Here is a 72052-nt window from a genome sequence, read left to right as displayed (position 1 = left end):
ACGTTTTCAAAAGTAGACAATACATATTCACTATTTGTCATCAAGACACTTTAAGTTTTACTTATTGATGGTACATCTGATAATTTGCAAAGTTTCTAAGATGTCAGTATTAAGAAAAGACAGAATATATTAAAAACCAAGAAATGGTTCTTGCATTCATGGAATTAAAGTATAATCACAATGGGAAGAATTATGAAATGGTAGCAATTTGAAACATGGGTAAGCAAAGTATAGTTGAAAATATTGTGGTATTTTTTGGGGAAAAGTCTCATTGGTTTTCCATCCTATTTATTGTTATAACATTCTCTGTTTTTCATTTGGTAATGTATGTATGTGTGTATGTATGTGTGTGTGTGTGCACACACACACCATTACAAATATATATAATTTGTCCATGATGCTGTCTGAGGTGGGTTGTTTTCTTGCAAATGTTTCCTTACCAAACTAGGCAACATCATCAGTGCTAGAAGGGGAGGGGTTTACTTATTTTTATATACTAGTGGCTTACCCTGTCAGTGTTGATGGGAGGTTCTTGCTGGTTTTTTGAGTCAGTTCAACTTTGAGTTACAAATATTCATGTATATGTATATGTGTAAACACATATACACCCCCATATTCCCACATTTAAATTTTCAGGCATCTATACTTAGAACATTGTTGCTTTCTATAAGAAATGCATAGGATTTTCAAGCTTTGTACTGTTTCCTAAAGTCAGATGACCTGCCACATTTTGCACCCATCTACATGCTCTCATATCTATGTGACTGTTTGTAACCTTCAATTGGGCAAAACGTTGTCTTATACGGCAACTATTTTTGAATCAAAATACCTTAAACGGACTAACTTATAGAATTGTCTAAAATCCAGGACCTATGAGACTGAAAGTTGGCAAATCTGAGTTCACTGCATTGCCACTATCAGTTGTGATCTTTTGATTGTCCTTTCCAATGCTCTCTGCCAGCTTTCTGAAAGCAAAGTCAATGGGAAAACTGACAGGTAGTTGGAAGTTGCTCCTGCTCCTACTGATTTTTGCTTGGCTGTGGTCGTTGTTTTTCTGTTTAAATAAGGAAATATATCTGAAACAATGATGCAATAGGTTACGGGTTGTCTGGTATTTCATAAGCATTAGGTAGGACCAACTCCATTGCTGTATGTTTCTGATTACAAAGTTTTTACAGCTTGTATCATGAATTCATGGAGGGAAGTATGCAGTGGAGTACCCCAAGGCTCTGTTTTGGGCCCAGTACTCTTCAACATCTTCATCAATGATTTGGATGAGGGAATAAATGGGGAACTCATCAAATTTGCAGATGAGACCAGGAATAGCCAACACTCCAGAAGATAGGCTAAAGATACAGAAGGATCTTGACAAACTTGAACATTGGCCACGATCTAATAAAATGAAATTCAGTGGTGAAAAGAGTAAGGTTCTACATTTAGGCAAGAAAAACGAAATGCACAGGTACAGTATAGGTGGTACCTTGCTCAGTAGTAGTAGCTGTGAAAGGGATCTTGGAGTCCTAGTGGACAACCATTTAAATATGAGCCAGCAGTGTGCAGCAGCTGCCAAAAAAGCCAACACTGTTTTAGGCTGCATAAACAGAGGGATAGAATCAAGATCACGTGAAGCGTTAATATCACTTTATAATGCCTTGGTAAGGCCACACTTGGAATACTGCATTCAGTTTTGATTGCCACGATGTAGAAAAGATGTGGAGACTCTAGAAAGAGTGCAGAGAAGAGCAACAAAGATGATTAGGGGACTGGAGGCTGAAACATATAAAGAACAGTTGCAGGAACTGGGTATGTCTAGTTTAAGAGAAAGAAGGACTAGGGGAGACATGATAGCAGTGTTCCAATATCTCACAAAGAGGGAGTCAAACTAATTTCCAAGGCACCTGAGGGTAGAACAAGAAGCAATGGGTGGAAACTAATCAAGAAGAGAAGCAACTTAGAACTGAGGAGAAATTTCCTGACAGAACAATTAATCAGTGGAACAACTTGCCTCTAGATGTTGTGAATGCCCCAACACTGGAAGTCTTTAAGAAGATGTTGGATAGCCATTTGTCTGGAATGGTGTAGGGTTTCCTGACTAGGCAGGGGGTTGGACTAGAAGACCTCCAAGGTCCCTTCCAGCTCTGCTATTGTATTGTATTGAATGTGATTACTAGCAATGAGAGCATGATTCTAGCTCGAGCCTTTGTAATGGACTTGTCAGAACACCATGTCAACATACAAGTTAACCTAACCCTAACCCTCTGTAGATTTCTGGTATTACCAATTTGTAAATATGGTGCTGAAGTAGCACCACCATTTTTGGGGAAGATTTGTGTGTCTCTGTATGAGTGTGGGTGTGTATATTGTGGAAAAGCCGGGGGGGGGGGCTTTTCCACAATATACACACCCACACCTGAAGAATGAAATATTTTAAGGATTTTTTTTTAAAGGCCAGATTAAATATTTCCCCTAAAAGAGAAATACAAATCTTAATGGAGTCAGAAACTCAGAGCTCCAGCTCCCTGAACCGAAGCAGATACTGAGCTGATCTGGTAATCCATTACTCCTTGCAGCAAATTCTGAACAAAGGTGGATTAGCCCTCACCCAAGAGCCAAAACAGGACAAAGCCATTAATTATTGCATCACCCTCAGAAACTTCAACAAAACTTAACTTAGACAACCTATAGAGCCAGCTATGATCCCTACACAACCCCTAAAGTCAATAGAATACATGCTCTTGCACAGGAACAGGAAGCTCAAGTGCAAAGCTGAGAGAGGGTATTGAGACATTGGATGGCAATACAGACTGTATAAATAAATGGGGTTATAAAAATCAATGGCCACAGTGATATGATCCAAACCCTGCAGGTTTAAAAAAGGCTTATCATTTAGTTCTAGCTGCAGTCATGACTTTTCTTTTTGTCTTCCTCACTATCACATCCTTGTTCTGTCCTTGTACTGGTATGATAACAGTAGAAAGAGACATCATGGTTTGGGAAGGAAATACAGACAGTCAACATATTCCATTCCTTTCACCCACCCAAACCAGTTTCAAACTGGCCTTTGATCCTTTTCTCCTCTCCTGGCCTCAAACCCTGAAATCAGGCATCATGAGTCACCCAGCTGTGTCTCCAAAGGATCAAACAAGGATTGCCCTCTGACCTTCACCACTCTTACAGTAACAAAAATCCTCTTGTCCCAACTCCATAAGAAAAAGAACAAAGTAAGTTTGCTTAGATATCCTCCATCCATGTTGTACCTTTTCAACAATTTGCAAAGGAAGAAACATGAGGAGGGCAAGAAGAGAAAGAAGAGGAGAGGAATAATGGAGAGAACACATGGAAGCCACATTGCTATGAAGATGCCCGTTTCTTGTATCTGTTAAAAAGACTCTACAGTTATCCTGTTGGATGAGTAACATGGCAGGCTATTGTATAAAGTGGGTGTATGGGCAAGTATAGTGCTGTGGGAGGTATAGCTTGCTTAAGGCCAAAACCTGAGTAATGGAGTGAAGTTAGAAATCAGGGCAGGCTACTGGTGTTTTAAGTGGAGAAAATCAAGCCAGTGAGGTTGGAGTATATGTTTGCATTCATCCAAGGGCATCTCAGGGGAAAGGGAGGTGTAACAAAGCTTTAGGTAGCATCTATGTGAAGTCCTGCACCTTGCCACCTTCCTATGGATAAGAACACCCTTGCTAGCATCTATACAGTGGAAGACCTGATAAAACAGGCGAAAAGCAAATAGAAAACCAGACCATTCACAATCCCACAATTTGCCAAAAAAAAAAAAAAAAAAAAAAAAGGTACAGCTTGAATGGTTTTAAGTAAGCTGGCAGAGTCAGAAAAATGCTGACTCATAAGGAGTCATCCCTCTGATTCATAAGGATCCCTTCTGTCATGCTTGAAAAACTAGGACCACATGCAAAGTTCCAATTAAATTGATTTATTACTATTCATGCCTATGCACAGGAATGTACTCAACGGAGGGTTAGCACTATTTTGGTGCTAGGTAAGGGTCAATGTAGTTCAGAGGGGTTAGACTTTGTTTGTCACTGTGTGTGTCTAGGCTGATTCCTCTTCAGGTTCTACCACACATCCTAGACCTCCTCATTTTCCTCCCAAACAACCATCCTGGGAGAAAGCTGAAGAAGATGGTAACTGTTCCAAAGTCGTCCTGTGAAGTTATATACAGTAGATAGTCATGGAGTTGAATCTGGTCTCCTTACTCCTATTCCAAAACCTAAACTATTACACTACATGGTTGCATTCAGAGGTGGGTTGCTGCCGGTTTGGCCTGGTTTGGCCGAACCGGTAGTGGAATTCAGGCCTGGATCGCAGAACCGGCAGTGAACCAGGCCTGCCACGTCCCCAAACCAGTTCCCTCGCCGCCACTGGGCTGTTGCCATTTTGGTTTTTACTGTAAATTGTTCTGTGCATGTGTGAAGAACAATTTACATTGAACCATGCATGCGCGTTGCACGCAGGTTGCAAACTGGTAATAAAACCGGCAGCAACTCACCCCTGGTTGCATTATAAGTACTTGAAGTATGGGTTCAGGCAATGAGCATCTAAATGCTAAGGTTCTTTTTGGAAATGTTGGGTTTTGTATAAAATCCATTCACTAGTGTTTCTCAACTTCAGAACTTTAAGATACATAGATTTCAACTTCCAGAATTTCTCATCCTGGTTGGAGAATTCTGAGAGTTGACATCCACACTCCTTAAAGTTCCTGAGGTTGAAAATCCTGGACTAAACCAAGGTGAAATCCAGACTAGAGTTAGATTAGGAATGTAGATTCCCCAGGTTCAAATCCCCACTTAGCCTTAGCTTTGCTTTGCTCCAGTGTTTAGAGTTTAAATTCTGGGTATAGAATGCTTCTGGAACCTCTGTCATATTTTCTGACTGTTACTTGTTGTCTTGTCTGGACGATTATGTTTTGAACTGTGTTTTAATTGTTCACTTGATATTTTGTAAGATGCCAAGAATCTTTTTGGACCTGAGAAGCTTTAATGTCTAATACACAATATAATAATATAACACCCCCCCGCAATCTATTGACTTACTTGTGAGGGATATTCTGAGGATAAAGTTATAAAGGTGGACATGTTATGTGCTCCTTAAAGGTCAATTTCTGTTAAACAAAAGATAAACAATGACAGGAATGTTCTATTACATGTACTAAATGTATAAAATAATAAAATCCACCTGGGTTAAGCATTCTGAAATTTCACTGATACCAAGAGCAGAGTTAAGCTTATGTGTAACTGTCCTTGAAATTAAGAACATTTAATTATGTCTGGATTGCAGTTAAAGTCCCTATTCTTCATCTTACAGAGTTTGTGTAAACTATCAGTCATTCTTTGCTGGACATAAATTATCTGATAAGAGGCTTCTTGGATACTCATATATAGCATTTATTTACCAAGGATTTCTGAGGTCTTAGGCTTCCACACAGAGGGATTACTGATGTTAATGTTCTGATGTATGCAGATCATTCATCCTGAAGGATTTATGACAGTGATAGTCAACAATGAGGCAAAACTAATATACTAGATAAAAATATAATTTCTGTGCCTAAAAATAGGTCCTTTTAAAAAGTACTCCCTTCTACTCAGGAAGCAGACTTGGTTTCCAAAGTGAAATCACAGATTGTTTGATTTCTCTTTTGTTAAATAAATATCACACAGATAAGGTTTCTACCAGAAATGTCCTATGTTTGCACAGTAATATGAATTTTGATGGGACATAATCAACCTTTGCTTATTACAGACTACTGTAAACATTTTACCAGCTTTCACCAGCTGGTACAGAATGTTAAATCTTTTTTTAGTTCTCAAGGCAAGAATGGCAAGATAACCCACTTGGATTGCTGAAAGTGGATGATGGAAACTTCCAGGGAACTTATAAAGTCACTGAAGCATTATCAAACTTAATTCCCTTGTATATACCGTTTCCCTGAAAATAAGACCTTCCTGATAATAAGCCCAATCAGGCTTTTGAGTGCATGCGCTGAAATAAGCCCTCCCTTGAAAATAAGCCCTCTCTGAAAATATTGCACCACAGCAGCAGACATGAGGTGACCATGCTTGCTGTCTCCTGCACCTCAAAAATAAGACCTGTCCAAAAATAAGGCCAAGTGCTTATTTCGGGGTAAAAAGAAAATAAGACCCTGTCTTATTTTCGGGGAAACACAGTATTAATTAATTAAGTCTGTACTTGTGCTTCACTTTCATTTCAAAGTTTGGAAGAAAGAAAATGAATACGTATATGCATATGTATAACAGGTATATGAACTTTGGGAGTTTCCCATATAGTTATGGAATGCTTCTTGTATTTAATCCATATGTTTACCCCATATGTCTGCCCATCTGTTTTATAGACATTGTATTTTCCTCAAACTCTAACTGGCAAAAATGTTTTCTTACTGCAAAATGTATTCTTTAATGATACAAAAAATATCTAATACTACCATGGTTAATGTGGAGATGTGATTAATGAAATAGGTTTCTACTTGGCAATGCCAGTCATTTCCCTCAAAGAAATGAAGTGCAATTCTTTCCTTTCTCCACCTCTTTCACTTTTTATATTTAAAATATTTATTGTTCAGTTTTGGAGGACTTTGGAGGTCTATTTTTTATTAAGCTCTAGCACAGTGTTTCTCAACCTTAGCAACTTGAAGATGTCTGGACTTCAACTCCCAGAATTCCCCAGCCAGCGAATGCTGGCTGGGGAATTCTGGGAGTTGAAGTCTGGACATCTTCAAGTTGCTAAGGTTGAGAAACACTGCGCTAGCATATGTTTATCCCGCATTAATGTCAGATTTTCAAGGTAGACTAGGCTGGAGACCAAAATTATGTAGGTCAATGCCACTTTATTGTAGTAATCTTGCAAATTTAAATGTGCTTCTTTTTTCTTTCCTTTAATTTCAAGATAATTTATGAATTTAGGACCTGTCTAAGTTGTTTTGTTCATGCTACATTTTGGTTCCACCCTCAAATCTCTTTTATCATTGCCTTGCTGGTAGCCATATCATTCCTGTTCCTTAAGGCCATCTCCTTTATTCTCCACAACTGCCAAAAAATAAGCAGGTGCTATCAAGCTATAGATATGTTTGAAATTTATTGTTTGTAACGGAGATGCATACATTTCATAATCCAGTTTCATATTTCTGAAAATTCCAGGATTAACTATTCCATGTTCTTTATGTCTTGGTTTTCCAACATCCAACATTTACAAATCATGTTTTAAATTGAATTATTATTAAAGAACCTGAACAGCTGAAGAGCTGAGGCATCTCTAGTTTTAAAACTTTGCTTCTTTACATTTGCTGTCTGCTGTCTTCTATTGTATTTCACAGTCTACATATATTATTGGCAGGACATCTTGCTGTTATATAGCATCATACATTTCCAGTAAATTATTCTCTATTGTTTGATTTTTTTTATTCCCAGCTTTCCATATACTACAGCAAATTAATATATCCTGTAAGCAGTATTTCCATAGGTTTGGGGGATATGTGTTATTTGCCATTCACCACTTACAAGTGATTTAAAAATATACTGCAGGTTACTCTGGTCTAGCAAATGTTAAATAAGTTGAAGAGAATAGATTGTATTTTTCAAATATGCCACAAAGGTGTCATTAAACAAATGTGGACTATAATTGACTGTAATCTATAACAAATGCTGAAGTGATAAACTGCACAGTTACCTCAACTTGCCTGTATGCCAAAATTCATTTGGCAGCCATTTTGACTTTTAAGACTGCCAAAGCAGCATTGCTGAAATGATTATTTAAATAATGCTGTGATATAAAGTCTTCTGGGGGAAAAAACATTGTGTGGAAATGACTTCACAGTTAATTGTAAATGGAACTAATATCTGTGGTCACTCTGTGGCATAACTGTCAGTTTCACTGGCAAGACCTGATTGACATTGCCTGGGGACTTCATTTAATATGGTTCTAGACTATCTGACAGACAATTTAGTGCAGCTAGATAAGAATCCGGATTGCATATTGACAGGAAGTTGTTATAACAGTTGATTGTCCTTTGTCACCAATTAGATGCAATTCTTTTAAAGTAGGACGTAAAGTGAGATCTGGACATTAAGTGTGAAACCTACTGGGTCAGGCTGGACAGCCTCTCAGGGCCCCTTTACTTCTATATTAAAAGCAACATAGACAGAGTTGGAGCTTGCAAAAGAACAGGAAGCAAGTGCCTAACCACAAGATGTCCCTATGTCAAAACCTATGTTAAAACCTATGTCAAAAGTCCAAGGTTCAATTAAAGTTTGTTAATGACACGTACTCCATAACAGAAGGAGAAGAAAGACCCCATCTCCTTATAAGGCTTTCTCCTCAAGGTAACCACTAAGAAATGAGTTAAGTGTTTCCGTGTTACGCTGCCTTTGAGAATGTATAAGAATGCGTGCTTCGATAATGAAGGTTGTTCAGAGCTTGCAATGTTAGCCATGGGCTAGCTTTCTGAACCTGGCTGCCAAATGAACTTTTCCTGTATCCTGAGAAGTCTAAAGCCTGTTATTTTCTGCAACACTTTTGTTAAACATACTGTCCCCATACACAGAGCCAGCTTTCAGCTGAGTAGGCACTGACCAAGGGTGCTAAAGTTTATGGGGTGCCGATCCCCCCTTCTTTTGAATCATTCTAAGAAATGCACTTATCTGTTTGGAGGAGGTGGCACCCTCCATCACTATGACTTGATTATGTGCCATCTAGTTATTTTTGACTCCTTAGCAATCATATAAATTTTTCTATGACAATCTGCTCCCATCCTATTCTTTCAAGTGTTCCAATGGTGTACTCATTGCAACTGTAATTGAGCCCATCCATCTTTCTGCTGGTCACCCTCTTGTTCTCTTTCCTTCCAACTTTCCCAACATTAGAATATTTTTAAGAGAGTTAAGTCTTTGCATAATTGTCCAAAGTAGGATAATTTGAATCTAGTCATCTGTGCCTGTGGTGAGAACTCTGAGTTGATTTGTTCAATAATCCATTGGTTTGGTTTATTCAACCTCTCAATATGTGATGGTGCTGAGAAACATGTGAGTAAATAGGCTGTAAACTAACCCTTTCCTGCCTTTCTGTGACTTTTTAGGTTAGAGTTGTGGACAGATTTGTTCTTATAGCAGCAAAACTGCTCAAAAGTTTAGGAACTCAAAAGTTCCTAAATAGAGGACTGTCTGTAACAAGTTCTGACTGAGAGAAAGAATGAACTTTTTTTGTGGGAGAAACTCAACATTTGCTAGCCTAGGAAATCAAACCACCACCAAGCTTTCATTAGAAATATACTGGAGGGTTTTGTACTTGACTGCCTGGAAATTATTATTTACAAATTAAATCAAAATGATTTAAAATAAATTAAAATAATTTAATTACTGTAATGGCAACACTGAAAAATGTGATTATATTTTCTACTCAGTTTAGTTTTGGTGGGATTGAATGGAGAAATGAGCCTATCAGCAGAATTCAAAATTAAATACTAAGTTTACAGCTTTCCCCCCATTATTATAGGACAGGTGCAGAGTTGAAGACACTACCCAGTATTAAGAATGAAGGTGTATTCACAAAGCCCTCCACAACTTTCAATGGGGTCTGACCTGAACAGTCACCCTGCAGCTGCAGCAATGTGTTAAGTATTATATAGAAGACACTGTCTTACTTATTCTTCCTTGGTTAACCTGTGAACTTGTTCACCAGGCTAATTGTGTAAGATGAAGCAGGGCAGTGGCATTGACAAAAAGGTTTATTGTAGTGTTGTAGTAAATGGATAATAGGGGGCATCTGATGACAAGCTTTCAAAACCGTTTTCAATACTCACATTTGTGTGTAAATCTGTGGAGGAGGGAAAGGAAGGAGAACAAATAGGATGGATTCGGGAGAAGGATTCATGGGGCAAATAATAAATGTGGATTGTTGCCTGTTAAAGCCAGGGAGTGGCAGATTTTTTTGTGGGGGGGGTGGAGAAACTGTGCTTATTCTTCTACAGTCTAAGCTTACACTTTGCTTTATTTTCAAAGAACAAATCTTGGAGGCACTGGGAATAGAGGGCTTAATGGTGACCTCAACATCCCTGCTGTTAATTTTGATCACGATGGGGATTTATTCCGCAGAAATCAATAGAAAGCAGCGCATCAGTCATTCTGACAGAACTGCTTTAAAGTCAACATTAGGAACAAAGTAATTAATTACTAAAAAGAAACCTTTCCTTTTTGGCATGCTAGAGAGACCCATGCAACTTACTTTGTTGCAAAGTATATCTCAATGTCAATTGAGCTTTTTATTCATTTTTCAGTTTATAGGCAGTAGGCCAAGAATTCATTCTTACCCAAGATCCAGCTGTAGGTCTCACAACGGCTGTCGTTTTACCACTCAAATTGTTTGGAGTCTGTTTTATTTGTGAAAAACAAATAAAATAGACCCCTACATTTTGTGAAAATTCTAATCAATTAAAATCAAAAAGTATTTAATAGTAACTCTTGAAAATGTGAAAAAAAATGTCTTCAAATGCCTATCTCCCCATCTTCCCGAGAATAGGCCCTGTAGGATGAGAAGGAAACGGGAAGGAAGGAATATTTTGAACATTCAGAGTTTGCCTATAACTGGAGGGAGGGAGAAGGAAAAAAAACCTATGAAGGATGGGTGGCATCAGATTTTGAAGCATAGTACTAGGGAAAGGAAAGAAGATTTTATCGTCTCTCTCTCTCTCCCCCCCCCCCACCTCCAGAAATATATGCTGCTTCAGATGCAGTGGTGAAATTCAAGTTTTTTTACTACCGATTCTGTGGGCGTGGCTTGGTGGGCATGATGTGGTTTGAGGTGGTCTTGCTTGGGGGGCGTAGTAGGGGAATGATACTGCAAAATCTCCTTTCCCACCTCACTCTGGGGCCGGTCAGAAGTGGCATTTGCTGGTTCTCACAGCTACTCAAAATTTCCACTATCGGTTCTCTAAACTACTCAAAATTTCCACTACCGGTTCTCCAGAACCTGTCAGAACCTGCTGGATTTCACCCCTGTTCAGATGCCAAAATAGTTTAATTGATCATGCATGTTATGAACCTTTGTTTGGAGGTAGGGCTATGCACACCTGCAGAAGAATGTATGGGGGCAAATTATAACACGCCTGAAGATGTGATCATGCAAATGCTACACTTGCATTCTTGCATCATTACCTATTGCCACATTGACAACACCACTGGTCAGGGCTAGGAAAAAAATTGTCACTCTGCTTTAAGAATGTCTTGAGTTCATTTGGATGAATGTGCTTTATGAATATATTCCAATCAAATGCTCTAAGAATGTAAATACATTATATAGGCTTAAGATACCTCCATACTAATGCTTCGTACTATTTTGGAATTGAGTACTAACAGACTGATCTCATGACATCTGTTTTTGCTATCTGAATCAATTTATTTCCGAATGCTTCAGTTTCTTGGAAACAGAAAGAAAACTGGTATTTTTCTTTGAATTATTACAGCTCTGCAGAGCTTACAATGTTAAATTTCCCACATTGGTGGGAAATCTTGCCATGCCCTGCTTCTTGGGCTCAATCCAGCCATTATTTCAAACACATCTTATTTACAAGATTTGTATCTCATCCACATCTCATGACTCTGAGCCAGTGCTCTTATCTATCCCAGAAGTTCAATATTATATTCATGGATATTATGTCTTCCTGTACAGTGGATAAAAACTGATTTTCCTCTCCCCAATTAAACTACTATAATAATACACAACTATGGAGTTACTGTGAAAATGACTTGATAGCCTAGATTTACAACTGGGTGATTTCAGTAATTGGCTTCAGTCCATGTCCTTCAAATCTATGACCACTTTGTAGATCACCTGACTTATCATGCATTCTATGATGAAATTTGAAAAGTTCATCTTCTTCAATTTTATATGATTGCTAGCATACATTCTTGAAAATAAAGATTTGTAAGAAAAATATTGCAATTTAAATCCCAGTCTTTCTGCAATTTCCTATGTTTGTAGGCTTAGGATTTATTTAGCTTTTTTGCAGTAATTTTTGTCACAGGATGCCAAGAAAGTTTGCTCTCCTTTCCAGTTATCCATGTTGTTTGTCACTTCAGATTTCTGGTAACCCTGTGAAAGAATGAGACAATTTTGTCACCCCAGTTTCATTTAGGAAATAGGGTACTAAATAAATGGTGGTCTTAGCATTACTATGTTGGTTATCTAAAAGATAAATGGAGAGTTTGTGGTTTGGATAGTTTTTGCACGTTCTACTTTTCAACAACAGCAAAAGGGAGGACAATCACAAACTGTGTTTTAGAAAGTTTGGGACACTGGGAATGCTGATGGCATGGAAATACTCTCAATTAAGCTATGTATTGACAATATTGGATGCTGACTTTTGTTTTCATCCATGAACCAGCTATCATCATGATTGCAGTAAACTTGCTTGAATATTTTTGTTTCTTTTTTGGGGAAGGATACATTTATGTTAATTCAGACTTAATTGCCTTGGTATTATCAAAATGTGTGCATTATTAAAGCACAACACATTTGGAAGTGCCAAGTTGAGGAAGAGTCCTTTAGTGCATTAGTGTAAACAAAATTTTCACAGGATCTTTCCTTGTTATAACAGCTGTTTTGGAATGTGGGAAGTTAGCACCTACCCCTCTCCTAGGCAAATGAGATATTTTAGGAAATATTAAAAGGGCAGAATACTTCCCTAAAAGGAAGGCAGAAACTCAACCCCCCCCCCGACCTTTGTCAATGGCCTGGGTCAGCCTATTATACATAACAAAGATCTACCGTATTTTTCAGAGTATAAGACGCACCCTTTTCCCTCAAAAAAGAAGCTGAAAATCTGGGTGCATCTTATACACTGAATACAGCATTTTTTGCCTCCCGAAACTCCGCCCTTTCACCAAAATGGCCATGCATAGCTTTTAGAAGGCTTTCAGAGAGCTCCTGGGGGCTGGGGAGGGCAGAAATGAGCAAAATATGGCCAGTTCTTTTGCCCTCTCAGCCCCCAGTAGCACTCTATAAGGTTCCTAAAGGCTATTCATGCCTCCTTTTTAAAAAAAGGGGCCCATTTTTGCAAAAAACAGGCTGTTTTTGAGAGGTTTGCAGAGTGCAAAACCTTTTTTTTTTAAAAAATTCCTTTTCAAAACCTTGCTGCGTCTTATACTCTGGTGCATCTTATACTCCAAAAAATATGGTATCTCCTTCAGGCAGAGCCATAGGAGGAATTGCCCAAAGCCCCTTCATTACATCACCACCCCTCAAGGCTCAACCAAGCCTGGGACACAGACAACCTGCATGGTCCCAAGGGAGTCTGACAACCAATTAGAATACAAGCTCAAATTCAAAAGCCCACTCTCAGCATCTCTTCCCTTTTTGCCCAGGACCTCAAACCATGTGATCCTGTTCATCATTAAACCATCTTTCCAAACAGCCACCATGTGTCCAGTGTCTTTCTCCCCACTTGGAACTGATGGACATTCCTTCCAACAGGAGAAAAAACAAAACTCAAAGGTTTGCAAACAGAAAGAAACAGAGCAAGGATCAGTCAGTAGGCTGAAAGAGGTGCTCCTGTTTGCCAGACATCCTTTTCATTTTTACTGTGTCATCTTGTTGACTCATAGTTCCGCCTCCCTTACTCTTATATCTCAACAGCAGTATATATCCGTGATGGCGAACCTATGGCACGTGTGCCACAGGTGACACGCAGAGCCATATCTGCCAACACGCGAGCCGTCAGCTCCAGCCCTCATGCGTGTGCCGGTCAGCTGATTTTCTGGTCAGAACCTGCTGAATAGCACCTCTGGGAAGGACAGGTTAGCTTGACATGCCTATTGTCATAATAAAGTGATTTTAAGAAACAAGGATTTCCCCCTTCTTATTCCATTTACTTGCTCTTGATAGAATGCAATATTTTTTGTACCAAGTTGATAATGCTGTTCTTGAAAGGATTTCAAAATTGTATGTGTATTTACAATTATATTCACGGTCTTTGCTGTATTTGCTGTATTTGTAGTATGCCTGGATGTCTTATTACTATTTCAGAAGGAGTTTTTATATGTAAGAAAACAGTCATTTTTTTAAAATGAAAAACTTCAGATGTATTGTTGAGTAGTGTCCAGATGAAGATAAATTATTGTTAATATGGAATTGGGAAATCGTAAACCAATTAATAAGACTATTGCATTATCTCTATGATTTGTTATTGTGAACTTTATATTCATTAAATGAATCAATTAGCTGCTTAACACAGAGAAAATTATAACCTGGACAAAAATTTGATCCAAGGAGGAGATTTGATCCAAAGGAGGAGACTGGAAAGATGCAGGAAACAAAGAAAGAAAGACAAAGCCTTGGACAAGAAATTTAGGTTATATTATTTGAAACAGAAAGGGTTCAAATGCTAGAATTTGAAATAATTGAAAATTGCATTATTGACAATGAATCAATAGTAGTGCTCTGGAAAATAATTTTAAAGTATTCAAATTAGAGCTGAAATACCCAGATTCCATAACGACTACAAATTCTTAGAGTTGTTGCTCTGCATATTCATATGTATGTATGTGTGTGTGTGTGTGTATGTATGTATGTATGTATGTATGTATGTATGTATGTATGTATGTATGCATATATAATGTGCTGTCTCTATCTCTATCTTTATCTCCATCTCCATCTCCAACTCCACCTCCAACTCCGACTCTGACTCTGACTCTGACGCTATACCTATATTTTTAGAGGTTTAGAGGTTTTATTTGCATTTGTAGGCCGCCCTTTTCCCTGAGGGGACTCAGGGCGGCTCACAGAAAACCAAGGGAGGGGGGAATACAACATTGAGATTACAACACATAATAAAATAGCAAACAACATGCATACAACATTCGGGCGGGGTAACAGTCCTTATCCCCAGGCCTGACGGGCGAGCCAGTTCTTCAAGGCTATGCGGAAGGCTTGGACGGTGGAGAGAGTACGAATCTCTACGGGGAGCTCGTTCCAAAGGGTCGGGGCCACTGCTGAGAAGGCCCTCCTCCTTGTGGTTGCCAGCCGACACTGGCTGGCCGATGGAGTGCGGAGGAGGCCTAATCTATGGGATCTTATAGGTCGTAGGGAGGTAATTGGCAGAAGGCGGTCTCTCAAGTATCCAGATCCACTGCCATGTAGGGCTTTATGGGTGATCAATAGCACCTTGAAGCGCATCCGGAGATCGACAGGTAGCCAGCGCAGCTCGCGGAGGATAGGTGTAATGCGGGTGAATCGAGGTGCACCCGCAATCACTCGCGCGGCTGCGTTCTGCACTAGCTGAAGTCGCCGGATGCTCCTCAAGGGCAGCCCCATGTAGAGCACGTTGCAGTATTCCAGCCTAGAGGTCACAAGGGCCCGAGTGACTGTTGTGAGGGCCTCCCGATTCAGGTAGGGTCGCAACTGGCGCACCAGGCGTACCTGGGCGAATGCCCCCCTGGTCACAGCCGCTATATGGTGGTCGAATGACAGCTGTGGATCCAGGAGGACTCCCAAGTTGCGAACCCTCTCTGAGGGGTGTAAAATTTGACCCCCCAGCCTGAGTGTTGGATTATTGGTCAAATCTTTGGGAGGAAAACACAACAGCCACTCGGTCTTTTCTGGGTTGAGCACAAGCTTGTTAATCCTCATCCAGTCCATAACGGCTTCAAGCCCCCGGCCCATCACGTCAACCGCTTCATTGATTTGGCACGGGGCGGACAGATACAATTGAGTATCGTCCGCATATTGATGGTATCTGATCCCGTGCCTGCGGATGATCTCCCCCAGCGGTTTCATGTAGATGTTGAATAGTAGGGGGGATAAGACCGAACCCTGCGGCACCCCATATTTTAGGGGCCTTGGGGACGATCTCTGCCCTCCCACTAACACCGACTGCGACCTGTCCGAGAGGTAGGAGGAGAACCACCGTAATACGGTGCCTCCCACTCCCACCTCCCGCAGTCGTCGCAGAAGGATACCATGGTCGATGGTATCGAAAGCCGCTGAGAGGTCAAGGAGGACCAGGATGGAGGGATGTCCTTCATCTCTGGCTCTCCAAAGATCATCCATCAATGTGACCAAAGCGGTTTCTGTGCTGTAACCGGGTCTGAAGCCTGACTGGAAGGGGTCTAAGTAGTTTGCTTCCTCCAAGGACCGTTGGAGCTGGAAGGCCACCACCTTCTCAACAACCTTCCCCAGAAAGGGGAGGTTGGAGACCGGGCGATAGTTGTTAAGGGCAGCTGGATCCAAGGATGGTTTCTTCAGGAGGGGTCTCACCACCGCCGCTTTCAGTGCGGCGGGGAAGTTCCCCTCCCGAAGGGAGGCGGTTACAACCGCCTGGATCCAGCCTCGTGTCACCTCACTGCAGTTAGAAACCAGCCATGAGGGACACGGATCCAGAACACAGGTGGAGGAACTTACAGCTCTCATGGCCTTGTCCACATCCCCGGGGGTAACTTCCTGAAACTCAACCCAGAGCTGTTCTACTTGGTCCCCCTGTGCCTCGGCTGGAACTGCAGGTGTGGAGTCCAAGTCCGCCCGAAACCGAGCAATTTTGTCCGCTAAGAATTGGGCATATTCTTCAGCTCTGCCCTGCAAGGGTTCCCCCGTCTCCCTTTTGTTCAATAGGGAGCGGGTTATCCTAAACAGGACGGCTGGGCGGGACTCAGCGGATGCGACCAGGGAGGCTATGTGTGATCTTTTAGCTGCCCTAAGTGCCCTAGTATATTCCCTGGTGCAGGTGGTTACCATTGCTCGGTTCGATGCGGACTTATCGGACCTCCAACGGTGCTCTAGGCATCTCCTCCGGCGCTTCATCTCCCGGAGCTCCTCGGTGAACCAAGGAGGTCTCCGGGATCCGCCGCCTCGGAGGAGCCGCAGTGGCGCAATCCGGTCGAGGGCCTCTGACGCTGCCGAGTGCCACGCAGCAGCCAGAGTCTCCGCCGGACTGTGGGCGAAAGTGTCAGGAATAACCCCAAGCTCTGTCTGGAACCTTACTGGCTCCATAAGACGCCTGGGGCGGAACCACCTGGTCGGTTCCTCCTCCCTACAGTGGGGGTTTGGCCTCCGGAAGTCGAGCCTCAGTAGGCAATGGTCTGACCACGACAGGGGTATGATGTCACTCCCCCTCAGACCAAGATCACACATCCACTGCTCCGAGAGAAATACAAGGTCAAGCATGTGTCCCGCTGAATGGGTTGGGCCTCGGATTACTTGGGTCAAGCCCATGGCTGTCATGGAAGCCATGAACTCCTGCGCCCCATCAGAGTTTTCACCGAGCGACGGCAAATTAAAGTCCCCCAGGACCATCAACCTAGGGAACTCAATTGCCAGCTCGGCTACCGACTCGAGGAGCGAGGGGAGGGCTGCTGCAACGCTGTTGGGAGGCAGGTACGTTAGCAGCAGACCCACTTGACCCTTGAGGTCCAACTTTAACAGCAAAGACTCACACCCGACAATCTCCGGAGCAGGGACCCTACGAGGAACTAACGACTCCCGGATAACGGCGGCCACACCTCCACCCCTTCCCTGGGCTCTCGGCTGATGCAGCACCTGAAATCCTTCTGGGCACAGTTCTACAAGGGGGACTCCTCCCTCTGGGCCCAGCCAGGTCTCAGTAATACATGCCAGGTCTGCCCTCTCGTCTAAAATTAAGTCCCGGACGAGAGGTGTTTTATGTACAACAGACCTGGCATTTAGCGACAACAGCCTGAGACCAGGGTCCTGACTACTTGCGCCATCTGGTCTTGGAGTGGGACTCCTAGGGCCGGAAGAAGGGATCTCTGTAATGTAGCGAACCCTCCTTCCCCGGTAATGGCCTGCCCTAAAGTCCCCGCCGTATCTGCCCCTCCCTGTTACGACCGCAATACCCCGACCCTCTCCCGTATCTCTGGTCCCCTCAACCACCCCCGTGGCCCCCGCAATTCCCGACAGGTCCTCCGAATCACGCACACTCATACACTCCCCCAAACAGTCCCCACGTAAAAAGTTAAAAAACACAAATTTACAACAATATAATCATAAAAAGTGGGACATTCATTCATGTCAAGCATACCTCATGCATAACCCATACAAAGGAGGAAGAAAAAGATGAAAGGAAAGGAAGAAATTATAATTGCGCTAGAAGTTAATTAAAGTAAAGTGCGAATAGTTCTGGGAGAGTCCAAAAAAGTCTGAGGTGGTTAAGGAAAGGAGAGAGCCTCCTATACACTGTAGGTACCCCCACTCGTCCAGCAATGGTGTTATCCGAAAAAGCAGGTCCAAGGCGGCATCAGGCAACAATGGCCGTGGCAGATGAAAATGCAAATAAAGGAATAGATGATAATACAATCCAAAAAGTCCAATAGCCGCATTCCGAGGGGAGTCCAAGCTCAACCAGCAAAAGGGCCTGTGATGACAATGGTCCAGTGGAAGAAAGAATGCCCCAACAGGGGAGGCCAAGCCGAGGGGAGAGGAGTGGGGTTGCAATCGTAGCAGATGGAAACCGCCTCCCATTCTCTCCCAGTACTATCTCAGGCTAACCGCCTTCTCCCTGGGGCAATAGATAGTCAGAACAAATCCACAGCAACCAAACGCACAGACGAGATAAAGAAGTGGTAAAAGGGGTGAGGGGGAGAATCTCTCAGCCCACAAGAGGAGGGGCGGGTCAGGGCTCTCTTCAAATCAGCCGGGTCGCAGCGGACTCCAACAGTACTCCCAGCAATAATTACCCAGCGTCTCCAGCCGAAATGGGCCGCAACGGCTTCCAAGCGGCACCCGGGCAGTGTCTGTAAACGCCTCTCCAAATCAGCTGGGCCGCGGTGTCTTCCGGGCACCCTCGAATGGCGTCGGTGTTCTTCGTAGCAGGCAGCCTCGGGGAGTAAAAACTCTCTCCCGTCCGCTGCCAGCACCAGCCCTCCGAGAGTCGTTCGTGTCTTCTCTCCAGCTTCCAGGCGGCACCCGGGCGGTATCTTTGAACGTCTTTTTAAAATCAGCTGGGCCGCGGCGTCTTCCGAACACCTCCGAACGGCATCGGCGTTATTCGTGCGAGGCAGCCTGGAGAAGCAATTTTTCTCCGGTCCGCTGCCAGCACCCGATCCCCCGAAAAATCGCCCGTCCCCTGGTCTTTCTCTAGCTCGATCTCCTAAGACAATATCTTCTTTTTTGGCAATTTTTTTTCTCATATAAACGCCGGAGCGAAGAGCTCGGCAGCCATGTTCCTTCCTTCGCACATGCGCCTATATCTATATTTGATGTTCCAATCACCCCACATTGTCGTGTGATCGTGACCCGTCAAAGCAGCGATCGTCAAAATAGCGTCGACAAAATAGCGCCGACAACAACCCAACATCATTAGCGCACCCACAACTTCGTGTCGATATAAGCGCGCTGACGAAACCGCAATGAAGGAAAAGTAGAAAGAAAGAAATTCCCCAAGAGCAGCATCCAGGAATGTGAATATATCTGAAAGTCTCACCCATTTCTCCTTGTTTTGTAGCTATATTCATTGGATCAGCTGGAGCTAAGGTTTGAATGCTTAGAGTATAAATCTACATTTGGGCAGCCGATTTCATTTTCTCTACGCAAGGAGCTTGATTATGCTGTGAAAATATTCCTAAGTAAAACAACTTGCAGAATACTATTGAAAATTAAAAGCCTGATATATTTTGATATACAAATTAAGCCTACGCTGGGAGCAGGGCAAAAGAAATGGAAAAGGAAATCAGGCGACTCTGATCTGATAGATCTCTTTTTCTGCTAAGCATTTCTTTCCCATTTAACTTGTCCTTTGTTCTGCCCCATTAAATGTTGTGATATTTCTGATTTGTACATAAGACTCCCTCCACGTCTTAAGTCAGGATTTAGCTACCGGCGTTTTAAACATGTGCACACGATTGTGTCAGCGTGCACATGTCGGCGCGCTACTGTCGCATAACAATTAGCGGATAAGACGGCGCGGATTTGACCCCCGCGGTTCTGTCGGCACAGAAAAGGCTTTCACGCATTTGTCGGTGAACCTCGTGTGATCACATTTTAAGTGTTATCTATACCAGGGGTGGGTTTCTGCTGGCATTACTGCTGGTTTGGTGCATGTGCGATTTTGCTGGAAGAACCCTTAAAATATTTTTCAGGTCTCAGAGAATCCTTGCATAAAAATACAAAAACTACAATAAAATACAATTCAATTTTACCCTGCACAATGCATATTTTACAATTTCTACACAACAGTGAAGCGGTAAGCTGGCGGTTGAGTATGTGACCTATAAAAATTCCCACCACTGTGAGCATGAGTTTTACACTTAACAATTTTTTTCCTGTTTCCAGCCATAATCTCTAGCTGAAGCCCTAGCGATCTCTTGCAGAACTGCAGAATCTGAACTGATCACAAGCATACAATGTTTGAAGACGTTTGTTAAGTGCCAATCTCTCAATAAGCATTGCAAATTATTGTACAAGGTGAACTAATAACTTGAATTATGACCATAATCAAGCTTATGACAACTATGACAACTGGTCATAAGTTGTGCCAATTGTTACAAAGTGTGACCATACCTGATTTTATGACCTTTTTGCAGTGGTAGTTAAGTGAACAGTTGTTAAGTGAATCCATTATTCACAATAAGGCATGTCTGGAGACTGGAAATAAAGACTGGCTTATGGAAAAAAATGTCATGTGACTACGGAATGCTGCAAACTGCTGTAAATGAAGTCTGGTTGCCAAGCAACCAAAATATGATCACATAATTGTGGAGGCCTCCAGCCATTGGAACTTTGAATCTGGGTTGTAATAGTCCTGGGGGGGGGGGGAATCTGTCATAATTTCAATTGGTAGCTAAATGTAAGTTGAGGACTACCTGTATTTCACCCTGCCCCCGATTGTTGTTAATAGCTCAAGCTCTAGAGTGTCAAAACCAACTAAAACACGGGTGTCAAACTCGCCACCTCATGTTGTCATCACAGGATGTTTCGTGACATTTTTCCCATTTGCAGAGCTGGAGTGGGCGTGGCCTGGGTATGATGCATCTGGCCCACGGGCCGCCAGTTTGACACCCCGGCACTAAAACGTTCCTTCCTTCACTCTTTCTGTGATTTTCTTTCCTTTATTTCAGTAGTCCCCAACCTTTCTGGCTTTGCGGTTGGCAGTAACAGCGGTGGCAGTGGTGGCAGTGGCAGGCGGAGAGGGGAGGGCTTTGCGTGTGTGATTGCTACTGGTACAAACGGAGCTTTGCACGCTTGCATGCGTGCCTGTCACTTGCACGGCCCAGTTCCCAACAGGCTTCGGCCAGTACTGGGCTGTGGGCTCAGACATTGTGGATCCTTGCTTTATTTGCATTGCTCTATTGGTTTAAACTTTACCATTGTACAACAAATGCATAAAATTTGTATCAAAATACTGAAGATGCAGCAAAGTAAGGAGAGACATTTTTATGTTACACTTCTCTCAGTTCTGGAATTCTAAGGTCTTTCCGTTTCACTCTGTCTGCAGGTGCTGCCAATTTCTTTAACCACATTAGTTTTTAATCCAGAATCTAATCCACATTATTTTAAAATTTTAATACAAATTATAATTAAAAAGATTGTCAGATGCAGCACAGAGAATGGATCTGAAACTAACAAAGGTAAGAAAGACCAAGGTATTTATGTTTGATGGGGAAATGGAATGAATGATTATAAATGATTATACACAAATAGAAAGTAGATGACTTTAGATGCCTTGATAAAAAAATAGGTGGAGTTCAAATGGTGAATAGAAAAGTCAAGTGTACTATGTAATTCCTTTGTAAGAAATGAATGTTTATTGAAATAGGTGAAAATGGCTGTGTTTAAGAACAAGAAAAGTTGTTTGAAATAAGAGCTGGGGATGTAAAGAAACATAAAAGTAAGTTGAGAAGGAATACTTTAGAACTATAGATAGTAAAACACAAATTATAGAGGTTCAAGTGTGAATGGTCACTCAGTGAGCACGGACTGAGTATAATCATCACTCACCTGAGAAAGTCATGGCTGGATGAAATTTATCATGTCTTTTGAAAAGGAAAAATGTGAAATTTAAAGAACAAAAGGGAATGTGAGTGGACCAGGGGAAGGAATGATGGTTTGCAAAAATGGAAGATAGGAAGAGAGGAGAGAGGGAGGGAGGGAAAGACCTAGTGAATGAGTTCTAGCTGTGTTTCCTTTCTTTTTAAACTCATGCTTTGGTTATTTTTGGTTTACTATTTCTTCCTCCTTTTCCAAATCCTATACAGGTAATCCTCAATTTACGACTAAAATTGAACCCAAAATTTATGTTGTTAAGTGAAAAAATTGTTAAGTGAATTTGTCCCATTTTACAACTTTTCTTGCCACATTTGTTAAGTGCACTTGTTAAATTAATAACATGGTTGTAAAGTGAATCTGGCTTCCCAATTGATTTTGCTTGTCAGAAGGTTGCTAAATGATTCCTGAACTCTGCAACCGTCAGAAATATGAGTCAAGCATCTGAATGTAAATAACATGACCATTGGGATGCTGCAATGGTCCTAACTGTGAAAAATGGTCATAAGTCACTATTTTCTGTGCCATTGTAACTTCAAACAGTCACTAAGTGAGCTGTTGTAAGTCAAGGACTACCTTGATAAGTATTTTTTGCCCTGAAATAGAATTGTATGATGGGTTTGTATGCAAAGAGCAGAAATATTCCTACTTGTAGAAAGGTAGAACAATTGTTCATTATGCTTTATTGTATAACGTGCATTCTAGTTCAGAAAGAATTTTCCCCCTCCTATTGATTAGGAAAATGTATGCTAAGATACCTACTGAAATAATTAGTGGTGTGCTATTAGTTCATAATATTTATGTAGCAATCAAAGGGCTTTATTTGCAGTTGCTGTCAAGATTAGGATAAACTCACTAAAAATAATGCTGTGAACTGTGATTATTTTAATTAATGTGGAAATTATATGGTAGTGTGCTTAGTCTTGGGGTGTTTTAATCAATTTGAAAGTCATATGGTAAGTTGTATTGATCCACGTTATAATATTCCAGGCCATTTGCTTGATTGTAGATATTAGAATTATGAACTGGACTGAACTTAGTTACTGTTCAAATAATACAAACTGAGCTGCTTTAATTCCCAATAGAAATGCTCTTTCCATTGGGTAACTCATCTGTGTTAGTCAGGGAGATATTTTAAATATATATATTTCTTATTCCTGACTGTTGTGTACTGCCCTAGCCTGAGATTGTATTGTCCAAAAATCAGGAGTCAAAACTTCTTAATTCCTTGACAAGCCAAACTTCCCAATGTCAATTCTTTTGGAAAATGTTGAATTACATGATAAGCCAGAATCTCCTAAAAATACTGGATCAGTCCAAAGACTGCATGATATACATGGAAGGCCTATGGAGAGGTAAATGGGCAGGTTGCAGATGTCACACCCTACTCTTTTTGAAGAGAACAGGGGTCACTCTGGGTTGATAGGATTTTGTGGATCTTCAGGATCTCTCTTTCAAATCAATGCTTTGGATCCAAGCCATTATGAACATATCACAGACAAACAAAAACTGATTTTAGGATCCTATGACAAACTGAGCCTTATGTCCTTAAATATGACTTATAAGAGGAGATATCATTTCCAGTAATTTAAATGTATAGATAGCAGAGGTGGTATTCAGCTGGTTCTGACCGATTCTGAAGAACGTAGCAGAAATTTTGAATAGTTCGGAGAACCAGCAAATACCACCTCTGGATGTCCCTGCCCCCAATCTATTCGCTGTCTCCCGAGTCCCAGCTGATCGGCTGGATTTTCTTTTGTTGTTCTGCACAGGAGAATGGAGCTGGAAAGCAGGTTAGTGGGGTGGAGAGGGAATGGGGATTTTGCAGTATCCTTCTCCTGCCACGCCCACCAAGCCACACCCACAGAATTGGTAGAAAATTTTGAATCCCACCACTGATAGATAGGTAATGCATATATAAATAACCAAGGGTGGATGGGTGGGAATCAGTGGTGGGTTGCAGGTGGTATGCCCCGGTATGGGTGCACCGGAGCCTGCCCGGAACACTGTATACCATTCCGGTACGGTGCTCTGGAGGGTCCACCCGCCCGCTGAGCTCCTTACCTGTCTTTTAAGACTTCTGCGCTTCCGGGCACGTCCATGGCATGTACAGCACCTGCATGACACTCCAGCAGCTGGAGCACCACGGAGGCTTATGGAGGTGCTAAGATGCATACATGCACTATGCGCGTCTATGTGGACGCGCCGAGCCCGTTCCAACCATACCGGTTGGAACAGGATCCGGAACCCTTCACTGGTGGGAACGGACTGCATGAACTAAGTTAAGGCAAAATACACTGGGGGAGGCTTGAAAAAAGATAAAATAAATAGAAAAACAAAACAAAACAAAAATCCAAAATACAGATAACAATTCCTGTGCAAAACAAGGTGGCAGATTAAAATCCAACTCATAACATTTCCAAAAGAATGCTGATTGAAAGGAGTAAGTTTAGAGTTGAAGTTCTGTACATTTTCTGTAAATTGTTCTGCAAAAAACATCTGTTTTGAAAAGTGGCATATCAATCTTTAAATAAAAAACAAAACAAAAGAATTATGGAAAAACTTCTTCAAATGTGGAATTCTTGGAGGGGCCATCACTTCCCAGTTGTACACATGAATGATGACTCCAGCCTGACTCTAATTCCTTATACAGGTAGTCCCTGATATACAACTGTTGGTTTAATGATCATTCAAAGTTTCTTAGGACCGTTTTTCACACTTACGACTGTTGTGGCATCCATATGGTCACATGGTCAAAATTCAGAGGCCTGGCAACTGACTCATATTTACGATTGTTGCAGTTCCTTGGGGTCATGTGATCACCTCTTGTGACTGCCTGACCAGCAAATGGGGAAGGCAGCTTCATGTAACAATCATATTACTAATTTAACTGCTGTGATTCACAACAAATGTGGCTAGAAAAATCATAAAATGGGGCAAACCTCACTTAACAAATTACTCAACCACAGAAAGTTTGGGCTCCATTGTGGTTCTTAGTTGAGGATTACCTGTATAGTTACTTTAACTTTTTTCTTGAGGAAGGAGCCAAACTATGAGCAAGCTGACTTTTCCTGATTCTTATTTCAAACCGACTAGCATCGACACCACCACCACCACCACCACCCCGTATCCCATTTTGGCTGCCAGAGTACTGCAGGAAGCCGTCCAGGCCAAAAATGTTTTGGTTGGCAGAGGGCTATCAAAACTAAAAGCAAAACAAAAGGAGAAATGTTTCCCCTTTTGCATTTGAGCATTCAAGAAGGGGCAGGAAAGGACAAAGGGAACGAAGAAAAAGACGAAAAGATGGGAAGAGAGCAAGGAAGAAAAATAAGGAAAGAGGAAAAGGAAGAATAAATTAGAATGAAGAGGGAAGGAAAAAGAAGGAGGGAGGGAAGGAAGGAAGGAAGGAATAATGAGATTGAGGGAGAGCCTGAGAGAAGTCCTGCCTTAGCACTTGGCCACCATAGGTGCCCCCTCCCGACACGAGTGCTGTGTCACGCCTATCATGGCCATGCCTACCCGGCCACACACACCATGACCACTCCACCCTGGTCACACCCCGTGACCCTCCTCGCAGCCCACCAAGGTCACACAACTCGGATGTGGCCCTCAATGAAATCGAGTTTGACACCACTGCTTTAAAAAATCTTAGCAGGATATAAATTGTAATTCTTTCTCTGAAACTTTAACAAATAAACTAGAGCATATAGACTGCTTTGTGTGTATATGTTATATTTCATTTTGCTGCTAGGAAGCATAAATTTATTAATGAGATGGGGGAGAGATAGAGGGAGAAAAATTGCATGAAAGTTTGTACTTGCTTCTCTTACAGTACATATGTCTCTGTTCTGGACTCTATGCCTATGCCCTTTTTATGGAAAAGGAGCCTTCTCTGCCATGGCTCCTGCCCTTTGGAACAACTTACCCAGTGGTGGGATCCTGCCAGTTTAACAACCAGTTCAGTGATTGTGTGCTGCGTGTATGCTCAGTTTTAACAAAACTTACCTTCCACATTACTTCTGAGGAGTAACACAGCTGAGATGCAGCAATCCGCTCTGCCACCAGATCAGCTGAGAGGATATAGGAGTGATGGGTTACTACAGGTACGCCCCGTATGGGCATACCGGTGCCTGCCGGGAGCACTGGGTACTGTTCTGGTACAGTGCTCCGGAGGGCCTACCCGCCTGCCCATCATCCTTACATGTATTTGAGCTCTTCAGGGCTTCTGTGCATGTGCATGGAGCGTACGGCACCTGCACGATGCTCCACCAAGCAGCTAGAGCATCATGGAGGTATCGCAGAGGATCACAGGAGGTTAGGACTCATGTGTGCACTGTGCGTGTGCGCACATTCACATGGAGGATGCCGGGCTCCATTGCACTGTACCAGTTGCAATAGGATCCGGAACCCACCACTGGGCTATAGGTAAGTAAAGTGCAGGGGTACGTGGGCGGGCCCACCTGATCATCGGAGTGAACTGGTTCGCTCCCCAGCTGATCATCAGAGTTACAGGTTTGCCCGAATAGGTCTGAACCGGCTGAATCCCATCCCTGATCTTACCCCTCCGGAGTGAGATCTGCTCTTTCTGACCTTCTATAAAGACCTGATTGTTGTATACATTTGACTTAAGCAGTGAAGTTTTTTGATATTTTGCATATCCTCCACAAATCAACAGAAATCATGCTTATCATATTCTTTTGATTTTTGAGATATGACTAGGTTACCAGCCGGGGACATAGATAATTCCTTCTCCCCCTCAAATCAGTTGAAATATCATTGCATCTTGTCCAAGAATGCCAAAAATCATACAACCTCTTGTATGGAAGCTTGGGATTGCTATTAGACTTCATGCAAGATCACTTGAACATTTCAAAATTGAACAAATTTAAACTGTTATAATGTTTAATGTATAGATGATGAGGATTATGATGCCAATTTCTGCTTTCTCTTCTAAAACAGAAATTGACTACCGCAATGGTTACCGCAGTAGAAAGAACTTGCTCAATGAAAATGAACAGGGTCAGAACCGTGGGGCATCTGGGATAGCACAATTTTCCATGGTGGAGAATGCGCAGCTTGATATAATTGTGCATTATGTGCTGTCTGTATTGTCTTCTTTAACATGTCCTGCGCTGACCTTGCAAGAGCAACATATATCCTTGTGAACACCCAGCTTGATTAATCGTCTCATTGATCACAAGGCTTTTGATAGGGCTGTCCTGTTGCTGGCAGCTGTTTTTGGAGTACTTGGCACACTTCCTCATTGATTTGTGCTATCATGATCATATTATGCTTGCCCAGCATTCTTTACGAAGGTGACGTATAAAGTGGTGGGTCAACATTAAATTGGCACTCCTGGATGTTAAAAAACCTTGAATTATGTTGACCCTGGCAACATTCAATGCTTGCTCATTCAGCCCCAAGCTAATAAAAATCTATATTCACATCACACCAGCCATTTAAAAGACCTTGCAATGAATCATATTCTCTGTATCCTAAACTTACGTTCTTGTTACACGTTTCTTTATTCTTAAGTTACTAACCTGTCTATGAAACATTTTAATATAAAATATTTAGCACCAAATATATCTTGTTCAGGGTAAAGGTTTATCCCAGGCTTCTCACCCTAGGTCTCTCCAGTGATTTTTATTACAGGCCCTCCTGATATTATATCACTATTCCCCTCATCTCCAGCCACCGTTGTTGTATCTGAAAAATCCTGGAGTCTCAGGTAATGGATGGCTGGTCTTTCTCATCTAGCATTCCAATTCTCACAATGGTTGGTCAGAGTCCTCTGAAAAATTCACCTGAAAGACGTAAAGGCTATAATCACTGGTGGGATGCTGCCGGTTTAACAACCGGTTCAATGAGTGCGTGCTTTGTGCACCGTGCACCTAAAGCGCTTGTGTGCAGCATTGAAAATAGAGCATTTAGAAGCTCAACTGCTTACCTTCCAAATCAGCAATGATAAGTAGAACAGTGAGGGAGGGGGGAGAAATCAGCTGGGCCGCGCGGTTGAGATGAGCTACAAAGCAGGAATTAAAGGACAGGATAAAGCGAGTGTGGATGGGTGGGGCCAGCTGATCGTTGGTGCTACGGTTCACCTGAACCAGTCCGAACCAGCTGAATACCATCTCTGGCTATGATTTACCATTCCTAGTGCCTACTTTTTAGGAATATACTAGGTTTGAACATGGTGGCTATTTCTACTTGTTACAGTGAATTTTCTTACAATGGTTTTTCTAAACCAAACATGGTTAGATGCTCTTTGAGGATATGCTAAACTAATATGTGTTCTAACAGATTTGCTTATATACCCTTCCTTGTTCCTGTTATGTATTCTGAAACATACAAAAGGGCCGGCAACAGCTCTGCTGCTCCTTGATTGGCTAGGACGCATCAGAGGCTGTTGCTAGCCTTCCTTAACAGCTAATCTTCCCTGATTGGCCGAGGTACTGCATCAGCTGTTGCTGAGCAGTACCCGGCCCCTGATTGGTTATTGTGATTCTACAATTACTATAAATACTGGGCGTGTTTGTGAAACCATGAATCGTTGTTATCTTACTTCTGGAACAATAAAGATCATCTTACTGGCTATCCATGGCTCCTGCGTTTCCATCCACTCAATACTTAAAAGTTCCTTGTATGACAAATCTCCAAACGTCTTTATAAATTCTGCAAAGTATAAAGAAATGATATAGTTTTAGAGCCAAAACCCCTCCAAAAATAATAATATGGTGGAAAAAAACATGCTATAGTGCAATAACACAACAATTTTGCATCAATATATGCACATCTATAGTAGTGACTCCTTTCTTCTTAACAAGCTACTGTTTCAGAAGGAACTTTTCCCTTCACTAAGTTTCAGTTTCTAAGATCCCTCTTGAGATGCTACAACTGTAACTAAATTAATGATAGACCATAACTCTGTAAGTAGAAATATAGCAATAGCAATAGCAATAGCAGTTAGACTTATATACCGCTTCATAGGGCTTTCAGCCCTCTCTAAGTGGTTTACAGAGTCAGCATATTGCCCCCAACAACAATCCGGGTTCTCATTTTACCCACCTCGGAAGGGTGGAAGGCTGAGTCAACCCTGAGCCGGTGAGATTTGAACAGCCGAACTGCAGAACTGCAGTCAGCTGAAGTAGCCTGTAGTGCTGCATTTAACCACTGCGCCACCTCAGCTCTATATCTTGCAGGAAGGGGCCATTGATATGTCAATATTTGACGACTTTCCTGAAATATGATGAAAAATTATTTTTTAAAAAATAATGCAATTTATCAGCCCTTCTTTTCCCATTATTATTTACTCTGTTCTATTACATATACTTTTATTGATTAGTTCACTATAGTGACATCCATTAAAAAATACTAATCTAAAATCTTAGCATGATTTGCGAATGCTAAATCAAATACTTGCTATAGTATGGCATAGTATGATGATTCAAAATACTGCTATTAGCCATTCTCTCATTTTGCTAGGTTTCACTTAGTTTTCTTTTGTCTTCTTCATTCTAGCAGTTTGTGTTTTTTATGTATTTCAATTATTTTGATTTAAAAGTGGAACAAAATAGTTTCATCTACGCATTTAATACATAAAAATAACCATTTGTTTGTGCAGAGAATGAAGCAGTAATAATGGCGTTTTAAAAAGAAAGTGAATTTCCCCTCTAGGTTATGCTATGTATATGAATTTAATTATTTTTGTCACCTTTTCTGATTGACTCAATTAATCTCTGGGTGTAAAACTTCAGAGTTGTGGATTTTTTTTAAAAAAACAAACAAAGTAGCTTTAGGTTTGACTATAATTAACATTTTAAAAACTTTCTGCACTGATATAGCCTGAACTACTGTGCACTTAATTTGGGCTCATCTGAACCTTGAATGGATGAGAGTCATTAGCAGTTCTATCTCTAGCAATGGATAAAACCCATGTGAACTTGTGCAATCAAACTTGGCGAAAGAGTTTTAAGGATTTTAATAATCTTTTTTCTGCATAATATGGATTCCTATTTAGCCTGCAATATTAAAAATAGTTTTATTTCTGTTCATATTATATACAGTTTTAAGAAGCAATCAGAATGTACACAAAAGTGTCTCTAATGTCTGGGAATCATGGGGACCCAGAGATGGTATTCAGCAGGTTCAGACTGGGAAATTGTGGGTGGCCCGCCCCCTGCCCTGACTCTATGCTGTCCTATTTAGGCACATTTTTGAGGCGGGGAACATGTGCGGAAGGCACATGTGTGAGCAAAGTGCATGCACAGAAGGCCGGGCGCATGCACGGAAGGGGCATATGCGATGAACCAGAGGTAAAAAATGTGAAACCCACTACTGCACATTTCACATTTCACATTTTATTAAGATTTATAGGCCGCCCTTCTCCCTGAGGTGACTCAGGGCGGCTTAAAATCACAGGGAAGGGGGGGTGCAATACCAAAAGACAAAACAGTGAGTGAGCAAAATAAAATAATAAGACACAACTTGCATTCAACAGTCAACACTCGGGTGGGTAAATTAAGAACCTATCCCCAGGCCTGCTGGGAGAGCCAGGTCTTAAGGGCCGTTTGGAAGGTCTGGATGGTGGTGAGGGTACGAATCTCGATGGGGAGATCGTTCCACAGGGTCGGAGCTGCAACAGAAAAGGCTCTCCTCCATGTAGTCGCCAGTCGACATTGACTGGCAGATGGAATCCGGAGGAGGCCCAATCTGTGCGATCTAATCGGTCGAAGGGAGGTAATCGGCAGAAGGCGGTCTCTCAAGTACCCAGATCCACTACCATGGAGTGCTTTAAAGGTGGTCATCAATACCCTGAAGCGCACCCGGAGATCGACAGGTAGCCAGTGCAGCTCGCGGAGGATGGGTGTAATGTGGGCGAACCGCGGTGCGCCCACTATCACTCGCGCGGCTGCATTCTGGACTAACTGCAGTCGCCGGATGCACTTCAAGGGCAACCCCATGTAGAGCCCATTGCAGTATTCCAGCCTGGAGATCACAAGGGCTCGAGTGACTGTTGCGAGAGCCTCCCGGTTCAGGTAGGGCCGTAACTGGCAGACCAGGCGAACCTGGGCAAATTTCCCCCTGATCACAGCCGACAACTGGTGGTCAAAAGTCAGCTGTGGATCCAGGAGGACTTCTAGATTATGGACCCTATCTGAGGGGTATAAAATTTGACCCCCCAGCCTGAGTGTTGGAATATCAGCCAAATTGTTGGGAGGGAAACACAACAGCCACTCGGTCTTGTCCGCGGGGACAAGACTGCAGGGACCCATAACTGTTTACACCAAGAACAAAAATTAATAGGTGAAAGTTCAGTTGTTTTACCATACATTTTTTCTTGATTCAGTTTAGAGAAATGTTGCAGTCTTCTTATGCCACACCTAGTTTATTAATCCAATTGTATTTACAGATATAGTCAGAAGGACTACAAAGAAATAAGATGAAACTGAATGCTTTAAAATATTAAGCAACCAGGTTACTTGCTAATAGAGAATAATTCTAAGCTTTCTAATTTTCCAGGATATAAAGGAAGGAAGAATATTAGGAGCAAGAATTTCCTATTTCTTTGCATCATTCAGTTCATCAGTTGGTAACTTTGGTAGTTTCCTAACACTGAAATCTCAAATTTATCATTAATCCTCATACAGTGTATGCACCACTTGACTGATTACCCTCTGGTTTATATTTTTACACATGATCTGGTAGCTGTCAACTAAACAAATGGAAGATAACATTGTCTGGGTCTCCATAAATCCAATATTTCAGTGCGATATTTTAACACTGAGCCTTATTATATACTGACATTCTCCACCTTTGTCTAAGCACTGTGCCATTTTTAAGACTTCATAATTTGCATCCTGGCTGTTTCCCCATATCCCACCCATTAGCTTGCATTTTAAGCAAGGGTTTGTTCATAGAAATGGGTAGTAGTAAGTAAGTGGAGTAGCCAATCAGCAGTCACTTTTTCTGCTTCTGATTTATGGATTATTAATTTCTTTCACCACCTGTTGGGACCTTCCAGTGTTCCTTTACTGAACATTTTTAATGTCTCAAATATTATACAAGAAGCAAGCTTTTCCCTTTCAATCCATGTTCTTATTACTTCAGATTTCTGCACATTTGTCCAGCGAGCTGCAAAATATTCCCCACGTGGGACCCAGTTGCACAGGAACATTTATTTCTGAAACTATTAAGAAATGCAGAGCGGGATAAAATGCCTTCTGTCCTCTATGATAGGTTAGCAGCAAGTCATCTGAATTTTTCTTTCCAGAAAATCAGATAACAGATGACTTAATGATGGGAGTTCAGGATGCCACAAGCCCTTGACTCACTGCTTAGTTGAAAGGTAATCCATCCTTCCTTGAATCATTCATTCTTGAATTTTTACCTGCTACATAATTTAGTTTTTTGAGGGTAGAAAGGACCCATACTTTTCATGGGTCTTAACACTGATTAGCATTAGTCTGTTATTTTGCAAACGTTAGAGGCATTACACTATGAGAAATGCACTGACATTGATGTGGGATGATGGAGTCCTATAAAAGGCTCATTTGGCAGCACCCCCAATTGTTTCTAAAAATGAAAAAGTCAAAATCTGAGGTGAGATGGTCTGATTCTAACAATCCTGTGTGGAAGGTTGTGTAACTATGGTTACTGCTGAATTCTGAGGAATATTAAATTCACTGTTCAGTACAACAGTCTTCAGGGCCTCACAAGGTAAGAGATCTTCCTCTTGAGAATCTTTTATCCTAGGGGCACATAGGAAGGAATTCACCTTTGAGAATCATAAGATATAGTTGCTTCATATATTCGATTCATTTGACATTGGCATAATATGTTGCATGAATGCAGCCAACTAAGGCTTACAGTATTTATTAAACCACAGTTAATAAAAATAGTTTCATGATACACAAAGCTAATCAGCATGTAAAATAAGAGCACCTTCCTCTAATCAATCAAACTATAATTCTCAGAGTTGCACAATGCTTTAGATTCAAAGAGAAAATGTACCTGGGGGCATATGGGGAAATTCATTAAGGCAACTGTGTGTCATCCAAGCTACAGAGCTATCCCAGGAAAAATAATGGTTTGTTTAAGATGGGTTACATTCACACCTCTCTGTATTTCACAGCATCTTTTCTCCTTCAAATCTGAACTATTACCTCACCCTGTCAGCCCGACATGTATTTCTTAAACAGCCATTTCAAAAGAGTTACTTTGCTGCCAGGGAATTCTAAACGTTGTCATTCTTACCCAATTGGGGAAGGATGATTTATTGGGCACAAAGTAGGATACAATTGAGGATCTTTTATACAATTAAGAGGTCTGCCATTGAACTACTGGAACATTAAGATAAGCATAGGTTGATGACTTAGAAAGACATTTCCATTTACATTCAACAAATATTTCAAAAGATAGACAATGGCACCAAAATCTTCATTTTCTAGGCTGAAAGCTAAGCTGGACTAGTTGCCTTCATACTGAGAATGTCATGTGCATATTTTAATTTAATATAGCATACATATATTCAAGTGGGATGCGGTGGCTCAGTGGCTAAGATGCTAAGCTTGTCGATCAGAATGGTCGGCAATTCGCCCATTTGAATCCCTAGTGCTGCATAACGAAGTGAGCTCCCATTACTTGCCCCAGCTTCTGCCAACCTAGCAGTTTGAAAGCACATAAAAATGCAAGTAGAAAAAATAGGAACGACCTGTGGTGGGAAGGTAACAGTGTTCTGTGCGCCTTTGACATTTAGTCATGCCGGCCATGAGACGTGTTCAGACAGCACTGGCTCTTTGGCTTTGAAATGGAAATAAGCATCACCCCCTAGAATCGGGAACAACTAGCACATATATGAACCTTTACCTTTACCTATATTTTAAATATTATTAAAAGTTTATATCAAAGCAATCTATCAATTAAAAAAAACTAATAAAATATCAAATATTTTTGGTCGAACATTTCCTAAAAATAAAACCAGATTAATGATGCAGCTATATTTTGGTGGTTATAAATTCTCTTTCACTGGGGATCTATCTGCTCACAATGCTATAACTTGGTATTTCCAAGGCTGAACCATACATTGGACATGGATCCTCTAACTTTCCAATTAATAATCATGTAGTTCTTTCTGATACTAGAAGTTAACAGGAAACATGGCAGATAACTGGATGAAAGCACCAGTTTTAGGGCCTCATTTGATGCCCTCAATTAGCATCCTATGAAAGAACTTTCTTGATCCCTTCAATGAATTACATAGAGCTTATGGTATCTAGGGACGCATGTTGGAGTTAGACATGATTGTATCACATGCAAAATTAACCAAGAAAGGGCTCTTCCAGATCTAGTAGTAATAATTCCAGTTGCGCCATTGAAATCTAAGAAGATTGTCTGCATAGGTAGTCCTTGACTTACAACCACAATTGGAGCCAGAATTTATGTTGCTAAGTGAGAAATTTGTTGTGAGTTTCCCCGATTTTACGACTTTTCTTGCCACCTTTGTTAAGTGAATCCCTGTTAAATTAGTAACACGGTTGTTAAGTGAATCTGGCTTCCCCATTGACATGCTTGTCAGAAGGTTGAAAAAGATGAGTACATGACATTGCAACCATCATGAATGTGAACCAGTTGTCAAGCATCTGAATGTAAATCATGTGATCATAGGGATGCTGCAACAGCATCCCATTTTTCACACAATAGTGTAAAAAAATAGTCGTAAGTCACATTTTTCAGTGCCATTGTAACTTTGAACGATCACTAAATGAACTGTTGTAAGTCGAGGACTACCTGCATTAGCAAAACAGTTATAATGTTCTTGCATTATAACAGTTCACTAAGTCTTTGGATATTTTTCAAGTCTGAATTTCTGTAGTAAGTTAACTGTATCCGACTCTAGTACCTAACAAACTAAATAAACAAACACAAAAACCTCATTTACATGTGTGCACTGCCAATATCATCAAGGTAAATTGGTTATTAGCAATTTATGCTGTGAAGCAGTAAAACAGAAGATAAAAGTAGTATATTAACTGCAATTTTGCCCTCTGAAATCTATGCTATGAGGTACATTTTGCAATCAGTAATTTCACTGATTGCAAGAACCAGTATGATATTTACCACATTAACATATTTGTAAACAAATTACTGTCTACTTTTTTGCATTTCACAATACATTGGCATTCTGAAGTTAATAGGCTATGTGCAATGCTTTTTGTAATTCAGTTGGAATAGCACATTGTAATCTTTTTCTAATCCCTTTCAGGTCTACAGAGGATGGGGTAATTAAGGAAAAATTACCTTTTCATGGTATTATAATGCAAGAATCCTAAGAATGGAATCTGTTTCAATTACCACTTTACAAAAATAAGTTGGATTGCTAGACAAGCAGGATTGGCAAAGTTCTTTTGAAATAACAAGCCAAATCTTTTGTGGTTATGAGAGGTTTTCAAAAAAGAAAGATACCACTTTTAACAGATTGCATTCAGCATTCTCAAGATAGCATGGGCTCTTGCAGGGTGCTCAGGAGCTGATTCTCCAAAGAGAAAAAGTTGGTTACACCCCTACTTCCTATTGCAATTTATATATTACCCAAAATGTTTGGGTAATGTTTGGCAAATGGTTGTTTTCATGTAAATAGAAATACCTCTTCTCATAATTGGGAAGACACTGAGCTCATCTTCACATTTAGCCTTCCCTCCTTCCGAGGTCGGTAAAATGGGAACCCAGATTGTTGGGGCAATATGCTGACTCTGTACACCACTTAGAGAGGACTGTAAAGCTCTATGAAGCAGTATATAAGTCTTATTGCTATTCCCCTAACTGCAGTATGAATACTTTACTGTTTTATATGACACATCCTTAGGTCATTGGCTTTATCTCATTCCAGCTTGCAGATGAAGCAGCTGAAAGTCATTTTCATGCTTGATTGTGTATGTGTTACCTTTACTGAAATTTCTTCCTTAGATTAAATATAATAAATAAATAGATTAATGGATCGGAATCCCTCTATTTTTGATATTACATACCATAAAATGAAAGCCTATGGAACAGTGGGGTTTTCTGCAAGTGGGCAAAATCAACTTGCCTCTTAAGTCCAGTATATTTACAAGCAAGTGTAAAGTCCAGTGTATTTACAAGATGTTCCTCCATAACAGGAGGCTTTCTGGTTACCTGCTGATGATTTAATTGCCCATTACTTCATCCAGGAATGCATTATTGGGATTCTTATCCCAAATACTTATCTCTAAGAAGATTACTTAGTACTTGGTGTTACTCATCACCACCAAGATGGTTTCTTATCAGCACTTTAATGAAGGCCAGGTCAGGAAATAGACACAGGAAGGATACTACATTAGGCAAAGGTAAAGGTTCCCCTCGCACATATGTGCTAGTCATTTCCGACTCTAGAGGGCGGAGTTCATCTCCATTTCAAAACCGAAGAGCCAGCATTGTCCAAAGATGTCTCCGTGGTCATGTGGCCGGCATGACTAAATGCTGAAGGCGTATGGAACATTGTTACCTTCCCACTAAAGGTGGTTCCTGTTTTTCTACTTGCATTTTTACATGCTTTCGAACTGCTAGGTTGGCAGAAGCTGGGACAAGTAACGGGAGCTCACTCCGTTATCTGGTGCTAGGGATTCGAACCACTGAACTGCCGACCTTCTAATAGACAAGCTCAGCATCTTAGCCACTGAGCCACCGTGTCCCTCTAATACTACATTATTGTACAGTATAACCATCGAATCTTGAAAGCCTACCCAGATTTCTCAGCATGGGAAAATATCTTCTATATCTGTTCTTAAGGCACCTAAGAATTATTATCTACCTCTCCTGCATAGCGTTATCAGGAGACTTTTAGGGAAGGCCAGGTGAGCCACAATGTTTGCTGGCTGCTGTGATGATTGTATGTTTTCACTCATATTCATCTGCATCTGGACCTCAATTTGGCAGTTTGGCTATTTGATTAGGACTCTGCCTTCTACTGTAAACTGGAATTGTTTTGATCTAGTGGAATCTTAACTGATTAACTTCTGTCTAGTCCCCGATCCTCTCTTTCTGAGAAAGATTGTACAGAATGTGCAGGGTTGTCCTTCCACAGAGGATCAGAGATGAAGAGCATTATCTGGATCTCTTCTGGTCAGAATTCAGGCTTGGATATGGGATGGAAATAATATTAATTGTACCTGTAGATGACCTCTTTTGAAACCTGGATGACAGAAATGAGTCCCTTCTTGATAATATAACAGATTATCAGAGTTGGAAGGGACCTTGCAGGTCATCTAATCCAACCACCTGCCCAAGCAGGAGACCCTACATCTGCCTCTACCTAGGATCAAACTCACAACCTCTTGATTGTGAGGCGAGAGCTCCACCTCTAGGCCACAGCAGTCCAGTATAATATTAGACAGTCTATGTATTAACTGTCTATATATTAAGTTCATAGCATAGTGTCTTCCTCCATCTCAATTTTAGGAATCCATCTGTTATATTAATCTAGGGCTGGGTGTACAAGTCTTCAAAACTGGTGTTGCATCCACCACCCCAAGTTCCTTAAAGAAATAACAGAATAAGAGTATTGGAAGGGCCCTTGGAGGTCATCTAGTTTAATCCCCTGCTCAAGCAGGAAACCCTATAGCTTTTCAGAGTAATGATTGTCCTCTAGTGTTGAAACACCCACAATTTCTGTAGGCAACTGACTAATTGTTCTAACTGAATTGTTCTAACTGTCAGGAAATTGCTCCTTAGTTCTAGGTTGGTTCTCTCGATTAGCTTTCATCTATTGCTGCTTGTCCTGTCTTCAAGGTGGGAAGGCAGGACAAGGACAAATATATCATTCTCCCTACATGTGCTTTCTTGCTTTTCTTGGAAGTGTAACTTCAATGACTGAAGTTATTCTATGTCATCTCTTTGTCTACCACTACTTGAGGTTGGTCTAAGAGACTGCTAATCTCAGATCGCTTCTTTCTTTTGTTCTCAGATACAAATTCATGTAGTGCTATCTAGGTTCCTGAAGTTATAAGGAATCCTGGAAATAACTTTGGAGAAAATATTCAGAAACTGTTACAAAAACAAAAGATACAGATGCATTCCTTGAGCCCTGGGGAAAGTATTTGGAAGAGATTCAGACTGGCCCCTCCCTGACTCCCTGGGTCTAAGAGGAGAGGAAGGGAAAATGCAGACTTGCAGGATTCTGTTATATCATTAACTCAATCAAGTATTCTTCTATTTTTTTTATGGAGTCTGTTTCCTGATCTGTAAAACCTGTAAGGGCTGACAGCAAGAATGGTTAATGATATAAAAATGCTGGGTGCAACTAGGCAATCAAAGGCCCGCACCTTGTCACACGGATAACAATAAACTGAAATCATAATTATTTACATTAATCAATTGTGAAATCCATTGAATAATTGGAGCCATATGTTTATTTTTCCAATACTGTACAATAAGTCTTTTGACTTGTAAGTTCATGTTTTTTTTTGTCCAGAAGTCAACTCCCATGAAATAGCAAATATTACCTTATGGTGCCGTCGGCCAGACAGTGTCGGCTAGCAACCCCCAGGGGGAGAGCCTTCTCTGTGGGAGCACCTTCCCTCTGGAATGAGCTGCCCCTGGAGCTTCGTATAATCCCCGACCTCCGATCCTTCCGATGCGCCCTAAAAAGTTGGCTTTACCAGCAAGCCAGCCTGGCCTGGACAAAATAAAATAAATGATTGATCATTGTTAATTTTAATTGAATTTTTAAAATGTTATTGTTAATCTTAATTGGGTTTGTTTTTTGGATACTCTATCTAATTTTTAAAAAACTTTTGTAATATGTGTTTTTTTTTTATGTTGTACGCCGCCCTGAGTCCTTTGGGAGAAGGGTGGCATATAAATCCAATAAACAAACAAACAAACAAACAAATATTAAATCTCAGAGGAGATAATATATGCTTCTTACCGAAACAGAATAATAGATTTAAATAAAGTGTACATTTCATTGCATCTCTGACCACATCAATGCAATAAATTCATCTCAAAAATATTTCTTGTTGAAAAGGATGCCACTTAAAAATCTACAGAAAGTTTTGGAGTTTTTGAACCTCTTTGTCATGGTTCCGATTGAGGCCAGGAATGCTTTGCGGGTTGATATTCTTTTTTATTGATTAAATAAAACATACAAGAAAAAAAAAAAAACCCAAGAGGCAAAAGTAAAATATACATAGTCAAAGGATAGTGAAAAATAAAATTAAATAAAAAAGTCTAAAAAATTATAGAGTGCTCCCCAAAACTTCATTCTCCTATCTCATCTTTTCTATATTTTTCAGCGCCCCCCCTTTTATACATTTGTATTTTTTTGTATTTAAATAATGAAAACAAAGAAAAAAATCCATCCCTCCTTTGCATGATGTTTATAGAATATGTATTAGCCTTATGAGGTAAATCAGGCAGGATGCATGTACAAATTAGATATTCTTCTAATTCTCTTGCTGTCTCGCAAGGTCTCGCAAGGTCTCCCCAGGTCATTCCCACATGCCATCACTATAAGTGAAAAAGGGATCGGTGTGCTCAATCACTCACCATTTTGACATGTACTTCCTGCCAGTAGTATATCACTAAGCATTACCTATCTGTGCAATGTACTTCAAATGAATCTTTAAGTTATAGCTTTACAACCTGCTTAACTAATTATCGCTCAGGTCAAATTCCCATTGTTAGGTACATTCACATTGAGACAGAACGCTTCTCCTTAAAATACCTTTAAAGTGGTTTAGACTGGCGAGTCCTTCAAATGGAACCATTATAAGGCAATATTCTTTAAATCTGAAGCACAGATTTACCTTGGTCTGTAAATCTGTAGCCTGAATAGATTTACAAGGGCACCCTATGAATTGAGCAACCTCTGTACTTCCATAAAACTGTATGCTATGTTGCTATTATAAATTTCAAACAATGTGGAGTTGACTTGGGAGATATTCTCTCCCCCTCCACATTTAAAAAGAAGGGGGGGTAGCTGGGTGGAGATTTGCTTTTTTAAATCCTATAAAACTGCTATTCTAATACATAGAAAGGTTAATACAAATCTTGTATTGATATGCAGCTCTTAGACATGTTTAGTGTTTAATGTAAGTTGCAACAATTTACAAGGATTTTAATACTTTTTATATTAAATCCATATGTAGCTTCAGAGTGGGGATATCCTGTATAGGGAAACAAACTTAAGCAAAAGTTAAAACAACATTTGCCTTAACAACTTTTATCCATGTATTCTTCAGGCATCTGTCCCTCCAGTATGCACAGGTGTATTAGTGTACCTAAACCTTTTTACAAGATAAAGAAGATAGAATTTTATCTGTCTCCATGCTCTGCTAATCACCAAGAATTATTTGTGTGATAAACAGTCTTGATGATAAGATAAACAGTCCTCATGTTAAGAACTAGGGTTTACAACAGGCGGCCTTAGGTCATATGTGGCCTTGTTTATCCTCCACATCACTTCTAAAAGTTGCCACTGAATTGTATCTATTTAAATTACAAAAGGGAGTGTGTATGTTGTATGTATATATACAGCATATATATAATACACATAGGTGTATGTATGTATACACACACACCACAGCGTGTATGTGCATGTGCGTGTGCCTCTCTGTGTGTATATATGTATATATGTATGTATGTGTGTGTGTGTGTGTGTATGTATGTATGTATGTATGTATGTATTGTGTCACAACCCCTGGTATGACCAAATATGGGAGGGAGCATACTGCTTCCTTTTTCTGTCTTTTGACTCACCCTAGGAGCCATCCAGGCAGAAAGCCATTTTTTAATGTTGCCTTTGTTACATTTGTGTTGTATTTGTGCTGATAAATAAATAAAGGGAGATGAGTATAGATCTATTTCAAGCTATTTAGCTCTCATCAGATAGGTTCGATTCCCAGTAAGGGTATGGCTAGCTGATGAGAGCTAAATAGCTTGAAATAGATCTATACTAGTCTCCCTTTATTTATTTATCAGCACAAATACAACACACACACACACACATACACACACACACACACACACACACACATAGCCTTGTTATGTTGCCTTGTTACATTTGTGTTGCATTTGTGCTGATAAATAAATAAAGGGAGACTAGTATAGATCTATTTCAATATATATATAGGTCTTGTTGTATTCAGGCCTTTGATGTAAGGGAGGAGGGCGATGCCATTGTCCTGTTCTGTGTCTTGGTTAGACTTATGTGGCTTAAATATGTCGATGACACTTTTGTGATTTGGCCACATGGGAAAGAAAAACTGGACAACTTCCTCACACATCTCAACAGCCTACACCCCACAATACAATTCACCATGGGAATAGAAGCAAACAACCAACTTCCCTTTCTGGACATCCTAATCTACAAAAAACCCAATGGCTCCCTAGGACACACCATCTACCAGAAAAAAAACCACACCAACCACTACTTGAACGGACAATCCCATCACCACCCTGCACAGATCAACTCTGCAGCCAAGACCCTCATCTCCAGAACCAAATCCCAGGTTGACAAAGACCACCTGAAAACTGAATTACACACTCTCACAAATGTATCACAAATCAGCAAAATTCTCCACAAATACAATATCAAGACAGCCTTCAACACTGACCAAAAAATAGCCAACATCTTAAGAAACCCCAAGACAAAATCCAGCTAGAAAACCAAGAAGTCTATGAAATACCATGCAAAATCTGCCCTGCAACATACATAGGACAAACGAACAGGAGAATAAATGCACGCATCGCAGAACACAAGAATGCAGTAAGAAAACGAAAAAACTTCCTCCCTTTTTCAGTACCTTAAAGCTACAGAACATGAAATTAATTTTAAAGGAACCAGGTTAATCTCCAAAACAGAACACTTCAACAGGAGAATAATTATGGAAGCCATCGAAATAGAGAAACACCCCCACAACATGAATAAATGTGACGATACCTCCCACCTCCCAGACATCTGGAAACCAGCCCTAGTCAACAAATGAGCCCCACCCACCACCCAGGTCATTACAACACGAAACAACAATAGCCACACAGCCAGCACCAATCAGCACCAATCTACCAATCATGATACAACCACACAACCAATCATTCCACTTACTGAAAGAAAGCCAGCACTCTACACCCCACCCTCTCAAGATTTATAGAAAGATGGCAGCTCCGATCACACTTTAAGCCCAAAACCAAGCCTGAAGATGGCAAGACCTCGCTGAAACGTTGCCAAGACAATCTCAATCTTACATGGGAAAAGACCTGAATACAACAAGACCAGCATACCTACACCCGTGAAAATCTACAAACACACACACGCATGTGTGTGTGTATGCACATACATACATACATACATACATACATACATATGCTGTGATATATCAAACCCTAGATTTGAATATTTGAAAAAGTAAGATTTTGAGGGGGTGAAAGTGATGGCAGTGTTGAAAATGTCCTAATTCCCAGATAAATGCATGTATAATTTGTCTGATAATCTCTTAAATCCCTTCTTTTCCAAATAACTCTTGAATATGAAAGCTGTCCTAGATCAATTAAACATGTATTTCAAAGTGCTGAACTTAGAAATGATATATGTGTATTCAACTTAATCAATATTTCAAGTGGAATTATTTAGGCATTATGGAGATTCTCAGTCATCCAAGTCATGGTTGTCCCAAATGTGGCTTTTCAAGAGACAACTGGACTTTCTGGTTTTTCTCTGAAGATGTTTCGCTTCTCATCCAAGAAATCAGAGCTGAAGAAGAAGATGATGGATGATTCTTGGATGATGATGATAATGGTGATTCCATTAGCTCTGCTCCAGGGATCCTAGCAACATGAAACCAAAGCTGTGGATACTCGGGAAGAACTGGATTGTAAAATTATTGGAGCATTAATGTTTTGCCATCACAGCTAGCAAGAACTTTTTCCAATGCAATGCAACAGAGGAAGGGTGACTCGGTGGTTTCAGAGTGGTTTAGCAAGGTTTCAGTGGTTTCTTTTTAGCAACTGTTCTTATTTGCAGATAACCAAATAAGTACAATAAGTTTTGGAATAGCAGAGATAGAGAGTGTTAGCAGTTAATGTTATTTCCCTTTTGCCTAGAGTGCCATGGGCTCAAAGAGATTTTTGTTCATGGAAGTCCAAGCATTGTTTGACTTGTGCTCCCTGCCTATTTGCCGCATTATGTTAGCAAAAATGAAGACAATTGCAGGTCAGCTTCCAACTGCTTATTTATTTATTTAAATGTCTACAACTGCACACTTTCCAATGTTTCTGGATGGCACACAAGCTTTATGTTAAAAAAAGCACAAGAAAAAATCCCAGTCATGTTGGGAAGGGAAAAAAAACCTAAACACATTACATAATAACATCACACAACAACATAATTCATCCCACATAGATGCCATCCTAGTGCAGATCCTGGAATAAAAGCTAGATCTTTAAAGCTCTTCTGAAGGATAGAAAGATCAAAGTTGTTCAGATCTCAGGGGCAATTGTTTTCCAGAGGGCACATGTAGCGACAAGACATGTCCCATAGGATGGCACTGCTTAACAGGCAGGACCTGAATCATGCGTTCTCTATTGGATCTTAAAAGATGGATAGAAAAAAAAATGGAGAAAGACAGTCCCTAAAACATCCAGGCTATATGCTCACAATGATGATAGATGATAAACAACACTTTGAATTGTACCTGGAAACTCACATTACTCCAGTATGGGTTGCCAAAACTGTAATAAATGGAATAATTATGTCTCATCTTTTTTAAATATTGGAGGCAATGTTATAAAGTTCAACAATTCTGGAAGATGATTTATTGTAGAATGAAACAAATCTTAAAGTTGGAATTATTTTTCCTGGAACCTTTGTTTCAGTTATTAAACCTTACATCCCTACAAAGTATACAGAGTTGTTGCTGTATATATTGTAAAAGCTGTCTGTATAATAAATAACTTTGTTATACAATAAAAAACTTAGTCTTTTATTGTAAATCACATATAATTCTCTCTTTAGAAGAATAGCAAACAAACTTAGGCATATACATGACTGTAAAAAAATAACTTTGCATTTTAGAAATAAGTCAAACTTTAATGAAGCTTGGAATCATTCATGAATTATAATTCTATATGTGAATTCATACTGTATTCAGAATTTGCAATTCTCTTAATGTAGGGATTTAATGTATTAGTTTTTGCCTGAATTGTTAAAGACTATAATATTTTATATCAGGTAGAAACTCTTGCTAATTGTTATTATTCTTATTATGCTGACTGCCCTTGTTAATTATTGAGCATTGACTTATAAAAATGATTTTGATCACTTGCTTATGCAACACTAACTTAATGTTACTTCAGATTTTTTATTCCATTTCATATAGTTTATAAATTCCTTTTTTTCTTTCTTATTTGCTGTTTTATGTTTTTGAATGGCGAGAGGGGGGGAAAGGACGTAAGGAAGAAAGAAAGAAGAAAGAAAGAAAGAAAAAGAAAGGAAAAGAAAGAAAGAGGAAAGAAAGAAGGAAGGAAATAAATAAATAAAAAGAAAAGCTTAGGGGTAGCTCACATAACAAAGGTTATTTAATGAGAGACTGGGAAGTGGATGTTGCAAAAATGCTTTCCAGTTATTACAATAGCGGTTGAAGAATCTAGGCTTACTTTGGCAACTTGGACTAATATAATAATAATAACGGGGGTGGTGATTTGTGCATTAGCAGAAGTGTAATTCATAAATCTCAGGAAATCAAGATTGCCCTGGCCACACAACACATAGTGTTACAACCTTTGCTGGGAATTTAGAGGCTGGGGAGGTGCAGGGCAGTGATGTTAGCAGCAAGAGCAGTATGTGCCATGAACCTACCTTATGCCTGTTTCCAGTTATGATTAAGGATGCTTTCCTATCACCAGCACTGAAATAATTCAGCTGTGAGTTCAATCAGCTCCTTTAAGTGAAGTGTGAGGTATCAATTTGTCTTCCATGTCAGGCAGTTGATCTTCTCATTTTCCATAATGTGGGATGCTTCATTTAGATTTTCTCCCTCAAGTAACAAAAACTGGTTTCTTCCAGCCTGTCATAGAAGCTAGACATTAGGAATATGTAATGTGCAATACACAAGCTGGTCCACACACCCACAGCTTTATTCACTTATGATTTGACCTTCAATTTCCTTCTTTCAGGAGGAAACCAAGTTTCCTAAGTTTGGTTTGAATTTCACAAAAAACTTGCAAAATCTCATGGCAATATTTGTAACTTCTCTGCGACCAATAACCTATTTTTTCAGACTATAAGACACACTGGAGTATAAGACGCACCATGATTTTGAAAAGGTAAGTTAAAGGTTTTTGCACTCTGCAGGCCTCCCAAACCCTCTGCATGCCTCGTTTTTTTGCAAAAAAAAAGGGCATGCAGAGCTTTGGTAGGCTCATAGAGTGGTCCTGGGGGCTTGGGGGGGGGCAAAAATGAGCAAAGAATGGGAAATTTTTCACAAAAACGGGCCTTCTTTGCAAAAAAAAAAGAAGTCATGCAGAGCTTTGGGAGGCTTGTAAAGTGCTCCTGGGGGCTGGGATAAAGGGCAAAAATGAGCAAAAACAGTCTTTTTAAACTCATTTTTATCCTCCCCAGCCCCCAGGAGCACTTTGCAAATCTCCCAAACCCTCTGCACATCCATTTTTGCAAAGAAGGAGGGGTTTCGGTAGGCCAAAAATGCTGTATTCAGTGTATAAGACCAGATTTTCACCCTCTTTTTTGGAGGGAAAAAGGTGCATCTTATGCTCCAAAAAATACAGTACCTCCAGCAATCTTTATTAATTAATCCTAAATGTCAACTCCCCCCCCAAAAAAACTGTGGGGAAGTGGCAGGGTAAGTAGACCTTGTTTATTTTTCACTGGTCCCGTTTTGCACGGAGGCTGTATGTGTAATTACTACCATGTGACCTGACTGCTGATGGGGTTCATCATTCATCAGCAGCCTTGCAGCATCACTGGACAAAGTAGGCTTCCTCCTACCTTGATGGTGACTCAAGCCCAACGGCTGTTCTTTCTTCCCGCAGACTGTGGGGCAGGCAGTTTAATGGAGCACGCAGAGCCTCCACCCTAGAAACAAACAAGACCATCATGGGGGGTGGGAGCCCCATTGTGGTTGCCAGTTCATGCACGACCAGTTACTCATTGACAGGCAGCCTCACAGGCTTTGTTTTCCAGGTTCAATAATAAACATACATAAAAATGATAACATCTGTTTTTTAACTTTTTTTTTTTTGCAGTGAATGCAGTTGCTTTTCTCTCCCTTGTCCAAAACAAATTAAAACCATAGATCAGGGAATTGTGATTTGTATATTCTATTTTTAAGAGCTTTTTTTTTTTTAAAGCAAAAACAACAAAAAGATGTCAAGGAAGGTTGCATAATGTTCGAAATCACCCACTGTAGCATTAATCCACTATTGTTTTATTCAACTTTTACAGTTCATGCAAAGGTTATGTAACAACGAAGAAGTACTCTGGGTCTGTGCCATAATCATTCTTCAAGGGATTTGTTAAAATGCCTCTGCTGCGAGAAGTCAAACATTAGCTAGTCACTTTCATCAAGATTCAATACAATGGCTCTTTAGAAGAAGAGAGGCTATGCAGGATGGATGTGTGGCAGACAAATTAGAGACAGGTTATGCTTTTAATGCATGCATATTACCACCCTGGTTTTCCACAGCATTTATAGTCATTTTCCCCCAGGGCTTTCACTTGTGCATTTTTAAAGGGAAATGTTCACCCTGCACAATTTCATAGTGCGCAAGTGTTTTATACAGACTCAATTCTGAGAATATGCTTATTGAGAATTGCTAATGCCCTGTGAGGGTCCCTATAAGAAATAGGAACAGGCCCAAAGGCCTCCTCGTAGCTGAGAATTGGATCTCAACCAGGATGTCCTGGGGATCTGGCATATTAACTACAGAATCACATTTCAAATACAATATAAATACTTGATTTTAGAGGGTGTATGTGTGTGAACTTTTCAATTCTGGTGTGGTATGTTATGGCCAGATCAGACTTTTGTGGCCTTTTTTTTTTTTTTTTTAAACAAGTCACAGTTAAAAAAAAATTGACTTACTGATTTAATCAGCCGATGCCTCCCAATAAACTCAGCAGGTCCAAAGAGGGACACAGATATCGAAGATGAAACTTCTCTCTGCAGTGGATGCAAGATATTGTAGTCAGTGCCATCTGTAACAATTTCCTGTGATGCTTAAAGACAATATATATGATGATATGTGCAGATGCCATGATTTGTGCTTGCATTAGACATTTGGCTGAAGGCTGTAGGTTTTAGCATATGCATTATTACATATGTCATCAATGCCCCCTGCTCCTCCTGTGAGATCCAGATTGGCCCTCTTAGAACAGGGGTGTCAAACTGGCGGCCCGTGAACCGGATATATCACATACAGGCCATGCCCACCCCAACTCTGCAAAGAGAAAAAAAAGTCACAAAACATCATGTGACAGCAACATGACGCCGTGAGTTTGATACTTGTGTCTTAGAAAAATTAGATGGCAAACATGTCCCATTTCTTTAGTTACAGTGCCTGGAAACTATAAGGGCTGCATATGGAGAAACTAGCTGCAACTCAAGCCTAGCAAAATGGCATGGTTGCAGATTTTTTCCATTGTCTTGGCAAATTCAGGAACAGAAAGATCCTTTCACTGGAAGAAAGATGAGGTGACTAATAACCATAGGTGATTGCATCATCTTCTTGTATCTGTGTGTTGTGGACCGCCAGTGGCCAGCAGAGCTGACAGCATATTTGGACAGTGAGGAGGTTGGGGAGGAACATGGACCAGTCCTGGAGTCTAGGGAAGGCTCTGATGAGGGCTTTGTGTTGGAGGCAGAGAGGGGACCAGAGCCGTATGCCAGTTATCAGCTGCCTTCAGAGTCAGACATCAGTGAGGCAGATGAACAGCTAGAGCCCATTCCCAGTGTGTGCATGTGCAGTGTTGCCAGATGAAGGGAACAGCTAAAGAACGGGGGTCGATGTGGGAGTAAGGCCACAGGTGGACAATGAATGGCCCCTCCCAAAAGAAATAAAAGAGGAGCGAAAGGGAAGTGGAGTTTGCAGGAGACAATTAGTTTGCTTAATTGGTTCGTGACTCTCGAGACTCCTTGCCAAGTTTTGTAGATATCGGCCTTTCAGTCCTCCAAGCCAGATAAGGTCTGTGACTATAAATCCTCTCTTGAAAGACTTTGCTGCATGTGAATGAGCAGAATTAACAGTAAATTAATAAAAGGGGCTTTTGTTGGGACAAGGAGTTTGCTTCATGCTCTCGGGAAGCCTGGGTCAGAACACAGTGATCTGCTTCATGCCTTGTGCCAGTATCTCTGTGTCCGTGTCTCATCTACCCTTATGTTCATTAAAGGAGTCTTTCTGTTTAAGAAACAAATGGAACTTCCTGTTCCACTCTTGTGCTTCCTCTTCATGTTCTCATGATATAGTTTAAACATGAGGCTTCTGTATGCAATATATTCCCCAGTCTACTTCATGTATAAAGAATTCCTACTAGCATTTAGCGTCAAATGATGCTTCTGAAAGCGTCCGTGATGCTCCAGCTGCTCCGCGGAGCATCACTCAGGTGTTGTACATGCCATGCGCATGCGCGGAAGCGCCAAAAGCTTAAAGCACAGATAAGGAGCTTGGGCAGGTGGGTGGGCCTTCTGGAGCACCATACCGGAATGGTACCCAGTGCTCCGGGCAGGATCCGGTACTGCTTGCAACCCACCACTGATTTAGTCACAGCTGAGCGAAGGCCATACTCTATTTCTAAGGCAAATATGTTGTGACACCCCTCCCCTTTCTAATGGGGCTTCCTGCTACTTATTTACTTAGTATTCTTTTTACACTCTGCATATGTTCAGGAGCACACAATTTGCTGAATTCAAATCTCCAAGAATAATTTATACCACAAAGCAGAAAAAGAGCAAACAGTTTTGGTTTCCGTAATTTGTCTAATTATAAAGAATGGACTTTTAATTTATGATCCTTTTTTAGTCGCCCAGGTGTGAGATCTGCTGTAAACAGCCTTTCTCTATGTTAGTCATCATCATCAAACCACAGAAGCAGCTTCTGTTCCCAGCCTCCAGATGGGGATTGAAAAATGGAAAGAATTCTGAGGCAGAAGACTTGGCTCCATTCAGTCACATCGATTAGAAAACGGCAAATGTAACAGAGCTAACTTTTCACATTGTGAAGTAATAAACATGTATAAACCAAAGATGATAAAATCAAACATTTATGTGTCCCATTTATTTATTTACAGTGCCTGGAAACCATAAGGGCTGCATATGGAGAAACCAGCTGCAACTCAAGCTTAGCAAGACAGAGTGGTTGTGGCTTTTTGTCCCCTCAGGGTCAGGAAAGTTGACATCTCTGACCTGGGATGGGGTAACACTCCCATATTCAGATTTGTTGTGCAGTGGGAAGGGGGTGGGGACTAATGGCTCCTGTTGCAAGAGCAGTTAACATGCCAATTATTCCTATTGCTGGACTGGGAGGCCTTGCTCACAGTTACCCATCACTTAATCATCTTCTGTTTGAATTACCTTGTTTCCCTGAAAATAAGACCTCCCAATTGGGATTTTGAGAGTATGTGCTAAAATAAGCCCTTCCTCCCCCAAAATAAGCCCTCCCCTAAAATATTTAACTGCATGTGCAGCCAGTCCCTGCCATTTCGTGTGTGTGTGGGAAACATGCCCCACACACCCCACATACACCTGGCATCCACGCGGAACAGCCTTGCAGAGGCCGCTCCCGCAAACCCAAGCTACGGTGCCCCTTCTCTTAGTGGTGGCCACAAAAAGAGCAGCAGGCCCAGGGACACTAGGGCTGGCAAGAATGTGCCAGAAACAGAGACAGAACTTCCAGCCCTCTCTGGATCAGCTGATCCATGGGCTGCGGGCCAAGGTTAAAGGACCTCCTGTACCTCAAAATAATAAGACCTCCCCAAAAATAAGGCCAAGCACTTATTTCGGGGGTCAAAAGACAGGCTCTTATTTTCAGGGAATCATGGTACTGCTGTGTGCTATACAAGGGGCATTCCTTGGAGACCTTTCAGAAGCTGGTTCAGAAATTGTAATGGGCTGTGTGAATGACCCTGGGGAATGAGGGGCAGAGGTTCTGCCTAGGAAACAATCAGACAAGAGAGACTGGAACCCCCAATGGATTGACAGTCGGAAAAGAAACTTGGGGAAAACCCACCCTAATTGGTCAAAAGGTTAAAAGCAGAAGTGAGATGTTTATGTCTTCAGATTTGCAAAATTCTGTTAACGTAGCCTTACAATAAAATACAATTGTGTTTTCTGTGTGGTCTACTTGACAAGGCTGATAGCAATTTTACACGTCTCAAAATTTAGATCTCCCACTGTCTCTTTTTACAGACTGATAAGTTAGGTAGGATCTTTCTGAGTTTCTCTGAGTCTGTTGTGCAGCTGCAGGTTGTCCTCCCTATCAGATAATTCTCTAGGTAACATCTTTCTCCCCCCCATCTTTCCCAAATTCCATCATATTGTCCCAGCCCTTTGGGACAGCCTCCTACCTGAAATCCCTTCCCTTTTAGTTTTCAGAAGGCTGTGAAGATCTAGAATTCCCTCAAGCTTTGGGCTAGGATGAGGGTTTATTTGTGAGTCTGTTTGGTCCAGGGCCTGAAGATAGGCACCTTCATTTTTAACCATGTTTTATGGATTGTTATGAACTGCTTAATTATTGTACTTATTGCCTTCCAGCTTCAGCGTACCTTGGAGGAAGCTAACTATCTTGACCCCTTCCAGTCAGGCTTCAGGCCCAGTTACAGCACAGAAACTGCTTTGGTCGCATTGACCGATGATCTCTGGAGAGCCAGAGATGGAGGCCACGTGTCCATCCTGGTTCTCCTTGACCTCTCAGCGGCTTTCGATACCATCGACCATGGTATCCTTCTGCGACGACTGCGGGAGGTGGGGGTGGGCGGCACTGTTCTGCAGTGGTTCTCCTCCTACCTCTCGGACAGGTCACAGTCGGTGTCGGTGGGGGGGCAGAGATCGTCCCCGAGGCCCCTAACTTATGGGGTGCCGCAGGGTTCGGTCTTATCCCCCCTGCTGTTTAACATATACATGAAACCGCTGGGCAAGATCATTCGGAGGCACGGGATAAAATACCATCAATACGTGGACGATGCACAGTTGTATCTGTCTGCCCCGTGACAACTCAATGAAGCGGTGGACGTGATGAACCGGGGTCTTGAGGCTGTTAAAGACTGGATGCGAGCTAACAAACTGGTACTCAACCCGGACAAGACCGAGTGGCTGTTGTGTTTTCCTCCCAACAATTTGGCCGACGTTCCATCACTCAGGCTGGGGGGATCAAAATTTATACCCCTCAGACAGGGTCCGCAACTTGGGAGTCCTCCTGGACCCACAGCTGAGTTTCGACCATCATTTATCAGCTGTGACCAGGGGGGCATTTGCCCAGGTTCGCCTGGTGCGCCAGTTGCGGCCCTACCTGAACCGGGAGGCCCTCACAACAGTCACTCGAGCCCTTGTGATCTCTAGGCTGGAATACTGCAATGTGCTCTACATGGGGCTGCCCTTGAATAGCATCCGGCGACTTCAGCTAGTCCAAAATGCAGCCGCGCGAGTGATTGTGGGCGCACCACGGTTCGCCCACATAACACCGATCCTTCATGAGCTGCGTTGGCTACCTGTTGGTCTCCGGGTGCACTTCAAGGTCCTACTTACCATTCATAAAGCGCTCCATGGTAGTGGATCTGGCTATTTGAGAGACCGCCTTCTGCCGATTACCTCCCTCCGTCCCATCAGATCGCATAGAGTAGGCCTCCTCCGAATTCCATCCGCCAGTCAGTGCCGACTGGCGACTACACGGAGGAGAGCCTTCTCAGTTGCAGCTCCGACGCTATGGAACAATCTCCCCATGGAGATCCACACCCTCACCACCGTCCAGGCCTTCCGCACAGCCCTCAAGATCTGGCTATCCCGTCAGGCCTGGGGATAAGACTTTACTCTCGCCCCTCCCGAATGCTGAATGAATGTTGGGTTTTTACTGCTAATTATTTTTATTCACATTTTCTTTTTGTGTTTTGTCCTGCACTCCCCCCCCCTATTATTGTAAGCCGCCCTGAGTCCCCTCAGGGAAAAGGGCGGCCTATAAATGCTTAATAAAATGCTAAAAAAAAAATGCTTATTTATTATTAAATTAATTGGTTGTCCATCTTACCACAGGGAAACCCTGAGTAGCTGTTGTATGAGATGGGTGGCCATATAAGTAGTACAATTAAAATAAATTTACTTAAAATTGCCTGACCAAATTATTGGAAACCTTCTGTGCATTGTTAAAAACCAACCACCTCATTTTTTTTCTTGATTTGCTGATGGCTAGGTTTGTCCGCCAGAGAGAGCCAAAAAAGTCACAATAGTACTAACTGCATGATCAAAGCCAGTGGTGGGACCCTGCCATTTTAACAACCGGTTCGGGGGTGATCTCATGCTTTGCGCATGCACTCTCTCCACATGTATGCACAGTTTTAAGAATACTTACCTTCCGCATTACTGGTGGGGAGTAACCCAGCTGAGGCGCAGCAATCCGCTCTCCCGTGCGAATGAGCTGAGAAGATATAGGTCAATACAGCGCAGGGGGGGGGTGGCCCCACCTGATTGTTGGAGCGAACTGGTTTGCTCCCAGCTGATTGTTGGAGCTACCAGTTCATCTGAACCAGTCTGAACCGGCAGAATCCCATCCCTGATCAAAGCCCTACCCTTTTTTACATGATATAATATGTTGCAGTCATGGATAAAAACAGGGAATTTGTGCAGTTGTAGCTGTCATCTTGACTGTTATAACCTTTCCTGCAGTTGCCAATGTTCAATCATCAGTGGGTCAGGTGGAACTGATCTGGAAACAAAACAATTTGATATTTTCATTAAAGATTTTGCCAATGATAATTGCCATGCATATAATTTCTGAATGAGAAAAATGAGACCTACGCACGCTTCCAGAAACAGTTTATGATTGGTGAAATAAGTTACCATTAAACAAGATTGTTGCTATACAGTGGAAATGTGGGTCACTTTAAAAAGCCTAAGGGGGAATTATTACTACTTCCATTCAAGCCAGATCTGTTCCACATGGGCATGCTTCCATAATAAGAAGTACAACTTTTAATGACTTTGCGTAATCCTCATTCATTCTCATCAACAAACCATCTGTTCCTAAATGGTAATTTCTACTCCAGCAATTTTATGCTGCAGCACTGAACTTCAATATTTAGATTGAAGTAGAACTACTAGATTTGATCTGAATTTCCCTAAAGGCAGTAAAAAGATACTATAAACTCTGACCTTGGCTGCCATCTACTGGTTGTCTGGATGTTTGCAGTCCATATCTCATATCTCTAAGGCACGAGTGTCAAACTTGATCACGTCAAGGGCTGAATTGTGATGTATTGCTATGTTTTTTGCCTTTGTGTAGCCCGGGTGGGCGTGACCTGCCTGTGATGTATCTGGCTCGTGTGCCGCCAGTTTGACAGGCCTGGTCTAAGACTTAAGCCATTCCTTATTGGCAAATAATTGGCATTAATTGAAAACCTTCTAATAAATAAAAGACACAAATAAGCCTACCAGGTTAATAAAGCACCCTCAGTATTTTGGGAAACCTAAAAATAACATGATAGAAATATCCTGTGGGACTGGATTTTTTAAAAAAAAATTATTATTATTATTATTATTATTATTATTATTATTATTATTATTATATCAATAAATAAAATTACATTAAGTTAATAAAAAAACTTACATGCATATAACTATGTAATAATGATATAATGTTACATTTAACAGGAAAAAAACCTGGATAATTTTATCATGAAGAATAACAAAATTATAGTCAAGTTGTTAAGAGCTTCAGTGGCACAGTGGTTAGAGTGCAGTACTGCAGGTTACTTCTGCTGACTGCTGCAATTTAGCAGTTCAAATCCCACCAGGCTCAAAGTTGCCTTCCATCCTTCAGAAGTGGGTAAAATGAGGATCCAGATTGTTGGGGGCAGTGTGCTAACTCTGTAAACTGCTTAGAGAGGACTGTAAAGCGATATATAAGACTAGGTGCTATTGATATTGTTTAAAAAATTTTTTTTGGCCCATGTATTGAAATAAAACCCCTTCCAAAAGACACACTCAAATATTGGCAAACAACTTCTATCAAGAATCTGTTACTGCAAATTAGGTATAGATTTGCAGCACTTCAAAGCATGTACTAATTATTTGAGTTAGCCTACGCAAGAAACATTCTCAAGCCTTGGTTTGTTGATAGATGTCAAATTCCGGAGACAGAATTTGTATGCAAAGGTTTAGGCACCAAAGTCAAATGGGATCTTTTATAGTGAATCCCTTAATGAGCATAAAGGATGATACAACCTCGACATAGGACAAACCAAAATATTGCAATTCTTTTTGCAGATTTGAATACATGCTTACTATTTATGTGCAGTTGTTTGGGGTTTCAAAAAAGAAAACTGTAAATATGACAGATGCAAAGGTTTGGACAGTCTTTCAGTCAGTGCTTTGTAGCAACCCCTTTGGCAAAAACCACAGCTTTCAAACATTTTTTAGGGGAAAAAAAGTGGCTGCTATTTCTTTCATTTGGCATTCCGCTCCCCTCACAGTCTTCTTGCTGGATCTAGCTGAAATACATTCTCAGCATCTTTGCATGCACTGCAATGGTGGGTTCTGGATCCTGTTGCAACCGGTATGGTGCAATGGGGCTGGGCGTCCACCATATGAATGCATGCAGCACACCGGTGCACGCATGCAGCATGGACATGCGTACTTACTGCCCGCGATGCCTCTGCGACGCTCCAGTTGCTCGCTGTATGCTCAAATACAGGTAAGGAGTGCGGGCGGGAGGGTGAGTCCTCCGGAGCACCATACCGGTGCCCATCAGGCACCGGTACGCCCGTACCAGTCGTATCCCACCACTCATGCACTGTATGTTTGAGATCTCCTCACAGATTTTCATTAATACTCAAACATTGGGAATGGGAAAATCATTTTCAAAAGTTTTATTTTTTCCCTGTAAAGACTTCACGGGCAATTTGGAAGTTTGTTTCAAAATCACCGTCTTGATGAAATATTCAATCTCTTTCCAGTTTGTTCAGTTTATACGGGTTATTATCTTGAAACCAAAAGAAAGAAAAATCTGCTAGAATTGTCCCCAAATTAGTCAGAATAACACATGAAAATCCACATGTCACTGCAAATGACCTGAAAAATTTAATGACAATGGATTAGATATTCACAAGTGCAGGATAAAATATTACTTACTCTGATGATCTGCATGGAAGAATTCTTAGCAGAAAGCTTTTTTTTTTGATCCCATACAAACACTATCATAATATGCAAAATGACATCTCAGCTCTGGCTCCGAACTTACATTCTCAGGCATGCTACTTCTGAAGACTGCTTGGGATGAGATGTTTGGACTGTTAAATATACCTGGCTCTCCTTATAATTGTAAAACAGCCAGAGCTGATGCTTAACTTTGATTCTGCCTTGGGTGAGCAGATGCTGGGCACAGTGCCTTCTGGGATTTTATACATACTCTTAGGTAAGCTTTCTGTAACAATTGTAGTAACAATCACTATAATAAACAGCTGTCTGTATACGGTATTACGTATCAACACCAACTCTCCTTTAGCTTCGTCTGGTATACTCTGGGCCCATAACCAATGTTAGGTAAGCTCCCTGTTGGGAGAGCCAGTATGTTCAGAGAAGCGTTGTGAGAGTTGTGTTGGAGAACACACAAATCAGGATACAGAGACACTGCAGTTTAAATAGGCTTTTACTTTTGTGGAAATAGAGGTATCAGAATCCATCAAACAGTCCAAGTCATACAAGGATAAGTCAGTCAGTCATCAATGTCTTTCAGTTAAGGGATAATCCAAATAACATAGTTCAGTATCATACAATCAGCCCAATGCACAAAGTTTGCTAGCAGTTGCAAAACTTACAATAGCTCAGGGCACTTCCAGATCAGCCCAGCATCTAACAAACAGAGAGAGCTAACAGTCATTCTGGCTCCCTCTTAAGGCCGATTGAAGAAAACAGCAACCAATCACATTTTGCAGTATGATTTAAAGAAACAGGTACAACATTGTTACATGATTTATATATTGCCAACCCAACCGTTAGATTATATTCCTAACACATACAGTCCTAGAGCTGCCCTGTTTACTTTCCCTCCAATCCCCCTAACACTCCCAGGCTCTTTCTCTTTTTTAACGCTCAGGAATGTCTGCAGGGGAGATTTTTTAAAAAAAGTCTTAGTTGTTGCCCTGACTAGCATGTAAAAAGGGCCCAGGGCTCTGATTGTGCAATTACAGGTAGCCTTTGACTGAGAGCCAGGGTGGGCTTCAAAAGTTTTAGCAAAGGGTTTTCTGCCCGGTTGCTGGGTGGGCATGGCCATGGTAGGCATGCCCTCCTACACCATGGTGGGAGGAGGCCTTTCTTCGAGCCTCCAGGAAGGTGAAAACGATCTCCCTAGGCTCCAGAGGCCTTCTGGAACTTGGAAACGGGCCTGTTTCCGGCCTTCCCGAACTTCTGTTAGGCCTGTTTTTCACCTTCCCTGAGCTTCCATGTGCACCCTGCACTTACCTGTATCCAAAATGGGCCACGTGGGGACTCCTGGGAGGGGTGGGCAGGGCCAGCCGAGAGTGGGATTTGGGGGTTCTCCAAACTGCACAGAATCTTAGAGTCTCCATACACTTTCTGGTTATCTAGGAAGTTATCTAGAAGACAATTTGAAGGGAATGGAGACAGCCCACAAGATCTCTCTTCTTGTTAATAAGTTTGTTCAAAAGGGCACATCTTTGACACATCTTTGAGTGCTGTCTGTGAGTGCTTTCTATAAGCAAAGTTGTGCCAAGAAAAGGAATAAAAGGTCCTCTACACTGATGATTTTGATTGAATTTGTTTTGTTGTAAATGGTAAATCGCCAGCCACCTGCCTTTCAGCTATTCAGTTTTTTGATTGTGTAAGAAAAAATGCCCTATGTACTCTGTATTGGTAATGAATCTGTCTTTAGAAGAAGAAACACAATGAGACGTAATGCCTCATGCATGAATATTCAAGAAAGAATATGACTCAATCAGTAATGAAAGCAATGGACAATATTCTCTTAATTGTTCCCAGAAGGTTCAATACAATTCCGTTCTAGTCTCTAGACACACTTTAAAAATGAAATTAAATCAAGTTGACTCTCTGCCCTGTGTACTTTGCAAATAATCACCTCCTTGAAAATATATCGACACCATTTCCTTGCTGGTTTCCTGTCCTTATTCTTCGCAAAAAAAAAAGAAAAAAAAAAGAAAAAAACCTCGACGCAAAAGCATGATAATGTTAAGAAAAGAAAAAGAGTAGGAAAAAAATTATCAATGCCCCACAAAATTGTCTTCAAACTGTTTTCTCTTCAGTGGCTTTGGTATCGATTTTTTGTTGCATGAATGAATCTGTCATCTCCTAACAGGGTTTTGGCGGATGATATGGGAACTTTGCAATATCAAAAACTGTTTTGTTGTGCAAAATTTGATTGGGGAAGAGAGAGGTCTGAGAGGGTCTAAGCATATAGAAATAAATAGAATCTAGAGAGGTTTTCAACAGTGCTAGAGTGTATAAATGCTGGGTTCTAGAAGTCAAGGCTATTGGGGAATTGATATAGATGTTGCTTTGGTGGGGTAATTAGGCCAAATCCTGATTTCCATGCTTTCTCAGTCATTGCTTTCAATGGACAACAAATGATGGAGAAAAAAACATGTTGACATGGGATAGACTGAGAAAAGTGAGGCTGAGTTAGAAGGAACATTCTTTCCTCTTGAAAAAAGGCTGAATGTATCTTAATAGAATAAGATTCAAACTCTGAGTATCTTGACTAGCCTTTATGAATGTCAAGGCAGAATTAGCAATGTGTCAGGAAAGAACAGGAGCTGAATATGCAAGTATTAGGAGGAACTAGAACTCAGGTAAGCAACTATAAAGTTTTTTTTTCTTAGCAGGGATAGATTAAAAATATGAGAACAGATACATTGCTTTTATTCTTTAAACGTAGATAAAGGAAAAGGTTCCCCTCGCACATATGTGCTAGTTGTTCCCGACTCTAGGGGGCTGTGCTCATCTCCGTTTCAGAACTAAAGAGCCAGCGCTGTCCGAAGTTGTCTCCGTGGTCATATGGCTGGCATGACTAAATGTCGAAAGTGCATGGAACACTGTTACCTTCCCACCAAGGTGGTTCCTATTTTTCCACTTGCATTTTTTACATGCTTTTGAACTGCTAGGTTGGCAGAAGCTGGGACAAGTAACGGGAGCTCACTCCGTTATGCGGTACTAAGGAATCAAACTGCTGAACTGCCAATCTTTCTGATCGACAGACTCAACGTCTTAGCCACTGAGAGCTTATTAAAATATAATATATAGGTATTCTGTCTTTTTCTTCTTAACCTATTGTCTATGAAGAAAAAAGGACACAAAGTCTGAACCCCAAATTTGTCTAAGAAATGGAAACGATATTTTGAAAGCTTCACATGAGGAATAGTTCTAATTGGTTTACATAGATTTTTTGAAAACCTTAAAAACATCCATTTTTACTAGTTTAGATTCTAAAATAGCTTCAAGGAAGTAGTTTTTCAGACTTTTGCAAAAAGGATGCTTGTTATACAGCCACTCCTGTTATTCTATTGAAAAACATTTTCAACTAACTACTTAACCTGCTGATATAACAGCAAATATAAGCAGTGGATATAATAACAGTTGAAGTCATAAAGGGTTTTTGGGAAAGATGTGTGTTATTTCTATAGTTGCAAACCATGGCCCTTAGCCTATGGTGTGCAGGTCCATTAGTAGGCAGTACACGGAAGCATAGGAGATAATGTAATAGTGATATAATCAATCTTCTCATTTGTTAAGTCCCACTGCTTGGCCAACTGCTGACAAATCCAATATATTCATGAGTGAACATAAATTATTAGACATAGCTACATTTTAAATACACCTTGATATATCACTTCAATATCTGTTAGACATAGATTGTGTTTTAGTTGTAAATATAGCTTGATTTTGTGGTAGTTCACAAAGGCTTTAGGTGATATTATAGTGGTCTGCATAAAGAAAAAAGCATTGAGAAGTGCTGCTCTGAATCTTTCTTATTCTTATATGGAGCATATATATTTAAGTTTTAATGAACAATAGTTATTTGGCAAGCAATATGAATGTTTGATTTTTCATTTTCTCAATATCACAGAGTCACAGAAGGATGGTTCATTTATCAAACTATACAGGAAGTAATGATTTATAATGAACACCTTTGGATTTTAAATAGTTTTATTAGCTTGGCCATAAATTAGTTAGCAGAGAAGTGAGGGGCTATAAATTAGGAACAAATTGATCTCAAGAAAAAGAATATCTTGCATGTAACTTATCACTAAAGTTAAAATACAGCCAAATGTTGTACTTTGCTAATTTAGGTTTGAAGACCATCATGTTACCTAGAGATTGCAAGCTTTTTGGGCAGTGAGTTAAGAGACACTAGCAATGAGAGACGTAAGCAGACCTAGAAACTGAGTATTGTTTGCAAAGGGAAGGGATCTGGAGTTCGTCCATACAAAGCTCTTGGCTTTGCTTAATTAAAGAAATTAATGCATAGTATCTCAGTACTGATCTCTGCTGCTGATCTAGTTTTTCCATTTATGTCTTTGCTCTCTCCTCTTGCTATCTCAGTCAGCAGCCACTGTACTGGGTGTGACTTATCACACATAAGCAAATCTGAACCTCATCAAAGAATGTGCTAGATTCTCTACCTCAGCCTCAGAATCAGCAGTTTCCATAAAAAGTTTCCCCAATGTAATGCCTATGCTATGAAAGAAACTCCTGGTTGAAGTTGCTAGTCCCTAGTGACCAACCTTTGGAGGTTGATGGCATCCAAATTCTTCTGGAGAAGTTGCAGAGAAAGATTGTTCACCATTTTATTGGTTTATTGTTAATCCTGTTATTTAGTGATCAATGCTGTACTGCTATTTGTTTAATGCTGTTTAATGCTGTTTGTAGTTCTTTGTATATTGTGGGATTTTTGTAATGAAGTCTTGTAAGGTACTGTTGAAAGAAATGTCCTTCTGGGTTCAGTCAAGTGGGGAAAAAGACACTGGAGGCTGCTTGGAAAGATGGTTTAATGGTGAACAGTATCACATAGCTTGAGTTCCTGAACAGAAAAGGTGATCACATGCTTCAATGTTGGGTGAGGAAGAAGAGAAGGAGAAGGAGAAGGGGCTTGCTGGGTTTTTTATAATCTGTTCAGCCCCACCTCTCTGTTTCCTGTTCCTGTGTAAGAAATGTATCCTGATTGGTTGTCAGACTCCCATGGAGCTATGCAGGGGCAACTCTCTAGGCTGTGTTTTGAGTCCCAAGTTTGGTTGAGTTCTCAGATGCCATGTGGTGAGTTTGGGTAAAGGGCTATTACTATCATGCCTTAATCCCATCACCCTGGAGCTGAAGGGGAGAACTCTTTATTATGTAGAATAGACTGGCTTGGACATCTTAGCGGCCCATTGACAAAGGGGGATGGGCAGGAAGCTGCAGGGAGCTACTTTGTCTTTAACACAGGTTTCTTCCTTTTCACATCCAGGGAAATATAATATTCTGCCTTTTCAATATTTCCTAGGATGTTTCATTTTTTTTAGGAGAGGGCTGGGTGCTAACTTTCTACAGTACCATTAATCTTATAGCATTAAATTTAATAAATAACAACAACAACAACAAAGGGAGCTTGCATGATTGAACTTAGCTTAAATTGTCATTTCATTTTCAGGTAATGTGCATTGATTTCAAATTGGTTATGGTGAAAATGTTGAGAGGAAATCTTTTCATCTTTGACTATAACCGGGAGTGGCATCCTACCAGTTTAACAACCAGTTTGCTGAGTGTGCACACCTGACGTGCGCTGTGCATGTGTGTACAGTTCACAAGAAAACAGCTGAGTTGCAGCAATCTAGTCTACTGTGCTGATCAGCTGGGCTGAAAAGCAAGGAAATATAGGTAAGTAGAACCCGGGGGTGGGGGGTGCACCTAAAGGTGCGAACCAGTTTGATCTCAGCAGATCTTTGGAGCTACCATTACACCCAAACTGGTGGAATCCCACCCCTGAAGTCTATCACTAAAGATAACACAATGTTGAGAAGAAATCTCAGAAAGAAACTGGAAATGAAGCACTGGTTTTGTACACATGTAAAAACTCTTCGTGCTGTTACCTCTCAAGGTGCACAGGATTAGTAAAGTGCAAAATGGAAATAAGAAATAATAAACTAAAAAAAAGAGACAGAAGACGTGAAAAAGAAAAAGTAACAGCAAAGACTTACTTGCACCAACATTAATTGCTGTCCATCACCACATATTTCCATCCTTGCAAACCGTCCTTGTTTTCATATGTCAGCATACGATTCACATATGGTTTTGAGGTTTTTCCCCCCTCAAGATCTCATCAACTCTTTCTAACCACAGTGTTCTTGCTGTTTCCCTTCTTCTCAAACAACTTACTCTTCATATATTTCTTTTGCAATTTGATTTCAGGGTAGTATTAAGCTTAGGCACCAATTGGTTCCAAAAATAAATTGTGTTAATATTTCATAATGAGAAATATCAAAATAGTTAATAATCAGGATGTATGAACATATTTTCTTTAAAAGTCTATATTATTTAAGCAACCATACAAATATAACAAATATAAAAGCACACCAAGGCACAACCAAGTCAATGAGACAAAGTTTCGGAAACTTTGTGGTATCACTAGGTTTTCATACAGGATTGATATTTCCCATTACGTTTATCTAATAAATTCAGGAATTTGCTCTAAATAGTACATGTTAGCTAATGTTTATATGTTCTATGCAAGGAATTCCTTTTGAGTTGGAGAACATGAAGTGATAATAAGAGATCTGGTTCTCGGTTTAATAGAGGAACTTACCATATAAGGAAAAATAGTTTGACATCCCTCTTGAGTGCGAATAGGGAAGGAATAAGTATTTTTCTCCTTAATTCTTCTCTTTAATATTTTTAATTTGTTTAATAATTTTAAAGTTTTACTAGTTAGAAGGCATCATTCTGCTTGGAACCATGTTGATATTAATATAGTTTTGTCCCAAGAGACCTTTGAACTAAAAGACTTATGAACATATGAAAATTTGGGGGGAAATGTCATTTATGAACCAGAACTCTGCACATCTGGTGCTATTAAAAATGAATCAATAGAAGTTAAATTCTTCATTACATGCTCATGCCTCAGCATTTTCACTACAATTTGAGCTAAGATATAATTGTTCTACTCTGCCTAGACAAGTTGACTGTCCAAAAAATCCAGAGCCTTTTCTGGCTGGGATTCTAGCTTGGCCTGTACAAGTAAAACTTGATCCCTGCCAGTTGTCATCCAGCTGATGTAACTGAAATATAAATTGGAGAAGAAGAAAGGAAGGAAGGAAGGAAAGAAGGAAGGATCTGAAGAATTGGAACGGCTAGATAATACCCCTGTTCAATTCTCATTCATTTTTGAAAACCAGTTCAACAAATTTCTTTCCTACTGATTATATCCTTTTGTATTCAATCTACATTAATTGAACAATCCTTTATTTCTGACCCCATCTCTTCTTGTTTTGTGTACTCATTTCAACACCTCATGGGTTCTCCTGACATTCCCAACTCTCACTGTATCTTACAGTGACAAAAGCCCTTTTGCAAAACCATTTTTGCTTAGGTAGTGGAAATTGCACCCAAAGAAAATACTAGATTATTGTTTTATTGAATATAATAAGTCATCAGACCTTGTCTGGAGGAATGCTGATATGGGGCTTATGAGGTTAATATGAGTATATACAAGTTATGCTCATGTAGTATACATGACACATGCAGTAATGCTGTAAGACAATGATGCAGGTTTCATCTGTCATGTTTTGGCTATTGCTTGGTAATGATGATGAGATAACAGTCCGTATGTTCTGAGTTTGGAGACCTTATAAGGAAATGCTTTGATATACAGATGGTCCTTGCCAGGGGTGGATTCCGGCAGAACTACTGCTGGTTTGCTTAGGGACGTGCCGCGCTCGTACTTCATGCACTTGATGCACGCTGCATGTGCATGTGCAGTACAACAAAAATTGCTTTGTGCATGCGTAGAAGCAAAAAACAAGATGGCAGTGCCTACGGTGCCAACGGGAGAAACAGTTTGGGGGTGTGGCAGGCCTGGGTCACTGCTGGTTCCAGTGACCCAGGCTGCCAAGTCAATACCTGTTTGGCTGAACCGGTCTGAACCGGTAGGAACCCACCACTGGTCCTTGCTTAGTGACCAGTTGCTCAAGGACTTTTTGAAAGTATGATGGACTTGCCCAGAGCTACTTACAACCTGGTTCTGGAGTTCCACTGGCTGTATTACCTGCAGTCATGTGATCACATTTGGAGTGCTAGGCAACTAGTTAGCATTTGTGGCTGGAATTTTGTGGTTTTGCTGGTTTTTGTTTATTTCCAGTTTCCAGCAAAAGATAATGGATTTGTTTAACAACCTCAGTGTTCATTTAATAACTGCAGTGTTCACTGAAGAACCACTGCAAAAAATGATGTAAAATCAGGCATGGCCACGTGGCAAACTGCTTCACTACTGCCATGACATATTTTAATTACTGTTGTAAGTCAAGGACTACCTATACATTACTTATACTTTATTAGAGAGAATTTGATAAGGATGTACAAGCCATTCAATCATCCTGAGGTATCTTGTCTTCCAGGGAATAAGGAAATCTTCCGTCATGTTTAATTATACAATTAATTATATCATAAAAAATTAAGCTACTGTTTTAATATGCAATAATATACACAAAGACACACACACACACACACACACACACACACACACACACACACAAATAAATAAATAAATAAATAAATAAATAAATAAATAAATAAATAAATAAATAAATGTCTTTGGTTATTCAGGTTTTCTCCCACATAAAATTGGAAGTGTTTTGGCGACGTTTCAACGAAGTCTCATTCGTCATCTTCAGGCTTCGTGCTTCCAGGAGCAATGTGAGATCTCGGCTGTTTCTTCCTTTTAACTGCCAGTGGGGGTTTGAGATGATTGGGTGGGAGCTTGGCTGTGTTCTGATTGGGTGGAGGTGTGTTCTGATTGGTTGGGGGTTTGTGTTTCATGTAAGGATAGGAGGGGTTTAAAGTGGCTAACGGTGCAGTTGCGGTCTGGCTTCTGGTCCTTGGTTGTGCCTCATCATCAGTGTAGAATATAACAAATGTAACAAAAAGGCAACAGTAAAAAAATATTGGGTTTCTGTCTGGATGGTCTCTTGTGACGAGCCGAATGACAGAGAATGGAAGTAGTGACCTTCCTCCCATATTTGGGCTTACCAGGGGTTGTGACTTTAAATATATACATATTATACACACACACACACACACACACATATACATATACATATACATATACATATACATATACATATACATATACATATACATATACATATACATATATATAAAATTAATGAATATATATATATATTCATTGAAAGAATGAATCTTCTTCCAATACATACATACATACATACATACATACATACATACATACATACATACATACATACATTATCTTTGTGTTTCTGCTTTCAAGCTAATCATGTCAATTTCCAAAGTAAATCAGACAGGAAACGTAAGATGAACTAATTATACTATATTGTAAGACCACATTTATAAAATCTTGCAAGTCTAGAGAGTACAAATCTCCTCCTCTCTCTTTTTACTACCTGATAAGTTAGAATAGATCCTTTCTAAGTTTCTTTGTTTGGCCATTACTTAGTTGCAGTTTCCTCTTACCTGATTGTCCCCTAGGCAGTATCTCTTCCCCTATCTTCCAAGGTCACATTCCATTACAAATCTTACAAACCAGGAATCCATTACAAACTAGAAAGTTAGCCTCCTGGTTAGCCCAGTGTCTTTAATTGTTATATCAAATGGCTTCTCATATATAGTATGTTATAGCATTTAAATTTACTTGATTAAACTGAATGTATGGAATATCTATTTCTAAATAAAATAGTTCCAGTGACAAATGTATGCTTAAGTAATAATATATTCTATAGTCCCTCATTTCTTCACCCCAACATGTTCTTTTACTCAAGAACCATGTCAATTGCTAATGGAAAAATAAAACATTGACTCTTTGCAGAATGGGATAAAAGATCTTCTTCAAAGAAACTACCAAGTTAGATTAGAATAAGCTTGTTAGAAAAAACTTATCCCTATTGTACCACACAGCCTAGAACAGGGGTCCTCACACTTTTTAAACAGGGGACCAATTCACGGCCCCTCAGACTGTTGGGGAGCCAGACTAGCTGGGTGGATGTGGCTAGGTGGTCATGTGACTGGATGTACATGGCCAATTTAGCAGTCCAAACAATACACGCAAATTAAACTTTAATTTTGTTTTGTTCCTGGTGGTGGAAAGCCGGTTAATGAAGGGATGTGGCTGCCATGGGGTCTCTCTCTCTCTCTCTCTCTCTCCCCCCGGTGGGCATTGGTATGTAGGCGGGTAGGCAAGGTGATTGGGTTGGGCAGCCTCGTGGTCCAGCACAGGGCAGATTAATGGCTTCGGCAGCCCATATCCAGCGCATGGGCCATAGTTCGAGGACTCCTAGAATGTGTTTGTGGTCTTGATAAAAATAATTGGTTAACTCTACTTTGATAATTCTGTGATTGTTTTTCAAATATCCAGCAATTAGCAACATAACAGAGAAAACCTGAAAATAAGAGTAGAAAATAAGATCCGTTTTGGGTTCTTTCTAATATCATTCTTCCATATTGCTACTAGAATTACTGTGTAGAAGATATAAATGAAGAGACCATTGGATCCATCCCATTTTTCCTGCAAATTGAGGTTCTCTCCCCAATTATGCCTGCTATACCTTTTCTTGTATATAATTCCATCAGTGTTATTAGAGAAATAAATAGTATTTTCTCATCTCTTGGTTTGACCATAGAAGTGTTTCTACCAACATTTCATCATCTTTAGTAAAAGATTATATACAAATTCATCTAATTGTAGTATTTTTATCATTCATGTATAATCTTGATTCATTTTTGTCATAAATACCTTGACCTCTGATAAAACAAATTTTCAAATCCATATTCATCTAACATTCTTTCAAACTCTCAGCCAGTAACATTATCTACATGCAAATATCCATATTCAAGGGTTGAATGAAAAGTAATATTCCAGTGAGTCACCAACAGATGGCAGTACTGATGTGTTAGAAGCTCTGACAAATTCTTTAGTATTTATTTCTCTGTCATTTTAGTTGGGTGTGAAAAAAAAGTTGCATTACTATTGTTGATAAAATAGAAATCTGCACTCACATTGCTTAAAGTGCAGTCACTGCACTTAAGCAGTGTACCTTGACTAAATTTTTGAGTACCCCAAAAGTCCCTTCAATTGCAATTCACTGCCAAATGCAGAAAATGACTGTATTGATTGTATTGTGAGAACTATGTTTTACTGTGCTAAAGAAATGTAAATTTGGTGAACTGGGAATAACTGATTTATGTGAATGAGACTGAAATGAACAACCTGGAACAGCAATCAACACATTTTGCATTAGAAAGTTAGATGAACTGATAGAAGAAAATTAGGAGATCTCTCCAAGAGAAATTACTGTCAATTGGCATTTCTTAGGAACATGTGTATCATATTGTTGAAGTTCTCTAGCACTGGAAAGTTTGTGTAAGGTGGTTTCCTTGCATGACTGAAGGCATAGACGAAAACTTCAAGAGTTGAAATTTATTAGCAATTGTCAAGCTATGAGAATGAAAGTGAAGAATTCCTTCATGGCAGTTGAGGAAACATTGGCTCATCATTATGACTCAGAAATCAAGCATCAGGCCATGAATATTATTACAAACCTACACAAAGCCCAAGTTTCATTAGGACCACTCATCTTTTTTTTGGAAAGCAGATGGTGTTATTCACATGGTTTTCCTAGAATCTGGCACCACTATCATCTCAGAGTGCAATATTGCAACACTCAACATTTTGAAAAAAAGATTAAATGGAATTTGGAAGAACAAGATGGAGATTTTGCTGGGAGATGATAATACTACGGTAGGCTTTATATCTCAGAAGCCTAGTAATTATGAAGAAATTGTGAAGTTGGAGCTCACCATTTTATTCCATCCATCATACAGTCCAGATTTGGCATCATGTGACTTCCACCTTTCCTAGAATTGAAAGAATACCTATCTGTCAGATGAAGAGGTGAAAAGACCAGCCTGGATGTGGTTGAAGAGACAAACTATGTAGTTCTTTTATAACAGCTTTAAGAAACTTGTCCATTGTTGTCAGAAAGTGAATGGTAATGATTATATGCAGGAATAAATGCAAGTAACAGAAGAGCTCCCTTCGATGATCATTTGACTTCCATTTATTAAAATTTTCCTATTTAAATTAAAGTTATGGAAGTGGGGATACTGCGTGTCATTCAACCCTCATATTTTCACACCTCCAACAAACAAAGTTCTAATATCGTTACAAGCATTCCTTACATGGATATCCATGTAAGGATAACCAGGTAAAGATAACCATGTAAAGACTCCAAGAACCTTGGAATACTGATCTCAGTGCCAGAACTCACTGTAGCAGCATTGCCAAAAAGGCATTAGGACTGTTAACCTAATCTTGTGAAGCTTCTTCTCCGATAATATTGAACTGCAAACTAGGGCATACAAGTTTGCTAGACCAATTCTTGAATGCAGTTCATCTGTCTGGAATCCGCACTGCATATCAGACATTAATACAATCAAACGAGTCCAGAGATAGTTTACGAGAAGAATCCTCTACTCTTCTGATTGCAACCGAATACCTTATGTCACCAGACTTGAAATTTTTGGCTTAGACAACTTAGAACTTTGCCATCTTCGATCTGACCTAAGCATAGTACATAAAATTATCTGCTACAATGTCCTACCTGTCAATGAATACATCAGCTTCAACCACAACAACCCACGAGCACTCAATAGGTACAAACCTATGGTAAAGCGCTCCAAACTTGATTGCAGAAAATACGACTTCAGTAACAGAGTTGTCAATTGCCTGGAATGCACTACTGACAATGTGGTTTCTTCTCTAAATCCCCAAAACTTTAATCTTAGACTGCCTACAGTCGACCTCACCCTGTTACTAAAAGGTCCTTAAGGGGCGTGCATAAGCGCACCAACATGCCTACCATCACTGTCCTAATATTCCCTTGTATTTGTATTCATTTCATGTATTCATAATCATGTTTATACTTATATCTGTTATCTAATTCATGCTTGACAAACTAAATAATAAATAAATAAAAAATATCCATAAACACATTAAATAACCAGAGGACCCTCACAAATCCCTGGCTTATTCTATGTTCAATGTTAAATCATTTATTGAGCAATTTGTTTTCAGGCCCAAGGCTAGAGACAACACAGTGAAATCCAATCAAGTTCAATCCTTACACCTAATGGTGTAATGGAGAGAATTTTATTAAACTAAAGCTATAACTTTTTAATCTACTAGCTATATCCTGGGAGATTCTAGGATAACAGCTATCCTAGACCTGTTTTCCTCTACTCTTTCTAGCTCAGGATTGTGCAGTCTCTTAATCTCGGCCTCATTCATGCTTCCAACATACTTTTTATTATCACAATTTAACTTCACATTCATAAAAAATATGGAAATTCATAGGCAAGGTTTCTAAATTTTATACAATATCACTTGTACCTTTCTCATCAGAATTTTGTCCAACATATTCCAGACATAGTTCATTTTTGTAACAGATGGAAATAAATCTAAAAATGAGTAAATTGCAATATAAATAGAATTACTCATAAAAAATGAAAAAAAAGTGTGAGAAGGGTAAATGGATAGGATTGGATAGAATATGTAAATCTTTAACATGGCTTCTGACACAAATTGGATTGGTTCTAGCTGTTATCTCAACCTCATAGCCTAATCTCCCAAAGAGAAAGATGTGGCAATTCTGATATTGCATATGTTGTGCTCTCTAATTATATTTTAGAATTCTTCTTATTAGCTGATTTTAGTGGAATTCAAGTCTGCCCAATGTAACAGTTGATTTCCTTTGTGTTTTGAAGTTAGCTACCATATTTTTTGGAGTATAAGACACACCTTCCCCCCCCCCCAAAAGTGGGTGAAAATCTGGGTGTGTCTTATACACTGAATACAGCATTTTTGGCTTCCCAAAGCCCCGCCTCCTTCACAAAAATGGACTTGCAGAGGTTTGGGAGGCCTGCAAGGTGCTCCTGGGGGCTGAGGAAAGCAAAAATAAATGAAACATGGGCTGTTTTCTGCTTGTTTTTGTTCCCCTGCCCAGCTGTCAGGAGAATTCTACAAGCCTCCTAAAGGCTATGCATGCCTTTTGGCAAAAAAACCATGGTGGTTTTTGCTCATTTTTGCCCCCCCCCCAAGACCCCCCAGGAGCACTTTGCAGGCCTCTCAAACTCTCTGCATCTCTCTCCGTTTTTCACACAAAAAAAATGAGGCATGCAGAAGGTTTGAGAGGTCTGCAGAGTGCAAAAACTTTTTTTTTTAGTTTACCTCTTCAAAATCTTGGTGGGTCTTATACTCTGAAAAATATGGTAACTAAATGTGATCGCAGGCAAATACATAGTTTAAAGATAGCAGTTCACTAATGTATGACATTTGTTTCTGAGATACAACTCCTTGTGTGAATATCATTTGGGCGGAGGAATTTACTAATGAAATTCAGGACTAGCCTGGTCACCTGAACACGCTGTCCTGAATGGAAAGATGTAATCCTAAAACAGATTAGAGGTTTTTTTTCATGGTACACGAAGTCTTGGGATAAAACTACTGAAAGTATTTACTAATTTAATGCCTTCAAGTCAGTGCTGACTCCTGGCAACTCCCTGGACTAATCCCTGCAGTTTTCTTGGCAAGATTTCAGAAGTGGTTCCAATTGCTGCTTCCTAGGGCTGGGAGAAAGTAAGTTCCCAAGGTCACCCTATTTGCTTTTTGCCTAAGATGAGATTGGAACTCATGGTCTCCCATCTTCTAGCCTGATGACCACTCTACCAAACCGGATTTGCTATTGTAACATGGGGATAAAATAGGTTTAGTATTATGTGAACAGAGTGGAAATTTGGTGTTGGCAAGCCCTGTTATTATTGAAAATCTCTGATGGGGAATAAATTACACAGAGCTCACAAGTGTTTTTCCACCACTTGGCTACATGATCATGTTACAAAATGTTTGTCCAGTTTTTTTAGATTTCTTGAGGCAAGGGTCCCATAAACCACTTTTCCTGAGGGTTCCTAAAGACACTGCTGTTAATTAAAAAAAAAAGAATTTCCCCTTTGGTAGAGGAGGCTGTAATATTAGCATTTAAGAGGAGGCTGTGTGATGTGAGAAATACAATCTTTGTTATCACTTCTTGGGTGGTGACCTTGGCTTTGGTGGGGACAGAGAGGAGAATAGGGGGAGGGAGGGAGGGAGAGAGAGAGGAGGGAAGGAGAGAGGGGGAGGGAGAGAGGGGTAGGAGGGTGGGAGAGAGAGGAGGAGAGAGAGGAAGAGAGAGGAGGGGAGAGAGGGAGAGTGGGGGGGGAGAGAGGGAGGTAGGTGGAGAGGGGGAGGGAGAGAGGGAGGGAGAGGCGGAGAGAGAAGGAGAGAGAGAAGGGAAGGGAGGGAGATAGAGGGTGAGAGAGAGGGGGGAAGAGAGGGAGGGAGAGGGAGGGAGGGGAGAAGAGAGGGAGGAAGGGAGAGGGAGAGAGACACAAGAGAGAGATAGGGATCTTTCTATTAGTGCTTCTTTGCCAATGATGAAAGGTTTTTTCCCCTTTGCAAACAGCATGGCTATGTTATTTTAACATACTGATGATTGCCTAATTTCATTTCAGCAGAGAAATAGACACAACAATGCATGGAAACAATGCAGTTTTTCAAGCCCGGAGTACTCAGGGCTTTCATTTCAAAGAGTGCAGAACCATGAAGAAAACATGGTTTTCAGGGGGGGAAAACATTGTCGACTTAATGTAAATATAGGGGTGGGGGGGATGACATTTGGAAGGAAGGACTGCTCACAAGAAAGCATAAGTAGCCAGTCTACTGTAAATTTATCTCTCATGTGTTTGATTTCAAAATTTCCCTTCTTCCCTCATATACAGAGAAGTTAAGGGGAAAAACATAACATTTAATGTTTAATGTTTATAATGCCTTGGTAAGGCCACACTTGGAATACTGCATCCAGTTTTGGTCACCATGATGTAAAAAAGATATTGAGACTCTAGAAAGAGCGCAGAGAAGAGCAACAAAGATGATTAGAGCATTGAAGGCTAAAACATACGAAGAATGGTTGCAGGACTGGGTATGTCTAGTTTAATGAAAAGAAGGACCAGGGGAGACATGATAGCAGTGTTCCAATATCTCAGGGGCTGCCACAAAGAAGAGGGAGTCAAACTATTCTCCAAAGCACCTGAGGGTAGAACAAGAAGCAAAGGGGGGAAACTAATTAAGGAGAGAAGCAACTTAGAACTAATGATAAATTTCCTGACAGTTAGAACAATTAATCAGTGGAAGAACTTGCCTCCAGAATTTATAAATGATCCAACAAGTGTTAAAGACAAGATTAGATATCCATTTGTCTGAAATGGTGTAGGGCAGTATTGGCAAACTTTTTCGGCACTGAGTGCCAAAACGGGAGTGCACGCACGCATGTATGCAAGGGAGCGCCGTAAACTGGAAGAGCAGTTGCCTGGTGCACATGCTGTTTCTAGTATGCATGCACATGAAAAGATCAGCTACCAGCATGCATGTGTGCTCCAGAAACCAGAAGCTCAGTTTTCCCGGCATGCGCATGTGCACCAGGGAGCTGCTTTTCTGGTCTCTGGCACTCTCACAGGTGCAA

At 40.5% G+C, this 72052-nt stretch overlaps 2 long non-coding RNA genes across 2 annotated transcripts; both read right to left on the bottom strand.

Moving 5' to 3' along the window:
* Positions 1–11899: 11899 nt before the first annotated feature.
* LOC148045326 (uncharacterized) lies at positions 11900–38836 on the bottom strand. The gene is made up of 3 exons (XR_015696665.1): positions 38538–38836; positions 28586–28695; positions 11900–12123 (listed from the first exon to the last, which is right to left on the bottom strand). It is a non-coding gene; the product is annotated as an uncharacterized LOC148045326 (long non-coding RNA).
* An 8278-nt stretch (positions 38837–47114) lies between these two features.
* Positions 47115–56017, bottom strand: LOC106551527 (uncharacterized). The gene is made up of 3 exons (XR_015696562.1): positions 55377–56017; positions 52600–52953; positions 47115–47207 (listed from the first exon to the last, which is right to left on the bottom strand). It is a non-coding gene; the product is annotated as an uncharacterized LOC106551527 (long non-coding RNA).
* Positions 56018–72052: the final 16035 nt, after the last annotated feature.

The sequence above is a fragment of the Thamnophis sirtalis genome, unplaced genomic scaffold, assembly GCF_051295495.1.
Source record: "Thamnophis sirtalis isolate CommonGarterSnake01/CBP01778 unplaced genomic scaffold, rThaSir2_p1.2 scaffold_5, whole genome shotgun sequence".
NCBI classification, from domain to species: Eukaryota; Metazoa; Chordata; class Lepidosauria; order Squamata; family Natricidae; genus Thamnophis; species Thamnophis sirtalis.
Note: the sequence above shows the minus strand (reverse complement) of the source record. Positions and strands in the feature narration are given on the sequence as shown.